Source organism: Hordeum vulgare, chromosome 5H (assembly GCF_904849725.1).
Source record: "Hordeum vulgare subsp. vulgare chromosome 5H, MorexV3_pseudomolecules_assembly, whole genome shotgun sequence".
Lineage (NCBI taxonomy): Eukaryota > Viridiplantae > Streptophyta > Magnoliopsida > Poales > Poaceae > Hordeum > Hordeum vulgare.
Genome location: NC_058522.1, coordinates 216,020,248 through 216,092,336, shown reverse-complemented (window position 1 = coordinate 216,092,336; position 72,089 = coordinate 216,020,248).

The following is a 72,089-nucleotide window of genomic DNA, read 5'->3' as shown; positions in this document are numbered from 1 at the left end:
AGTAATCCTACAGACAGTCAGGCTCTGATACCAACGTTGTCGGCACCCCGATCCTAAGTCATAGGAATCCAGCATGTAACACATCGCATCTCTTTGTGCTCTCACGCACGGATAACTCCACGGCTGCAGCCTTACCTTAGCCGGGACCGTTTGCGTCTTTTGACTCACGTATGCAATAGTGTTGCTAGCATCCCAATGTCAAAGAACCCGGATCGACAATTCTAGTCACAAACCAAAGTGGCAGTACCGCACAAGGACAGACATACATGACCCAACAAAGCAGGTGTCCGTCACCAGCGAGTGTAGACGAGTCGTAGCAAGCTACAAGGACTCCATTACATTGTGGGACATTTCCCCAAAGGGGACAGACACAGCAGCTAAGAAGGACACATGCCGGTCAACCAATGTGTCCGGAGCAGTAGCGAACTACCATGGCTCGTTGGAACACAAAGGGACATTTCCTTGTAAGGAGTGCTACTAAAGTTCACGACTAGGTAATCGAACCCCATACATATCAAGTACGACACACGTACGCATACCGATATGTATAGATACATCGATGGCATCACAACATAACCATAAACATACAAACTTTATTTAAGAGGCTCGGAAGAGCCACACACATAATATTACACATTAAGGGTCTCACGACCCATAATAGCAGTCATTCAGTTACAAGCCAGCGGAAGAGTTTAAAACTGTCTGAGTACAGACAGGTGCAAATAAAAGGGCACATGGCCTGACTATACTACAGACCCAACCTAGGGCCAGATCGTAGCTGGGACACTAGCTACTCGTCGTCGTCGATGTCTATGAAGAACCCTCCATTAGGGTCATTAGCAACCTCTGCAACAATTATTAAACAAACATGAGTACGAAGGTACTCAGCAAGACTTTAGGATGACTATCTACTCATGCAAGGTATCAATAAGGTATTGTGGGATTTCATGCGGAAAGCCAGCATTTGACTCGTGGCTAGACAACTTGCATTTTTAAATAATTTTGACAACTTGATTTCTCGCACACGAGTCCACTAACACCACAACAATACACCATCGTAGAATCATTCCATCTCCATACGGGAATGCCGTCCACCACACTCACGCTTATCTTGACAATTTTATGAGTAGCCATTGAAGTTATCTATGAACAACATATGTCTCCAAGTAGTCCATATCCGCGGACGCGGCTATTCGAATAGATCATAACCCTGCAGGGGTGTACTTCATCACACATGCTCTCGCGACTTATCGCCATGTGCACGTCATGCACCTCGGCAACCTTCAAGCGGAAGCCCAGCGAGGGAGTCGGCCACGACCGTTAACCACACTAGTACCTAGTCCAGGTTTATCGCCTATCTGAGAGTAACCCGTACGGAAGTCTGGCCGAGGTTTCCGCCACGGCCTCAAACGATGTGCGCAGGGTTCCCAAGCCCACCATCCGGGTGCCACTTGGTACACCATGCCACTGCCTACCGCATCATAGCCCACCTCTCAGGTCAGCACTATGCACGGCCTCCAGCATGACTATAAACACCAGAAACTACTTGCAACTCCTGGACCGAGTACTAAGCGATTAATAGGCCGAGCGGGGTCATATTTCAGGGCCCAGCATGTGGTAGTATCTAGTATTGGATTACATACACGGAACTCAGTTCCTAAGGACGGTTCCAATGAAACAACCCGCCATGTACTCCTACACAGCCTTTCACCGGTACCTTTACCAAATCAGATTCAACACACAACCTTTGCTTACCGAACGCATTCTCACAATTCTGTTCATCTCCCAGATGACAGACCATACACAACTCTAAGCATAGCATGCATAGCAGGATAAGGCACATCATGGCTCAAGCAACTACCAGGTATGCTAGGTTGCAAGGTTCGACTATTTACTGTGACAAGGATAGGTCATGCAAAGGAAGTGGGTTCAACTAAAGTGGCAAAAGCAGTTGAAGCATTTGATCCTAATGCAATAAACAAATGCAGGAGCAAGAACATGGGATTTATCGGGATGATCAAAATGGTTGCTTGCCTTGTTGCTCAGAGGAGGGACAATATCTGTCAGACGGATATTCGGTGGAATCCGGGGGAGCGGAGCCTACCGAAGGAAATGGCAACAATCAATATCAAGCATATGCAATCAAGATGATGCATGAGCATGACATGAGAATGCAAGGTGATATACTATTATAATCAACATGTATTAGGTTTGAAGTTGATTTGAATTAAATTCAAATATCACTTCAAATGAGGTATTCTCGGATACTGATTTAATTGATTTGACCTGATGCTCAGATCAACTTGATGTTATCATGCATGGGATGTCATGTTAAGTTGCTGGTTTGATATTAGAAAAATGTTTGATCATGTCAAACAAAAAGAATTTTAAATACTTTCCATATTCCATTTATAAAGTATTTATAAGAGTTGACATATTCGTTAATCTACATGTTTGGGTTCTATAACTTTTTCAAACATGAATGAAAGTAGCATATTCAGATTCCTTGAATTTTTCTGATACTTTTTCATATATAAATTATTTTCACTGGAGTTATAGATTAATTTCTATGAATTTTTGAAGTTTTAAACATTTCTGGAGTTATTTTTTACTCGGAAATACTTTTACTGCATCAGCACGTCCATCTGGCTGTTGAAAGTCAAACCTGACCAGTCGGACCCACTCGACAGTCTCTCTGGTCAATTTTAGATTAGGATTAATCTTATTTAGTTAATTAAACTCACTAGACCCAGATGTCAGTGTCTTATTAATTAATCTGATTTATTTTTATTATCTCTAAACTATCCAGAGGCTGGCCCCACCCGTTAGTGGCTCAGGCCAGCTGAGATCCACCGGCGGCGAGGTCGTCCTCGCCGGCGGGGAGCTTCCGGCAAGCACCAGAACGTCAGGGGGGCTTGGAAACGGCGCAGAGAGGGCCAAACGCTGCGCAGAGAGCACCAGAAGAACGACACTTCTCCCGCGGTTCCATTTCTGCACTTAGCCGGGGCTGATCTGGCCGGAGATGACGACGGCGACAAGCTTGGCGGCGGCCAAGGTTCGGGCATCATCGAGGTCATGGATACAGAGGGAGTTGCGCACGGGACTTAGCTCCTACGGCATCTACGCGACGACTTGAAGCTCGGGTAGTGCAGTGGTGGCGCCAGTTTGCTCGGGGACGGCCTGGAGAGGGAGAACGCCGGCGACGATCTTCGGTGACCCGAGGAAGAAGACGACTGCTTCTCGTCGTTTCACTGCATCTGGGCGTCGGGCTCGTGGCTAGGGATCTCCAGGGGGTTGCGGTGTAGCTAATGCGCGGCTCAGAAGGAAAGAGGGGAGGCTAGAACGACGGCGAGCTCGAGCTCTGCTCGGGCTCCAATGGCGGCAGAAGGAGGAAGGAGAGATCCAAGAGGAGGGGGGGAACTAGCGCTGGGAATGGATAGCCACGGGCTCGGGGAGCTTATCCCCGTGCTTCCCAGCGCGAGGCGGCGACCAGGCAGGCGCACAGGTGCGTGGCCGCGCCGGAGTACGCGGCGGCCACCTCCTGCTGCCCACTGGCGGGGGAGGAAGACGACAGGAAGGAGATGGGCCGGGCCAGGTGAGCGTCAGGTAAGTTTTTCCCATTTTCTTTTCTGTTTTGTTTCTGTTTTTTGCTATTTCATTGTTTTACCATTTATTTTAACTTCCAAATAGTTTGTAAAAACTATTTTAAACACACGAGAATATTTGTTGGAATATTTCCAACCATTCTCAAAGTTTTCAATATTTTTTGAAAGTTTAAAGTTTCTGATTTCAAATTTAAAACTTGAAACCAGTTGCTTTTTGCATTTATTTAAAATTCTTAAAGTGTCAAGAAAATGGTTTTCTTCATTGCTCATTTACTTTCATGATTTATCAGAAAGTTTGAACTTTTCTTGAGGCCATTTTGGGTTCATTGAGTTTAACTAGTTTGAGATTTCCTTTATTTAAAGAAGTGGCTAGGGTTTGAGTTTTTTCCTTCACCTCTTTCTTTGTTCTTGTTGAAAATTTCTTAGATGCAATGCAAAGAAGACATGAGCACAAGACTAACTTGCTTAAGGTGTCAGGGATGTGACAATGAAAAGTGTTTGAAATTGAATAAATAATTCAAAGCTAAAAGGTTTAGTACATTCCATATATGCATTACATAAAAGGTTTAATACATTATTACATTATTGCACCAATATTCCTATCTATTATTTATGTTTTCTTCTGGGTCGTAGCAATGGAGAATCTTCATGATTCAGTAGGATGCTTGGGTCAGTTTTCACTTCGAAGGGCGGAATTTCATGAAACTTATTATAATCTACTGACATGTATGTCTTGTCATCTACTCCCACGATGTTTCTTTTCCCTGAAAGAACTATGTGGCGTTTTGGCTCATCGGACGATATCTTCTTTTGCTGATTTCTTTTTTCTCGTTTTTGTAGACATGTCCTTCACATAGAAAACCTGAGCGACATCATTGGTTAGGACAAATGGTTCGTCCATGCACGCCCTTCAAACTGCCCTGGATGCACGCCATCTCTTCCTTTATGACGTTCCTGGTCCTCCCGTGCTTCCGTTGTATCTTTTGACTTCCCATACAAGCCCAGGAAGCCTAGAATATTCATGCAGAGATTCTTTGTCAGGTTCATCACGTCGATTGCTGAGCGGACCACATGGACTTCCCAGTAGGGTAGCTCCCAAAATATAGATTTCTTCTTCCACATGGGTACGCGCTTATCAGGGCCGTTAGGAACAGGTTGGCTGCCAGGACCCTTTCCAAAGATTAATTTTAAATCTTTGACCATATCAAATACTTCAGCACCAGTACGGATGACAGGCTTCCCCCGGGGTTCTGCCTTGCCATTGAAATGCTTGCCTTTTATCTTTAAGGGATGCTTGGGCGGAAGAAAATGACGATTGTACGGGTACACATTCTTCCTACATTTGTCCAGATATATACTTTCCGTCTAATCCAAACAGTGTGTGCATGCATTGTATCCCTTGTTTGAGTGTCCTGAAATGTTACTAAGAGCAGGCCAATCATTGATGGTTACGAAAAGCAACGCTTGAAGGTCAAATTCCTCTTGTTTGTGCTCGTCCCACACACGTACACCTGGTTCGGCCCACAACTGTAAAAGTTCATCAACTAATGGCCTTAGGTACACATCAATATCGTTTCCGGGTTGCTTTGGACCTCGGATAAGCACTGGCATCATAATGAACTTCCGCTTCATGCACAACCAAGGAGAGGTTGTAGATACATAGAGTAACGGGCCAGGTGTTGTGACTGCAACTCTGCTCCCCAAAAGGATTCATGCCATCTGTACTCAGACCTAACCATAAGTTCCTTGCTTCAGCTGCAAATCTCGGGAACTCTCTCTTGATTTTTCTCCACTACCAACCATCAGCGGTGTGCCTCAACTTATCGTCTTTCATACGATCTTCCATGTGCCATCGCAACAACTTCGCATCATCTTTATTTGTGAACAGATGTTTCAACCGTGGTATTATAGGAGCATACCACATCACCTTGGCAGGAACCCTCTTCCTGGGTGGCTCGCCCTCAATATCACCAGGGTCATCTTTTTTGATCTTATACCGCAATGCAGTGCATACCGGGCATTTATCCATATTCTCGTACTTCTCACCGCGGTAGAGGATGCAGTCATTAGGGCATGCATGTATCTTCTGCACGTCTAATCCTAGAGGGTAGATAAGCTTCTTTGCTTCGTACGTGCTGGCGGGCAATTCGTTCTTTCTTGGAAGCATCTTCTTCATCAGTACCAGCAACTTTTCGAATGAAGAGTCAGTCACAGCGGTCTCTGCCTTCCACTTCAGCAATTCCAGTGTGCTACCCAGCTTCTTCTGGCCATCTTCAGAAGTTGGGTACAACAATTTGTTGGGGTCCTGTAACATCTGCTCGAACTTCAACCTCTCCTTTTCTTTGTCGCCACCTCGACGTGCATCGGAAATGACCCGACCAAGATCATGAGCGGGCTCATCTGGTTCCCGTTCTTCATCCTGATCTTCTTCTTCATTGGCTTCCATTGCGGTACCAGCATACTCAGGGAACATAGATCGGTAGTTGTCATCATCGTTCTCTTCTTCTTCATCGTCGTCTGCCATCATAACCCCTCTTTCTCCGTGCTTGGTCCAAACATTTTAGCCCGACATAAAACCGGACCGAAGCAGGTGGGTCTGAATGACTCTTGAGGAAGTGTAATCCTTCTCATTCTGACATTCAACACATGGACAAAAGATATAGCCACCACCATGCTTGTTCGCATCGGCTGCATCTCGAAAAGAATGCACGCCTTCTCTGTAAGCGGCTGTGCATCGATCACCGTACATCCATGGATGGCTCATCTGCGTTATACGACAGTCTATCAAATACAATCACGATCCTAAAAATTAGTACCGCACGGTCTAAACGAGGAAATATAGTTGCTAACCTTTTAGAATAAGTAGAAATAAAGAGGAAGAGGTTTAAGCGTGGCTCGGGCATCTCATATCGTAGTTGTGTTCGGTGAACTGAAGCGGCATCGCTCTAACACACATTTCAACAAACACCTCTAGTGCATCAAAAAAATGGAGAGCTAGCACACAGCCACACTCTTCCATCCAAGAAAAATGCAAGGAAGAGGGGAGAGGGGGGCTGTGCTATATATAGGCAGAGGACTTTAGTCCCGGTTTGAGACACAAACTGGGACTAAAGGTGGCGCACATGCGGGCCGCACACCGGTAGCCCTTTAGTCCCGGTTTGAGACACAAACCGGGACTAAAGGCTCCTTACGGGCCGGGACCAAAGCCTCGTGGGCGGCATTGCGATTTGGGCGACGTGGCCGGGCCTTTAGTCCCGGCCCAGAGGGAGGCCGGGACTAAAGGGTCCAGGCCAAAGGCCCGTTTTGCACTAGTGTAGATGAACTCGCGGTCTTTGACGACGGAAGGCGTTCATTTGAAAAAATCCATATGGAAGTAGTCGCCCTTGGTTGGATCGATGTGGTCGAACAATATAATGGTCTTGATAGTCAGCACTCGGTCAATGGAGGTGCTCGGGGTTCCGGCTTGGGCACAATAGTGACTCGGGCAAGAAGACAAATGGTCGTGCAAAACAGAGAGGCTGGAGGCTGAGGGCTTGGTGCAACAGAAGTAGGAGGAGAAGTGATTGCAATCTCTGGCAATGGCTAGATGAATGCTGATGAAAACAAACCTTCCCCTGCCACGACACCAGAAGAAAACTGCTAGCACTCCCCGGCAACGGAACTAGAAGAATGTTGTTGATGGCCCACCAGCGCGTGGGTTCGCAGCAGTTTTCGAGGGTAGAGTATTCGACCCAATTTGTTGGTTAGCCAGGCAGGAGGTGAGAGAATACCCTCGAGTATTATCAGCTGAATGTGTCAGATTCAACCACACCTGAAAGATTAGTATCTGCAAGCAAAGTAGTAACAACAAAGTAGTATGATAACAACGGTGTCAGAAACGATCTGTTGACGGCAGACTATTCCTAACGATTGTATCAATGGTGCCAAGTTGCCCGTCGACGGAAATTGTCAGTTCCCGTCAACGTCCAACGAACCAAAATTGTAGCACGTAGCAGCAGTGTAACGAGCAATAGCAACGGCAAGGAACAACAGTAGTGACAGCAGTAGCAAGTGGCAACAGTAGCAAGCGACAGTAGTAGCGACAGTAGCAACAGAGCAAGACAAGTAACAGAAGTAGCAACAGTAGTAGCAGCAACAGCAGAGCAAGACAAGTAACAGCAGTAGGACAAACTCGTAGGCAATGGGTCGGTGATTTGTTTGGATGATATTCATCATGCAACAGCTATAACACAGAGAGATATGTGGCTAGCCCCCGTTTGTCACTATGATGTAGGCATGCATTCCGTGTGTCGTCATACGTGCTTAGGGAAAAGAACTTGCATGACATCTATTGTCCATCCCTCCCGTGGCAGCGGGCTCCAAAAGGAAACTACGGGATATTAAGGTTCTCCTTTCAATAAAGAACCGGACCAACGCATTATCACTTGGTGAACACATGAACTCCTCAAACTATAGTCATCACCGGGAGTGGTTCCGGTTATTGTCACTCCGGGGTTGCCGGATCATAACACATAGTAGGTAACTACAACTTGCAAGATCGGATCTAAAACAGACATATATTGGTGACAACATAATAATTTTAGATCTGAAATCATGGCACTCGGGCCCTAGTGACAAGCATTAAGCATGGCAAAGTAGTAGCAACATCAATCTCAGAACATAGTGGATACTAGGGATCAATCCCCATCAAAACTAACTCGATTACATGATAGATCTCATCCTACTCATCACCACCCAGCGAGCCTACGAATAGATTACTCACGAACGACAAAGAGCTTCATGGAATTGGAGAGGGAAGAAGGTTGATGATGACGATGGCAATGGTTTCCCCTCTCCGGAGCCCAAGACGGACTCCAGATCTGCCCTCCAGATGAAGAATAGGTGGTGGCGGCGCCTCCGTATCGCAAACGTGGCGAAAACTTCTCTTTTTATTTTCTTTGGGACGAAAGGGGACTTATAGACCTGAGATTGCGGTTAGCAGAGCCGTGTGGGCCCCACAAGCCTGCCCACCACCACCAGGGGGTGGTGGCAAAGCTAGGGCTTGTGGCTCACTAGCCCACCCCATGAGGTGGAACTTGGCGTAGATATTTTTCTTATTTTCCAAAACTGCTCCCCATAAATTTTCAGGACGTTTGGAGAACTTTGATTTCTGCACAAAAATAACACCAATGCAATTCTGCTGAAAACAGCATTAGTCCAGGTTAGTTCCATTCAAATCATCCAAATTAGAGTCCAAAACAAGGGCAAAAGAGTTTGGAAAAGTAGATACGATGGAGACGTATCAACTCCCCCAAGCTTAAAACCTTGCTTGTCCTCAAGCAACTCAGTTGACAAACTGAGAAAGAAAAACTTTGACAAAATCTGTTTGATCTTGTTGTTGCAACTATGTCTAACTCATAACCAGAATGTTAGCAAGATCACAAGTTAACCACATAAGCAAATGACACAAAGGTCTCACGGTAAACTAATATCAATGGCATAATCAGCTAATGAGCAAATAATAATGAGTTTCATATACCAACACTTCAATCAAAACAAGCATGAAGCAATATGAATAGGTGGTATCTCGCTAGCTCTTTCTGAGACCGCAAAACATAAATGTAGAGCACTTTCAAAGATCAAGGGCTGACTAAACATTGTAATTCATAGCAACGAAGATCCAGTCATAGTCATACTCAATATAAATGAAAATCAAAGCATAAAAATGACAAAGGTGCTCTCTAATTGGTGCTTATATAAGAGGAGGATGACTCAACAGGAAAATAAATATACAGACCCTTCGCAAGGGAAGCATTGATTTGCAGAGGTGCCAGAGCTCAAGCTTTGAAAATAGAGATAATAATTTTGGGTGGCATGCTTTCATTGTCAACGCAATGACCAACAGTTCTCAATATCTTCCATGCTACTCATGCTATAGGCGGTTCCCAAACAGAAAAGTAAAGTTTTAACTCCCCCACCACCAGTCAATCACACTCCACGGCTAGCCGAATCCTCGGGTACCGTCCATACTAACATCAATCCGGGGGGAGTCTTGTTTTACAGTTATGTTTTTGATTTAAGCGTGGAACTGGGCATTCCAAATAGCGACCCCTTTCTCGTGAATGACTGTGAATAAACACATGTCGAGGATAACACTCCTAGCATGGAAGATACCAATAGCCCTCTGTCACCACATGAGAGGTTCGGGCGTGCAAAACAGATTATTTCTTGAAGGTTTAGAGAATGGCACATGCACATTTACTTGGAACGGCAGGTAGATACCGCAAATAGGTAGGTATGGTGGACTCTCATGGAAAAACTTTTGGGTTGATGGAAGTGGATGCACAAGCAGTATCCCCACTTAGTACAAGTGAAGGCTAACAAAAGACTGGGAAGCAACCAACTAGAGAGCAACAACAGTCATCAAGATGCAATGAGTTTGACTAACATTAAATGCAAGCATGAACAAGATATAAATCACCATGAACACGAACATCATAGAGGCTATGTTGATTTTGTTTCAACTACATGCATGAACATGCGCCAAGTCAAGCCACTTGAAACATTCAAAGGAGAATACCATCCTATCATACTACATCATAGTCATCTCAAAATCTATGTTGGCATTCAAGACAAACCATTATAAGCTCTCAGCTAAATAAGCATGGCATCAGAAACTATGATCTCTAAGTTGTCATTGCAAACATGGTTCTCTCACAACAAAGCTAAATCTAGGTCGACAAGCTAGTCATATTTACAAAAACAAATTAGATAGAGTTCATACCAGCTTTTCAGTCTCAGTCACTTCATCATATATCATCATTGTTGCCTTTCATTTGCACGATCGAACGATGTGAACAATAATAAGCGCATTGGACTAAGCTGAATCCGCATGCAAACACAAAGGAGAAGACAAAATAATATGGCTCTTTGAAAGCTAAACAGGTAAGAATGTAAGAACCACTAAACATTGTAACCAATATCTTCTACCTTGACACAAAGAAAAAGAAAACTATTTACACGGGAAAGCTCCCGACAAGCAAAATAAGAAAGAAAAATCTTTTTGGGTTTTCTCAGAAGGACTCAAAACAAGAAAACAAGAAAACAAAAATGAACTAGCATGGATAATACAGTGGAAAAGTGTAAACACCGGCTAACAAAGTGAAAGCACAAGCATGTATGTAAAGTTGGTGAGAACACGTATTCCCCCAAGTTAGGCTTTTGGCCTAGCTTGGTCTACTCCCAAGGTGGGAAATAACCAGCTCGAGGATACTCCGGAGCAGACTGTGGATGCCACTGCTGTATGAGCTCCTCTGGCTCCCACAGATAAACTGGCGTCTGGTACTCGACTGGCGGCTCGGGCACGGGCGCCTGTGGTTGGGCCCAGCCCCAATATGTGTAGATGTCCGCGGGCATAATAGTGTACCTGCCTACATGAGGATCAAACAAAGAAGGAACAGGCAAAGTAATAGTCTCTCGATTACCCTGACTAAACACCAGGTTATAAATCATCCGTCTACTAGCATCTCTATCTAGAAAATCATGGCGAACCATGCTGTCATAATCCAGATATCGCGCAGGGAGAAGCATATCTCCATAGACAACACCTTTAGAATGGTTCAGGTTCAACCGTTGAGCTACTATAGCGCCCAGGCTATAAGTCTTATCGTTATAAAGGCCTTCACGCAGAACCGCAAGGTCTGGAGAACTAAGTGAGCCAGCCTCCCCATGGCCAATCAAACATTTTCCCACAAATAATGAGAAGTACCAAAGCACAGGAAAATGTATGCTAGCAATTCTAGCGCGAGACACTCCTCTCTCCTCTCCAACAGCAATAGAACCAATGAAATCCTCCAAGTCCCGTGGATGAGGGTCACGGATATCCCCAACATAAGGTAATTTGCATACATTGCAAAAGTCCTGCAACATCATGCACTGGGGGACATCGTAAATCATGAACTCAACCATGGGAGGATTCTTCCTTGGATAAGAGTTGAAGCTTTGAACGAAAATATTGGTGAGGAGGAGGTATTGTGGGCACTTATCTTGAACGAACGCAGTAAGACCTATGTTCTCCACCAAGTAATAAAAGTCTTCATAAAGTCCGGCGGCGCGCAAAAATTCATCACTTGGCCACTCGCACGCTCGAACTTCTGTGACTCGAGGGACTACGTACTTGGAGTGATTCTTCTCATCCTCCTTGGGGTTACGGCTTGAAGAGCCTCTCAAGAACATCCTCATCTTTTCCCTTTTCTAGCTCTGAAAAATTGTGAAATTTTTAGAGACTTCGAAAGAAAAGTGAATGAAGATTAACCCAACTTGTAGCAACTACTCCTACTAGTACGTAGAGACCGTATCACGCGCTAAAACTACTTGGAACCAGCTAAAATCAACATTTCTAGCTCAAGAACAGGGTCACCAAGGTAGCAAGAATAAGCGAAGGATAAAGCACTAGAGCAAAAACTAATTGGACCAATGGAGGAGTCACTTACCAAGGAGTAATTTCCCCAAAACGGTTCGGAGAATGGTGCATTGAGCAAGGAGATCAAAAATCACAGCCAAATGAGCAAGAACACGGGTTTGAGTTGCGAAACAATTTTTTCTGGAGGTGGAAGAAGAGGTTGAGAGCTGGAATGAGTGGAGGGGGTGCCTGTGGGCCCCACAAGCTTGCACCCTTCCACCAGGGGGGTAGGTGGCAGTGGCAGGGCTTGTGGCCCACTCGTGTGGCCCCCAGGCGAGCTCTGAGGCCCATAAATTTTAAAAAATTCCAGAAAAAATCATACTAAATTTTCAGGACCATCGGAGAACTTTTATTTTCGAGGTATTTTTCTCTGGGACGCTAAAACAGAAAACATGAAAAGCTAAACTAATTCTATCATGTTTCTTCTAAGCAAAAGAAAAGGAAAACTTAAAACAGAGGTATGTGACTCCTTGATTCATCCGGTTCATGGTCATCGAAAGAAATCCGTCAATGGGATTGATCAAGTCCTTATGACAAAACCTTCTCGAATCGCAAGAGAGAATGGAGAATTTTTTAATAGCCACTAAGTCACCTCAATAGGGATATGTATCTCCCCAACAAGCAAATCATACTTCATCTTGGCACGAGGAATAGGGCATTCAAAGCTCCCAATGAGAATCGATGAAGTCTTTTCGATAGCATTGATGCAATGTACTGGATATCGTTTCTTTGGAAAGTGCACTGTGTGCTCATTACCGTTGACATGGAAAGTGACATTGCCTTTGTTGCAATCTATAATAGCCCTTGCAGTGTTTAAAAAGGGTCTTCCGAGAATGATAGCCATGGCATCGTCCTCGGGAATATCCAAGATAACAAAGTGTGTTAAGATAGTGGTATTAGCAACCACAACAGGCACATCCTCGCAAACGCCGATAGGGAAAGCAGTTGATTTGTTGGCCATTTGCAGGGAAATTTTAGAGGGAGTCAACTTATCCAACGCAAGTCTACGATAAAGAGAGAGCGGCCTAACACTAACACCGGCCCCAAGGTCACATAAGGCAGTTCTTATGTAGTTTCCTTTAATTGAGCAAGGTATAGTGGGCACTCCGGGATCACCAAGTTTCTTAGGAGTTCCACCTTTAAAAGTGTAATTAGCAAGCATGGTGGAGATCTCAAGATCTGGTATCTTCCGTTTATTAGTCACAATAATTTTCATGTACTTCGCATACAGAGACATCTTGAGAATATTAGTTAACCGCATCTGCAGAAAGACGGGTCTTATCATCTCAACGAAGCGCTCAAAATCCTCGTCGTCCTTTTTCTTGGATGGCTTAGGAGGAAAGGGCATAGGTCTCTGAACCCATGGCTTCCTAGCAGTGAAGTCATTCTTATCGTATCTCTTAGGTTGTGGATTACAGGATTAACCGTAGGTTCAATCTCCACATCCTCACCATTTCTAGGTTGAGCATTATTATGAACATCACTGTCCATATTGTCACCAGGTTCATGTTCATCACCAGATTGTGTTTCTGCATCAGACGCACAAATATCATTAGTTTCTTCCGGTGTGACGGTATTTGGTGAACTGGCATGCAGGCTTCTATCATCCTTCTTCTTCTCCTTAGGATGACTAGGTGTATCAGCATTGATTCCTTGAGAATCTTGATCAATTCTCTTAGGATGACCTTCAGGATACAAAGGTTCCTGAGTCATTTTGCCTCCTCTAGTAATGACTCTGATAGAGTTGTCATTTAATTCATTGAGCAGGTCATTCTGAGCTTTAAGTACTTGTTCTACCTGAGTAGTAATCATAGAGGCATGTTTACTCAGAAGCTTCAGATCATTGACGTTTCTGTCTACACAAGCACTTAAATGGCTAAGCATACGAGTACTTTGTTCCAAATGTCTGCTAACATACTCATTGAAACTCTGTTGTTTGGCAACAAAGTTGTCAAATTCATCAAAGCATAGGCTAGCAGGTTTATCAAAAGGGATATCACTCTCATCAAACCTACACAGAGAATTCACTTCCACTACCTGTATCGGGTTATCGAGACCATGGATCTCTTTGATAGGTGGTAGATTTTTGACATCTTCAGATCTAATGCCTTTCTCTTGCATAGATTTCTTGGATTCTTGCATATCTTCGGGACTGAGGAATAGAATACCTCTTTTCTTAGGAGTTGGCTTAGGAGGTGGTTCGGGAATAGTCCAAGCATTATCGTTGATCAGGATGTTATTCAGTAGAGTCTCATCTTGTTCTGCAGTTCGTTCCCTAAAAACACAACCGACACAACTATCTAGGTGGTCTCTAGAGGCATTGGTAAGTCCATTATAGAGGATATCAAGTATCTCGTTCTTCTTAAGGGGGTGATCAGGCAAAGCATTCTCTAGCTGGATGAGCCTCCCCCAAGATTGTGGAGGACTCTCTTCTTGGAGTTAAGCAAAGTTGTATATTTCCTGCAAGGCAGCTTGTTTCTCATGGGCAGGGAAATATTTCTCACAATAGTAATAGACCACCTCCTGGGGACTACGCACACATCCAGGAGCAAGAGAGGTGAACCAGACTTTAGCGTCATCCTTTAGAGAGAAAGGAAACAGCTTAAGGATATAGTAGTGGCGGATCTTCTCCTCATTAGCGAAAAGGTTGGCTATTTCAGATAGTTTGGCAAGATGGGCTATGACCGTCTCAGACTCATAACCGTGAAAAGGATCATATTCGACTAGAGAGATTATCTCAGGGTCGACAGAGAATTCATAATCCTTATCGGTGACAAAGAGAGGCGAAGTGGCAAACTTTGGGTCATTTTTCATCCTAGCTTCCCGAGATTTTTCCTTCCACTTGAGAAGTAATTTCTCAGCGTCAAAGGCATCCTTACACGCAAGAAAATCCTCAGCTATCTCTCCCTCCATAACTTAACCCTCAGGTATATCAGGCAATTCATATCTAGGAGAGCTAGATCTAGCAGGAGCAAAAGCAAGTTCTATCTCAATAGTATCGGCAGTTTCACAAGCATAGCGAGCATTGGCCGTAACTCTAGCAATATGAGCATCAAGGAACACTCCTAGTGGAACATCAGGCAAAGGAGTATCTCTAGCAGTATTAAGCATAGCATCATCAGGCAAATAGCATCTATAGCATCATCAGGCAAAGCAGTATCAAGCATAGCATCTCTAGCAGTATCAGACATAGTATCAAGCATAGTATCATCAGGCATAGTATCAAGCATAGCATCTATAGCAGTATCAGGGATAATATCAAGCATAGCATCTCTAGCAGTAGTATCACAAGCATCATCAAGCACAGGCGACATATCAAGATTTCTAGCAGGAGGTGATGTCGCAAACTTACTCATAACTGAAGGTGAATCAAGTGCAGAGCTAGATGGAAATTCCTTACCTCCCCTCATAGTTGAGGGCAAGACTTTGGTTTTCGGATCCTTCAGATTCTTCAGAGTGATCAGCAGATATAAATCCCAAGTAACTCAGAGAATATAGCAATACCTCCCCGGCAACGGCGCCAGAAAAATGCTGCTTGCAATCTCTCGCGATGGCTAGACGAATGCTCATGACAACAAACCTTCCCCTGCAAGACACCAGAAGAATGCTGCTAGCACTCCCCGGCAACGGAACTAGAAGAATGTTGTTGATGGCCCACCAGCGCGTGGGTTCGCAGCAGTTTTTGAGGGTAGAGTATTCGACCCAATTTGTTGGTTAGCCAGGCAGGAGGTGAGAGAATACCCTCGAGTATTAGTAGCTGAATGTGTCAGATTCAACCACACCTGAAAGATTAGTATCTGCAAGCAAAGTAGTAACAGCAAAGTAGTATGATAACAACGGTGTGAGAAACGATCTGTTGACGGCAGACTATTCCTAACGATTGTATCAATGGCGCCAAGTTGCCCGTCAACGGAAATTGTTAGTTCCCGTCAACGTCCAGCGAACCAAAATTGTAGTAGGTAGCAGATGTGTAATGAGCAATAGCAACGGCAAGGAACAGCAATAGTGATAGCGGTAGAAAGTAGCAACAGTAGCAAGCGACAGTAGTAGCAACAGTAGGAGCAGAGCAAGACAAGTAACAGCAGTAGCAACAGTAGTAGCAACAGCAGCAGAGCAAGACAAGTAACGGCAGTAGGACAAACTCGTAGGCAATGGGTCGGTGATTTGTTTGGATGATATTCATCATGCAACCGCTATAACATGGAGAGATATGTGGCTAGCTCCCGTTCGTCAATGTGATGTAGGCATGCATTCCGTGTGTCGTCATACGTGCTTAGGGAAAAGAACTTGCATGACATCTATTGTCCATCCCTCCCGTGGCAGCGGGGTCCAAAAGGAAACTACGGGATATTAAGGTTCTCCTTTTAATAAAGAACCGGACCAACGCATTAGCACTTGGTGAACACATGAACTCCTCCAACTATGGTCATCATCGGGAGTGGTTCCGGTTATTGTCACTCCGGGGTTGCCGGATCATAACACATAGTAGGTAACTACAACTTGCAAGATCGGATCTAAAACACACATATATTGGTGACAACATAATAATTTCAGATCTGAAATCATGGCACTCGGGCCCTAGTGACAAGCATTAAGCATGGCAAAGTAGTAGCAACATCAATCTCAGAACATAGTGGATACTAGGGATCAATCCCCATCAAAACTAACTCGATTACATGATAGATCTCATCCTACTCATCACCACCCAGCGAGCCTACGAATAGATTACTCACGAATGAAAAAGAGCTTCATGGAATTGGAGAGGGAAGAAGGTTGATGATGACGATGGCAATGATTTCCCCTCTCCGGAGCCCAAGACGGACTCCCGATCTGCCCTCCAGATGAAGAACAGGTGGTGGCGGCGCCTCCGTATCGCAAACGCGGCGAAAACTTCTCTTTTTATTTTCTCTGGGACGAAAGGGGACTTATAGACCTGAGATTGCGGGCAGTAGAGCCGTGTGGGCCCCACAAGCCTGCCCACCGCCACCAGGGGTGGTGGCAAAGCTAGGGCTTGTGGCGCACTGGCCCACCCCCTGAGGTGGAACTTGGCGTAGATATTTTTCTTATTTTCCAAAACTGCTCCCCATAAATTTTCAGGACGTTTGGAGAACTTTGATTTCTGCACAAAAATAACACCAAGGCAATTCAGCTGAAAACAGCGTCAGTCCAGGTTAGTTCCATTCAAATCATCCAAATTAGAGTCCAAAACAAGGGCAAAAGAGTTTGGAAAAGTAGATACGACGGAGACGTATCAAGAAGCACGTCACAGCTGGGTATGAGGCGCACGGCAGCTGCGAGGCGAGGCACACGGCCTAGGCGCACGACATGGCACCGGTGCATGCTGGCGAAGGATCTGGTCAACGCGGGGGCGCTCGTCTCCGTGGACCCGTTCGATGCAAACAAACAGAAACCATGGCGCCAACACTTGAAGCAGCTCGGGATGCGTTCGCGGAGACGAGCACCGGCGTCGGGGTGGCCGGATCCAGTCCCGTTCCCTGTAGGATCAAAGCGGAGTCACACCGGCGGACATTGCGATGCAGGGGATAGGGAGCTGGTTCAAACAACGAAGGGGCGACGTTGGGCATCCATGGCGAGGTCGTGGAGGTCCGTGGCACGGAGAAACAGGTAGATCAGACAGACTTGTTGGCGGATGGTGCGAGGAGGACCTTGAATGCTGACAAGCTTGGGAAGATGCCATGGCCCTGGCAGAGATAGAGAAGCTGCGAGGGAGAAGGGAGCGAAAGCATGAGGGGAGAGAGAGTAAGTGAGGGGATGAGCAGCTCGAGCTCAACGGCGCACTGGCCGGCTCGATGGTCGGGTTGGGTTTCCTCACACACGAGGTCCGAAGGAGGACACGAGCAGCCATGGCATGGGAGGCGGGCTCGGGGCACTCCTGTGTGCAGAAAAGGACGGCTGCACGCGTCTCTGTTGTGGGGATGGACGTATCCAGGCACACATAGAGGTTGGACGGCGGGGAAAACGAGGTGGGGAATGAGAGGGAGAGGCCGTGTGGGAGGTTGTGGTCGCCCGGACGTGTCCGGTTTAACCGGGGACATGTCATGTAGGTGGTGACTTAGGCGATTTGGGGCCATTGGATGGGGATCCAATGGTTCATATTTGGCTCTGAGATTGGATTTCGAGGAAGAGAGGAGGTGGAGCTAGCAGGTGAATTTGGTTAGGAGGTGGCTATTTGGTCGCTCCGATTGTCATCGGACGATCAAGAAAATATAGGCTAGGGTAGACCAAACAAAGAACGAAGATGTTTTTGGTATAAAGGGGTTGATCCGGGCCCAACGGTCACGACCGCCCGGTTCGGGTCCTGGGGAAATTTCGGGCAAGGTTGCACGAAGGCTCTGTACACTGTGTAGAGGGCCTAGGAGGAGATGAGAGGAAAACCAGGCAACCCGACGACAGAGTTTAAATTACCGAAACGTCCGACAATTGACCGGCTATAGTGCCGCTATAGGTTTAATGGTTCGGGTATCAGACGAACTCTGATTGCGATGTAATTTGGCAAGAAGTCTACCTACACTATATTATGATCGCACGCCAAGTTTCTACCCAATCCGAGAAATTTTTATACACACTTTTAAAAGCAAGATTTTAACGGTGTCGTAGATGCGTGCATGTGTGGTTGGTCCCGAAAGTCAACGACAAAAATGGAGAGAACCGACAACTAATAACGGATGCAAGTTTTGAAAACTCAAGGCAACGGAGTGTCGATGCAATGAGGATGATGCGCATGATGCGATGATGAATGCAACGAACAAATAATCATAGGGCTGCCACAAAATAAAAGGGGGATCTTCTGGAGCATCGGTTCTGGGCTGTTACAACTGTCCTACACTAACAGGAGATCTCGCCCAGAGATCTAAGAATGAAAGGGGAAGAGGAAGAGAAAGAGCAATACATAAAACTTAGTCGCTTCTTTGACAAACAAGTGAAACCAACGATCCTGGAAGGTTGGAAAGGGGTTGAGGAATGACATGTAGAACAGGCAAGAATTCACAAGAAATTTCGTAAGCAGTTCGGTAGGAAAGAGAGACGAAATTGATATGATGGAAGGAAATTGAAAAGAAAATACAACAATACGACTAAATTGACAAGCAACGAAAGAATACGAATTGACAAGACGAGATGATTGATTCAAAAGAGCAACATCACAACACATCCGGAACAAAAGAATAGAAACTAGATCATTGGGAAGAAAGAATGAAGAAGAAAATTAAAACTTCTAGCACAACTGAATTTGACAACCATGCTACATGAATAATTGAACGGACTTGTTGGAAAACCAACAACGAAAGAACAAGCTTGTTGTCGACTTAAGAAAACCATCTCAAATAATGAGTTGACAACCGGCCACTAAAAGAGATAAGGATTGCTTGGGAGCAACAAGAGATGCAAAACTTCTTACATCAAAAGGATACATTGGGAACTTGGGTCAACGATAATCACCATAATAGTAACAACCCTTTGGAAAAGCTTTAGGTCAAATCCAAACCAAGATAGCACAATGGAATAAAAGATGGGTCGAAAATATCTCATGATCAAGGAATTGTTTGGTTCAAATATCTCATTATTGAAACAACTTCTCTTCGAGGCTCCTCACTAACAAGAATGCTATAATACCACCTCAAAGGATAAAGGAGGAAGAATTGCTCTTTGAGATGCAAGATAAAGAATGCTTGAGGTCAGCTACAAGAATCTTGAAGAACACCTTGAGAAAGAATTACATACTCAATGAACCACCATGAAGAACCACTTGGAGAACACCGGAATGAAATGATGATGGAAAATAATTGAGGTTTGAAAAGAATAATCTTGTTGTGGACTTATGAAAACCAATTTTTTGATTATGGAATATGGCACATGGATGTCAAAACGATATTCCTTAATGGTTTCGTTAAGGAAGAGTTCTATATGATGCAACTAGAAGGTTTTGTCGATCCAGAGAATGCTGATAAAGTATGCGAGCTCCAGCGATCCATTTGTGGACTAGTGCAGGCATCTCAAAGTTGGAATCTACGCTTTGATGAGGTGATCAAGGCGTTTGGGTTTATACAAGTTTATGGAGAAGCTTGTACTTACAAGAAAGTGAGTGGGAGCTCTATAACATTTCTAATATTATATGTGGATGACATATTGCTGATTGGAAACAATATAGAATTTTTGGAAAGCGTGAAAATATATTTGAACAAGAGTTTTTCAGTGAAAAACCTCAAAGAAGCTCCTTACATATTAGGCATGAAGATCTATAGAATAGATCAAGACGCTTATTAAGACTTTCACAAAGGACATACCTTGACATGGTGTTGAAGAAGTTCAAAATGGATCAGTCCAAGAAACGGTTCTTGCCTATGCTGCAAGGCGTTAAGTTGAGTAGGACTCAATGCCCAACGACTATAGAGGATAGAGAAAATATGAGTGTCATCCCTTATGCTTCAGCCACAGGCTCAATAATGTACGCGATTCCGTTCAAAAGACTAGATGTTAGCCTTGCCGTAAGTATGGTTGGAAGGTTTCGAAGTGACCAAGGAGTGTAACACTAGACATCGGTCAAGAATATCCTTAAGTACCTCAAAAGTGCTAAGGAAATGTTTCTCATTCATGGAGGTGATCAAGAGCTCGTTGTAAAGGGTTATGTCGATGCTCGTTTTGACATTGATCCAAATGATTCTAAGTCTCAATCCGGATACGTATTTATTCTAAATGCTGGAGCAGTAAGATGGTGCAGTTCCAAGCAAAGAGTGGTATCTCATTCTACATGTAAAGAGGAGTACATAGCTGCTTCGGAAGCATCGAAGGAATGTGTCTAGATGAAACAGTTCATGACGGATCTTGGAGTTGTGCCGAGTGCACTGGATCCAATGACCTTGTATTGCGACAACACTAGTGCCATTGCTCTCACCAAGGAACCACAGTTTCACAGAAGGACCAGACACATAAAGTGTCATTTCAATTCCATCTACGATTATATCAAGGAGGAGGACATCAACATTTGCAAAGTACATACAAATCTGAATGTTGCAGATCCATTGACTAAACCTCTTCCATGAGCAAAACATGATGAACATAAGAACTCTATGGGTGTTAGATTCATTACCTTGTAATACTAGATTATTGACTCTAGTGCAAGTGGGAGACTATTGGAAACATGCCCTAGAGGCAATAATAAAGTGGTTATTATTATATTTCCTTGTTCATGATAATTTTGTGTTGTCCATGCTATAATTGTATTGATTGGAAACTGAAATACATGTGTGGGTACATAGACAACAAAGTGTCCCTAGCATGTCTCTACTGGACTACCTCGTGGATCAATGATGGCTAAGGTTTCCTATCCATAGACATTAGTTGTTATTTGATAACGGGATCACATCCTTAGGAGAATCATGTGATGGACAAGACCCAAAAGTTAAGCATAGAGTTTGATCATATCCATTTTACTGCTATTGCTTTCTGCATGTCAATGTATCCATTCCTATGACCATGAGATCATGCAACCCACTGACATCAGAGGAATGCCTTGTGTGTATCAAACGTCCCAACATAACTAGGTGATTATAAAGGTGCTCTATAGGTATCTCCAATGGTTTCTATTGAGTTGGCATGAATCAAGACTGGGATTTGTCACTCCGTGTGACGGAGAGGTATCTCGGGGCCCACTCAGTAATACATCATCAAAGTAAGCTTGCAAGGAATGTGACTAAGAAGTTAGTCATGGGATCTTGCATTACGGAATGAGTAAAGATACTTGCCAGTAACGAGATTGAAATAAGGTATGGTGATACCGATGATCGAATCTTGGGAAAGTAACATAGAGATGGACAAAGGGAATTACGTACGGGATTGATTGAATCCTTGACATCATGGTTCGATTGATAAAGATATTTGTAGAATATATAGGAACCAATATGGGCATCCAGGTCCCTCTATTGGTTATTGATCGTAGAGGTTTCTCGGTCATGTCTACATAGTTCTTGAACTCACAGGGTCTCCACACTTAACGATCTGTGGCGATTTGGTATTGTTGAGTTATATATGTTGGTGACTGAAAGTTGTTCGGAGTCCCAGATGATATCCTAGACGTCACGAGGTGCTTCAGAATGGTCCGGAGATAAAGGTTTATATATAGGAAGTGTTATCTGGTTCCGAAAAGTTTTCAGGGATTTTTCGGTATTGTACCGGGAATGCCGAAAGGGTTCCGGGGATACATCGGGAGGCACCAACCCTCCCCGGGGGGGGGGGGGGTCATATGGACCTAAGAGGTGGCACACCCGCCACTGATGGGCTGGGAAGCCGACCGCTAAAGGACCCAAGCGCCTAAGGGTAGGTGGGGGAGGTGCCTTAGGGATGGAGGAGTCCTCCCTAGGGCACCCACCTCCCTGGTGGGAGGAGGACTCTTCCCCCTTTGGCCGACCAGCCCTCCTTGGAGCAGGGGCCAAGTCTACGCCCTACCTACCCCCTCCTCCTATATATAGAGCGGGATAGGGAGGGAAGCTGCACCCCAAGGCATAGGTGCATCCCTCACTTTCTTCCTAGATCGGTTCCTCCTCCAAAAAGCGCTTGCGGCAGCGCTTGGCGAAGCTCTACTGAGATTGCTCCACCACCACCGCCACAACACCGTCGTGCTTCCGGAGAACTCATCTACCTCTCCTCCCTTGCTTGCTGGATCAAGAAGGCACAGACATCATTGAGCTATATGTGTGCTGAACATGGGGGGTGTCGTCCGTTCGGCACTAGATCGGGACGGATCGTGATTGGACCGCGGGACAATCCTGATTGGATCGCAAAGACGTTCGACTACATCAACCATGTTTCTTAACGCTTCCCGCTTAGCGATCTCCAGGGGTATGTAGATCCCATCTCCCTCTCATAGTTGTTGATCTCCATAGATTGATCTTGGGTGTTCGTAGGGTTTTTTTGTTTCCCATGCTACGTTCCCAACAGAAGGCAACCGTGTGGCTAAATTGAAATTTCCGACAATACACATGTGATCCTCTACGGCATCAAGCATCCACCATTATGAAATTGATTCCTGGACACTAAGGTGACAATTCATAATCTGTTCCAGCGCTTTAAGAGAAAAAACGGGTATTTACTTGAATATGTCATGGTTGATGAAAGCCAAAGGCTCTTAAAGCACTCGGAATATAACCGCTATGACCAATCTCTTTAAATGAACCGTGACTAAATGGTCCACTGCCCAAAAGGGACTTCTGCTTTTGATCCACTCTTCAATAAGAAGTAAGATCGGCAAAGGGGACCACTAAGCATCAGACTATCACTGAAGCATGAAATTGATATATTTGTAATCTACAAATAGCAAAGTGCGATATTCATTCAGCTAAGATATTCCACAAGAGTTATATGATAAAGCAACATAACTATAATGAACAGTGCAAGCAATTACCACGATAATTTTCTCTAAAAATTACCATGGGCATTGTGTCAACTTATGCTAAACCGATGATCTAATAGACAAAAATATTGTCCGGTTTGAACAACAACTTGACAAATACCCGAACTTTGGGGTAGACCATTGGAGGTAGGTAGTAAAATTAGCAGATGTTCAAATAAGATTTTGTTATTGCATGTAGCTAAGATTGTTAAAACCAACAATGACATAACAAATAAGCGGATGTGGCTATGTCAAGCAAATGAGTGCATTGGCAACCACCTCGCAATGGTGATGGCATTCATATTGTATATGGAGCCTAGAAAGAACATTATGAGAAATGTATTGGTTATGAACATTGTTAATTCTATTGACTGTAACCACTGCCAACATTCAAGGATAATTCTGGACCTTTAGCGCATATGCATCTAGTCACAAAATTTTCAGAACACATGCTTAAGTTCATAGTCTCGACAAAAAAAAATAAGAATACATGCTTGAGTTCATATTCATTAATCACAAAAACTCAATCATAAAATAATTCAAAAATCATGGTATTCTTGTTATATTCGTTGTCTTCTTTGTTGCATATTACCATACCGAACTAGAAGTAAGGTGCAATATAGAAGAATTAAATAAAAATTCAAGACCTATTCTCTAGGGTTAGAGAGTAGAGCCATTCCTCCTCATCACCGAGTGACCCGCCTCCATCTTCCTCCTCTAGCTACCTCACCACCCAATGCTTCTACTCCTAGCACATATGAAGGACTTGGTGTCGACCCTGCTCCTAGATCCATCCTACTCATGTCTATCCGTGCTCCGCCCCAGCCACAACAACCGCCTTCTTCTTATTCTTATTCTTCTCATTATTCTCCTTCTGCTTCTTCTTATCCTCCTTATTCTCCTTGTTCTTCTCCTCCTTGTTTTTCTTCTCCTTGTTCTTTGAAAGTGCTAGTTATCAACTACAGAGGGGATGAATAGGCGATTTTTATGAAAAGCTTCAAAATAGTAAATGTATTCAAATTTAACTGGGAGTGATATAGAATATGGTAGAGATAACAATCAAGGATCTAAGAATGACATGCGATACCACGAAGAAACTCAATCATACAGAGCATTGTCATCATGCACACTAAGGTGTATCAAACATAAACTTAGGTAGTGTGAAGCTAAATGACTATAAGGAATGTTTTCGGTGAATGTCTTTGTCGGCGTTTTGGGAATGGGGATCTGCCTCCCTGTGGCCTAGGGCTGGCCCACCCCATCGACCAGAAACCAATAGGCCCGGCACCAATCAGGCAAGGCCCTCGCGAGGGGCCAAGCCTCGCGAGGAGGAACAACTTCAAGACCCACAGGGGGCCTCCTCAGGACCCCTCCGGGGCGGCGGAGATTCCAAGGCAAGACCCAACGTCAGGAGCCAAGGATGACGCAGAGAAAGGACAGGCGGGCAGCGGATTGCAGGATAGAGAAGTTTCCCCTTTCGTGCAAAGGAGGGGAGGACGTACACGGGTCCCGAAGGCATCTCCCAAAGGTTCCCATTCTGGTGCCACAAGGCCATCGCCGCTCGCCGGCAGGACGAGCGTCACCCTAGACCCGTCCGAGCTGCGCTGATAGCCACTTTTGCGGGGCGAAGACCACCTTTGGGGCAGGGGAGCATGTTCCCCTGTTCCTCTTCAAAGGTTGGCTGTTGTGGGATCCCTTCCCTCCCTTGTTATAAGGGAAGAGGACTGGGTCGCTGCTATATATAGGGATAGGTCACTTCGTAGGTGGGATCCGATCTCAGCCACCCCGATCCATCCATTCATTAACACACCCACGCCACACAAAGGTCACTAGCCTCCAAGGCCCTTGAACATTGTACTAGTTCATCCACCAACCTCCACGAGAGGCAATCCACAAAAGAAGGAGTAGGTTATTACGCTTCTCACTGGCCCGAACCTAGGTAAACTGTCGTGTTCTGTGTTTTCGTCACCATCGAGTGAGTTCTCTGCCATCCCGAGCGAGTAGAGAGCTAGGTGAGGTGAGCCCGAGAGAGATTTGCATACACGCCCCTGATTTCAAATCTTTAGGGTTTAGCGGAGCCCAAAATCCGACAGTCTCCAAGTTGATAGAATCAATCAAATGGCTTCACAGTACACTATAATATGTAAGAGAGTGAAAGGTAGAACAAGTAGCTTGACGAAGACACATGATTTGTTGGACCAGTTCCATTTGTTATGACAACTGGACGTCTGGTTGGGGGAGGCTTAGACCTCGTCTTCACCTTGACTCCCTTGAGCCGAGGTCTCTCACACCACACCCAATCACTTAGGTAAGTCTTCAGGGAAGACTTCAGAAACCCATACAAACTTGGTCACCCATCAATCCACAATAACTCTTTGATTGATCTAGACCATGGTCACTCGGCAATCCGCAATGACTCTTGGATGCACTAGACCACGAGACTTAACCATATGGAAGATCACAATCTTCAAGTGTAACAAGTCTTTAGTTCTCTGATAATAGAACGACTTCGGCAATGCTCAAAGCCTCAAACACACTTGCTCTAGGTGTTTGGGTTTATCCTTTCAGATAGTTCTCTCTCTCAATGTCTTCGAGGTGGGTTGCTCCAAAATGACAACAACGTATCTAACTCTAACCAGCCACCAACTTATGGTGGAGGGGTATGCTATTTATAGTCAGCATGCAACCCTACATGATATGACCAAAATTACCCTGGGTCAATGGCCAGCCGACACGTGTTGCAACAATCGGATTTCAAAGACACACGCGGCAACATTACTTGGGCTACAGGCAATGCTGACTCAACCAACTCTAGAAGTGATTTCCTCCCATTGTCTTTGATCGAAGACATATGTAATTGTGGCTTGAGCATTACGTCAGCGTTTGACTTTGATCACATCGACCCCACTTAAAAGTATGGTGGTTCCTATGAGTCAGTAAAGAAGAAAACAAACAAACAATAGACTTCGTCTTTGCGTTTCATTATCTTCGAGCAATTATCTTCACGCACCACCAATGGCTTCGACCATTGCAAAGTCTTCGAACATTTTTGGGGGTCGTCTTCGATAGATAAATCGAATCTCCAGGGACTTATATTTGTGTTAACCTCTCAACTCTCACAAACACATTAGTCCCTCAACCATAGTTGTCTTCAATACTCCAAAACCAACAAAGAGTGGCACTAGATGCACTTACAATCTCCCCCTTTTTGGTGATTGATGACAAACTGGTTGAAGTTTTCAACGGGGATAAAATATGTGAAGATAAATACATGGAGATTATGATTGCAAGATATAGAGAGCTCCCCTAAAGATGTGCTTATGAAGATTTTGTGTTGAATGCAAAAGCACATGGTAGGTTGTAGTTAGTGGAGATCCCCCTATATCTTGGAATCCAATCATAATGCAATTTGAAGGTTTCATGAAGATAATGAAATGCATAATGAAAAAATGGGCATCTGCTGAATGTCTTAAGACTCATATGGTAAGATATGGAATAACGCCAAAGTTATTATAAACAGAGAATCTGTAGACGTCCATGAGGAATTAAGTTTTAAACCCAAAAGAGTAAATATTCAGAATGAGAGTTGTAAACTTAACAAAATAGCAGCACCCAGCCCATATAGACCCGTGCAGATACTATCAATATAATGCTTCCCCCTTTGTCATTTAATGACCAAAAAGGGTGAAGACATTGAACACTACTCGTCCCCAGCTTGTGAAGACGATGGTGCAACAAGGTCGGTGGAGGTTGGTGCAGGCTGGCTTGGTGAAGTGTCGAGGCGAGCCGTTGGTGCAGCCGGGGAAGTGACATAATCAGGTTCATCATTTGAAATATTGGCATCAACGGATGGTGCTGAGGAAGAGTCACTATCTTCGAGGGATGGTGTTTTGCGCCATATTTCTGTACGAGGAGGAGGGGAACCAAATTTGATGTGTTTTTCAAAGCCATCCTCAAGAAGATCTTCTGTCGGAGCCAAGAGAGACAGTTTGTTCCAAGAATGCCTGCAAGTTTCATGTGCAACAAAGGAATTCTTTTTTGAGCGTAAGAAAGTAGGAAAGGCTCCTACTTCATGTATATATAAACAAGCTGACAATGTTACATGTACATGAGGGGGGTGGGTGGGGTGGTGGTGGAGGGTTTTACACCACTAGGGGGGATCAACAAAGAAGCAACAGTGTTGTCCACTAGATGTGCCTTGCAGCTGGCACCCTATGTCTAAGGTTGGAGAAGTCCTTTACAAATCTATGTCTCCAAGAGTCTAGGGAAGGTGTCACATTCTCAAAGCATTTGTTGTTTCTTTCTTTCCACAGACTCCAAGCTTCTACCAGGAAGATCTCCATGAACATCTTGCGGGGATGTGTCGTCTTCTGATGTTGCAACACCTCCAGCCTATGATCAAAATCAGCCCATATAATCCCTAACAGCTCCCAGCAACTTTTGCTAAACCCGCACCGAAAGAAGAGATGCTCAAGCATCTCCTCCACATGACGGCCACACAATAAAGGAATTCTTGGTGGAGAGGTTGTGAATGCGATTGATATCTGTTATGGGAGAATGCATTTGTCTTCATGTCCACTCTCGGTGACGATCTTGCTACTGTATGAGAGAAACAGGAAGCTCTCTATGAGTCATAGCATGCTCCCTTCTGGGATGGGTTGTTGTTGGAGAGTGCTTGCAGTGACTTTAGTTGCGGTGGCACTTGGCTGAGGGTGGCGAATTTCGCCAATAACACTTGCCCGAGCTAGTTCAGATGGTATGAGAAGCCCTTCAACACCATCAGTGCCACTTTTGACTTCAATTATTGGATTCTTGCCCTTGGATGGATAAATGTGTTCGTGTCTCACTTCCACATCCGGAAGATAAATTCCATGATTATCACTACACCTTGACACTCAAAGCAGCGCCAAACAATGTGTCGGCATAGGTCACCTAAGGCGACACATTTAGTGTCGGCAAAGACCTTTGGCGACAAAAATGAGCTGTCGCCTATAGTCCTGTCGCGAAAGGTCTTTGCTGACGGAAAAACTTACTCCGACAGATAGTATGGTGGTGTTGGTGAGATCTAAGGCGACATACATTTCTATACCGATAGACTATACTATGCCGACAGATTGTCTGACACCGTGCTATGCCGACACATAGTGCAACGTCCATCATTACCCCGACAGTTTGTCTGTTAATGTGATATGCCGACACATACTATGATGTCCCATACTTCTGCCGACACTTTTGATGCCAGGGCTCTACATTTCAACAAAAAATGCATTTGCACCATATTTTGAATAAAATTATTTCATAGTATTCAATCCATGTTTAGTGCACAATACATATAAGAATAATTGCACGCTTCTATTAATCACAAGATACCATTGACTAGTACATTTATTCACAACATATACTGAAGATTAGCTATCTTCACTCAAGTTGCTACAACCATGAAGGAATTATAGAAGTCATCCATACAAGATGTGTCCTGCTGCAAAATATAAGGGCTAAGCTCCTAAGAGACCAACCGTTCGATCAATTAACTGCTACAAAATATAATGAAAGAGACCATTGCTTCAATCACCAAGTCGGCATCAACTTCCATATGAACAAAATATTCCTACCATGTTATGAACAAAAGCAATCACCGGAATTTCTTCGATCAACTTATGGACTGGCTACTTTCTGCCATGTCCCTGCAAAAGAACTTGTATGTTTGAGCAATCATAGAAATGAGAATTTGTTCAAACTTGTGAGTTGCCAATGATCCCAAAGATCCAAAACAATATCTAAAAAATAGAAGATATTTCGAAAAGTTTGGTTACATTTATCAAAAAATCAACCAAAGCCAGGCTAGCTCCTAGCACATCACATGGTTTACTATAAAAATTGTGTGCCCATTCTAAAGCAATCAGATTTGTTCGAAGGCATCAGCACATTTGATACTGAATTTTTGCTATAAAGTGGATGATAAATTTTTCTCTTATCTCTACAGGAATCAACTTCTTTGCTGTGTGCCATCATAGACGGCAAAGAGGTCAATACTGACGGCAAAGAGCTTTGCTGTCTGCCACCTGTCGGCAAAGATTCTGCGTCAGCCTACGACGACATTGTAGCTTCTTTGCCGTCAGCCTACACTAAGAGGACGACCAAGCTCTTTGCCTTCAGTGTCGGACACTGAGCAGTCGGCAAAGAGTTTGAGATGGCAGCCGACAAGCGTCGCCTCTGTTAGGGCTAACGGAGGCTTTGCCGTCTGTTTCCCCCCGCATCTTTGCCGTCTGCTTCCCTCCGCACCTTTGTCGTCTTCCTCCCTACCGCTTTGCTGTCAGCCTCCCAAGGCAACGCACGACAAAGAGCCCATATGGCCAGCTGCTGCTGCCCAGGTTGCACAGTTGGGTGCCACGTGGCCTTTTTGTCGTCTGCTCCCTGATGGCAAAGGCCTTTGCCATCAGCTGGTACACGGCAAAGAGCCCAAATTGTTACTTTTTTTTCTATTTCATAGCACACATATATATATATATAATTCATAGCACATATATGATATATAGGTCACAACACATATATGACATACATATAAAGTTCATCAATGCCATTTGTTCATCAACGTACATCCTATATATGGAAAGAACCAACACATACAAAGTTTCATCCATATATACATACATATAGTTCCACGTATATTGTTCATCCATATATACATATACATCTAGTTACACATTGTTCATCAACTCAAATAAAAACTAGAACTAAAGCACTTCAATGCCAGCTTCCATGCATGTAGTACATCCAATCTGCAAAATGGTAATAACAAAGTCAGAAGAACAACAACAACAACATATATATGAAAAATAAGCTAAATTTAAGAAGAAAGAGAAGAAGCAAGAAGAGAAGCAGGAGAAGAAAAACAAGAATACGGAGGAGGAGGAGGAGGAGAAGGAGAAGGAGAAGGATTAAAAGAGGAGAAGAAGAAGGAGAAGAAGGAGGAGAAGGAGGAGAAGAAGAAGGAGAAGAAGGAGAGAGAAGAAGAAGGAGGAGATAAGAAGGAGGGCTCCTTCTCCTTCTTCTTCTCTTCTTCTTCTCTTCTTCTTCTTCTTCTTCTTCCTTCTTTTCATTTTCCTCTTTCTTCTTCTTCTCCTCTTCTTCTTCTTCTTCTTCTCCTCCCCCTCCTCCTCCTTCTCTTCTCCTCTTCTTCCTCCTCCTCTTATTCTTCTTCTTCCTCTTATTTCTATTTCTATTTTTCTTTATCCTAATAGGTCATTTTGGAGCTGCTTCTCCTTCTTCTCCTCCTTCTCCTTCTTCTCTTCTTGTTATCCTCCTCCTTCTTCTCCTTCTCCTTCTCTTCTTTTTCTTCTTCCTTTTCATTTCTCCTCTTCTTGGAGCTAAATGAGCTAACTATGTCATTTTGGAGCTAAATGGGCTAATTATGTCATTTAGGAGAGAACTTGGCTAATTACGTCGTTTAGGAGAGAACTTAGCTAATTATGTCATTTAGGAGAGAACTTAGAGAAGGAGGAGAAGGAGGAGAGATTAAGGATAAGAAGAAGGAGAAGAAGGAGGGAGAATAAGAAGGAGGAGAGAAGAAGGAGAAGAAGGAGGGCTCCTTCTCCTCCTCCTCCTTCTCCTTCTTCTTCTCTTCTTCTTCTCTTCTTCTTCTTCTTCTTCCTTCTTTTCATTTTTCCTCTTTCTTCTTCTTCTTCTTCTTCTTCACCTCCTCCTCCTCCTCCTCCTCCTCTTCTCCTCTTCTTCCTCCTCTTCTTCCTTTTCTTCTTCCTCTTATTTCTATTTCTATTTTTCTTTATCCTCTTCTTCTACTTATTCTTATTTTCTTCTTTATTCTATTCTTCTCCTTATTTTTTTATTCTTCTCTTCTTCTCTTAGGCCTTATTATGTCATTTAGGAGAGAACTTAGCTAAGTATATGTCATTTTTATTAAATAGGCCATTTTGGAGCTAACTAAGCTAATTATGTCATTTTGGAGGATAATTAGCTAAGTTGTGAGCTAACCAAGGTTCTTATGATGTTTTTACCCTAACTAAGCTAATTATGTCATTTTGGAGGATAATTAGCTAAGTATGTCTTTGTTGGGGAAAATAAGCTAAATTGAAGAAGAAAGAGAAGAAGCAAGAAGAGAAGAAGGAGAAGAAAAAGAAGAAGGAGAAGGAGGAGGAGAAGAAGAAGGAGGAGAGAACAAGGAGAATGAGAATGAGAAGGAGGGAGAATAAAAAGGAGGAGAGAAGAAGGAGGGAGCCCTCAATTCTCCTCCTGCTCCTTCTCCTCCTTCTTCTCTTCTTATTCTCTTCTTCTTCTTCTCTTCTTCTTCTTCTTCTTCCTTCTTTTCATTTTTTCTCTTTCTTCTCTTTCTTCTCCTATTCTTCTTCTTCTCCTCCTCCTCCTCCTCTTCCTCCTCTTCCTCCTATTCTCCTCTTCTTCCTCCTCTTCTTCCTCTTCTTCTTCTTCTTCCTCTTATTTCTATTTCTATTTTTCTTTATCCTCTTCTTCTACTTATTCTTATTTTCTTCTGTTTCTCTTCTTCTCCTTATTTTTTTTCTTCTTCTCTTCTTATCTTAGGCCTTATTATGTCATTTAGGAGAGAACTTAGCTAAGTATAGGTCATATTTTATTAAATAGTCCATTTTGGAGCTAACTAAGCTAATTATGTCATTTTGGAGGATAATTAGCTAAGTTGGGAGCTAACCAAGGTTCTTGTGATGTTTTTACCCTAACTAAGCTAATTATGTTATTTTGGAGAATAATTAGCTAAGTATGTGTTTGTTGGGGAAAATAAGCTAAAATGAAGAAGAAAGAGAAGAAGCAAGAAGAGAAGAAGGAGAAGAAAAAGAAGAAGGAGAAGGAGGACGAGAAGAAGAATGAGAAGAAGGAGGAGAGAAGAAGGATAAGGAGAAGGAGAAGAAGGAGGGAGAAGAAGAAGGAGGAGAGAACAAGGAGAAGAAGAAGGAGAAGAAGGAGGGAGAAGAATAAGGAGGAGAGAAGAAGGAGAAGAAGGAGGGCTCCTTCTCCTCCTTCTTCTCTTCTTCTTCTTCTGTTCTTCTTCTTCTTCTTCCTTCTTTTCATTTTTCCTCTTTATTCTCCTCTTCTCCTCTTCTTCTTCTTCTTCTCCTCCTCCTCCTCCTCCTCCTATTCTCCTCTTCTTTCTCCTCTTGTTCTTCTTCTTCTTCCTCCTCACTTCTATTTCTATTTTTCTTTTTCTTTATCCTCCTCATTTAGGTGGAAGCCAAGCTAACTATATGTCGTTTTGGAGCTAACTTGGGTTAAATATGTCATTTTAGAGGAGGAGGAGATAAATTATCTAATTATGTCAAAAATGAACTAGAGAAAACTTACCTTCATGGTCATCAAGGAGGAGAAACACCAGGGTTGCTTGCACTAGCTTCGTTTGGAGATGGTTGCCCTGGAGAAGTGTCGTGCGATGCCGCTCGAGAGTTATTCTGCAGAAAAGATATTTTGCAATGTCTGAGTTAGCATGATGACACTCAATTGTTAATACTAGTTTATAATGACCATTCAAATGAAACTCACCGTGCCAATCGCAGAGGACACGGGCATCGGCGGCGGGACTTGACCGCTCTTCTCGCACAGACTCTGAAGAGTCGGTCGTATTTGTTAGTAATGAAACAGACATTACAGACATGATTTGGATAATGTGAAAAAAAACTTACCACAAAAATCTCGTACAAGGCCCGTTGACCCGCGTCATTCCCAGCCCTCTCCTCCTCAATCAGTCGTGCCATGGTCCTGTCCATCTCCTCAAGAGCAGCTTGAAGAGTAGCCTGGCTTGCCAATCTCTCTTGCTCGAGAGCAGCCTGGTTTGCCGCTCTCTCTTTCCGAGGAGCAGCCTGCAACACCATTCCTCGTTACCACAGTAATGATCGATGGTCACAAACATAATGAAATGGATGAAAGTTTTCTGAGTCCGTACAACTAACCTCGATGGCAAGATCGACTGGCCGTGGACGAGGCGTTATCTAAGGACAGGAATTCGACTAGTTCGCCTTGATCTCCGAGAGAGTGAGTGGACAACGTATTATCCCATCTCCAATGGCTATCGAGCCATGGGGCCTCCCGCCACCAGATATCATCACCATATCTGGATCCAAAGGTTCCTGGCTCGGGTTAAAGTTCTCCCCTTTCCTAGCCTTCTCCGCGTGCCTTTATGTCACGAGCCTGTGGTGGGATGATATGTTGGTGAAGTTATTTGGATCATCCAGGTCAGACTTAGAGAATGCCTTCGCCTTCTTGTAGGAGGCACTATGGGCCATTCCATAAAGGCCGTACAAGTGTGGCATCTCCGTCTTATTGTGATGCGCCTAAAAGAGAGGAACAAAGTATTAGTAAGGGGCTCAAGCTAGCATGAAGAATGAATTGCATGAATCATGAAGCAAACCACATACCCAGTTTCGTCCAAACTCAAGTAAATTGGCGCTGCCTTGATGGTGTGGCACACCAACCATTTGGCTCCGTCGATCCTTTGCATTGTCGTGGACGGCTCGCCAGTTCCTTGTGCAACACTCATCCACCAACGCCTCCCAACAATCCATCTTATTCGCACACCATCTCGGGGGCACCTATGAGTCATTAGAAAGAATTTTGAGCGCTACGCCTATGAATCAAATCAAGAGAACTACGTAGAAATCCTTAAGAATAGGTAATTACATTCATGTACTGCTCTTTCTTCAGATACTTGGCGCGACACTCCTTCTCCTTCTTAATACCATGCGTGGCGTAGTAGTCTCGACTAGCCTGCGGCTGAGCCTTGTGGCGTAAGTTCTGTAATAACCTCCTACACTCGGCCTCGAGAACCTTGGCCGCCTCCTCCTCATATCCCTCATCACACGTATAGAAGGTCTACAATCAAACGAGAAAACACCGATTAGTACAATAATTAGCTATACTGTTAACTTTAGATTGTGTAAAAGGATAATTTACCCAAAAGCTCTTGATCACCATCTTGGCCCTCGTGTGGCACAAGCCACCATCTATAATTTCCTCCGGTGGGGCCTCCGCAACCTGGTAGTGCTCCTAGGAAAATCCTAGTGTAGGAACCTGACCCTCACAAGGCAACGTGACAAACCTCGGAAAATTTGTCCGGCAAAGCACACCTAGGATGCTGTTCGGCTTGCGGACTCCACGAGGGTGTGCCCATCCCCTGCAGTATGATAAGGTCAACGCATTAGATATTTGAAGAAACTTGAAGGCAAAAGCTAAAAAATGAGTAAATGTACTTACCTATCCCCTTCAGGCTTAATCGTCGGCCTCTGCTCGCGGGTAGCCGACATGACCAGGAGGCATGTACTACCATGCTTGTACATGGTGGCCCCGTCCACCCGCACATCGCCTTCACTATCCGTAAACTCACCCCCGCCATCAGCGGAACAGCCACCCGGACCCTCGGTCCAATCCGGCACCTCGGATCAATCCGGCCAGGCACCCCAATTGGACCTCTCCACGTCAGCCGAAGCGTGTGTGGCAGGAGTCTCCTGGGATGTAGCCTCAGGAACCCGAGTCTCGTGGGCCGAAGGCACCTCGACCCGAGGCTGATCCTGGACCGGAGTCTCATGGGCCGAATACCCGTCCACCCGAGTCTCCTCGACCGGAGTCCCCGTAGCCTCCTCCTCAAACGGGTCCACCATAGTAGTCATGTGCTCGGGTGAATGAGTTGGTGGTGGTGGCGAGGACGGCGCAACAGCCCGCCTACTTCTTCCGCGACCACCACCTCTCCCTGTAACCTTTCCCTTCTTCCCTACCCGACCAGCACCTCTCCCTATGGGCAATGCCGCCGACGAAGAAGCACTCGCGGGTGGTGTCGTCAAACTGTCTTCCAAGGCTCTACGGAGAGATAGGGGTGGAATGGAAGTACCACCCCTCATGCGGGCCGCCGAAGAAGAACCTGTCGAGCGATCTGGACCCACGCCCACCATCTTTCAACACCTGCTGACCTGCCATGATAAAAATTAAGAGAAATTAGTACAATATAAAAAAGTTAGGTAGTATTGAAAACTTTTTGAGAATTAATGAATTCCTTAATTGTGTTCTCAAGATTAGAGAGTATCCTATTAGAATTTGTAGAGCGATTTCCACAAGAATTACTATAAGAATTGCCATGACCATTAGGAACATTACCGAGATTTGGCCTAGTATTGAAATTACCCCAACTAGTAGAATGCCTATGCATTGCTACGGGTAAATTGTAGGAAAATAAATAAAACTTCATTATGGCCATGATGCAGCCAAGAGCCTAACCCAAATAACCTAAAGAATGACTACATCTTATATTTCTCATATTAATACAAAAAGAAATTTGTAGTCTGGTGGAGGTAGGATAGATAACTTAAGTACTTTCTAGTTAACATAAAAACTATACACCTACATATAACACAAGCAATTTTTGCACGAACAAAATTGGATAGCGGAAAAGTAGTTTGATAGCCAAATACATTTGTAGTTAAAACAAAAATAAAGGTTTGCACCCATTAAAGGAAACACACACAAAAAGAAGTTTCTCAAAGGCGGTGCTTCACCAAATTACTGAATGAATAAGGTCATACCAATAACCACTCTGGCTGAACCATTTGGTACACTAGCAGGATCACAATCAGAGAAATTACCAGCCTACAATAATACATGTCCAGAACAACAACCAGTGCCAGGTAAACAAGAACATGAGTTACAATGTCCTTTGGAAATGACATTATTCTTAATCTATGGGTTTACCAGGCATTGCTCTGAACTAGAAATCAAGCAAGCATGAGCATCAGATAATTTTTAGCCCATCGATGTACACAACATTTTTTCTTCCTTGCCAGTACCATCTTGATGAGTACATCCACAAGGCACATCAACACTAGATTACCAGGGGTTCAATATATGGCTCCTAAGAGCACACAACGCCAAATGTCTAAACCAAAAGACAAGCCTATATATGTCATGGTAACTAGATTTCTAGCACGGGCAATGTTCTACATACCATTTGTTTGTCAAAATAGGAATGTATAAGGCAGTGAATAAAAACAATTAAAAATTGCATCTTATTCCTTCAAAGGATGTTAGTATACTAACGTATAAATGCAGGGGGTGTGAAGGCTCACCGGCAGGGGCGACGGGGCCGGGTGTGTTGGGGTGGTGGGGCAGCGCCGGATGTGTTGGGGCTGCGGGGCGGCACCAGGGGTGGTGGGGTGGCAGCGCCGGGGGGTTGTCGGGCACCGTGGCGGCCCCGGGGGCGGCGGGGCGGCGGCGGGGGGGCTGTGGGGCACCGGGGGCGCCGGGAGATGCCGGTGGAGGAGAGACAGAGAGTGGCCGTTTGAGAGAGAGAGAGAGAGAGGGCCGGGGTGGGGGCGGGGCGACCGTTAGTAGAATCATGAACTTTTCCGTCTGCTGGCAGACGACAAAGGGTCTATACTCTTTGTCGTCTGCCTCTGGACTCTTTGCCGTCCGCCAGCACACGACAAAGAAGGGGAGTAGTTTGACCTAAGCTTTCCCTGGCCGATGGGCCTAGACCAAAGCTTTGCCCTCTGCTTTTCTCATTGTTGTCATCTGTGGCTCACGGCAAAGAATTGACTATTGGCAAATACCTTCTTTGCCATCAGCTAGTTCTTTGCAGTCCGCTTTGTGGGAGCTGACGGCAAAGACACTCTTTGCCGTCTGCCAGCAGATGGCAAAGATTTGGCCGACGGCAAAAAACTGATTTCCAGTAGTGTATTATTGCACATCATGTGTTGCTGAAGCTGTCCTTTATAACATGAATACAATTGAAATTCCATTAATGTAGTGCCATTATTAGACATAGAAGATTGTAGGAAATTGTAATTAAATACTGAGTGCAGGATCATCTAACCTATGTTTCCATAGGGGCACCACACGTTCTTCTTGGAACTCTTGGTCGTGTCCATATAATGCACACATTTTGTAAGGTCGTGTCCAATTGATGGTCCTAAGGTGCAGCAAACCATGTAACATCAATATATAATGCTTAATAATATTCCTTGCTTTTGTTAAATTCGGCAACCATAATATTAGTTTGTTCCTCAAAGAATACAAGATTAGTTTGCACTATTATTTACAGAGATTAATACGGCTTGCACCGTAGTCTATCTAGGGGTAGTATAGCATCAGATCTGTCAGATTTCGGGCTCCGCAAAGCCCTAAGGATTCGAACACTGGGGCATGTACGATGGTCTCTCCCCGCTCAGCCTCGCGTAGCCCATTACTCGATGGAAATGATGAAGGACTCACTCGATGGCGAGGGTAGCACATGACACAACAATTTACCCAGGTTCGGGCTGCTAAGTGTAAAACCCTACCCCTGCTTTTGGTGGATTGCGTCTCGCGGAGGTGGTGGGTGACCTAGTACAGTGCTCTCGACCCTCCGGAGGCCAAGTGTCCGGGTGTATTGTTCTACCATTGGAATCCACTCCCCCTCTCAAGTATCCTAGCCACTCTATTTACAGCAGAGGCCCGGGTCCTCTTCCCTCATAGCTTCGGCGAGAAGGGATCCCAGAGCGGCCAATTTTGAAGGGGAACAGGGAAACATGCTCCCCTGCCCAAAGGTGGTCTTCGCGTGCAAAGTAACTGTCGGCACTACAGAGACGGGCCCGAGGATGCGTTTTCCCTACTGGCGGGCGGCAACGGCTTCGTTGCACCAGAAGGGAAACCTTTGAGAGATGCCTTTGGAACCCCTGTACGCTCCCGCCTCCTTTGCACCAAAGGGGAAACTGCCCCGTCCTACCATCTACTGCTAGCATGTCCTTTCCTTGCATCACCCTTGACTCCTGAGGCCCGACCTTGCCTTGGAATATCCGCCGCTCTGGAGGGGTCCTGAGGAGGTCTCCTGCGGGTCTTGATGTCGCTCTTCGTCGCGAGGCTTGGCCCCTAACGAGGGCCTTGTCTAGGGTGGTGCTATTCTAGTTGATCTTGCATCGGTGAGGTGGGTCGGCCCTGGGCCGCAAGCAGGCAGGTATGGGTATCCCCATTCCTAGAATGCCGACAAGGTCTCATCCAACTAACAATAATATTCCTTCGGTTATAAAATTATGACAGGCTGAAAGTAAACGAGAAATGAAACTATTCACAAATATGTCAACTCTCTTGTTAGCAGAAAACATGCAGCATATACCTGTCGATTGCTCTAGTTGATGGACCAAGAAAAGAAGATTAATCAGATAGACAGAGCTACATGGTGCAATCTCCAATGATGCGGCTCCAATCTACGAGTCTGAATTGATTAAGGGATCTTCAATAACCACCACCACCATTCCGTTCCTTGCAACCCACAATCATTGCCATACAGTCACTACAAGTATTAAAGTAGTAAGAACACACACACTCACCCACATTTTTTCTAGTGAACATATGTGTCAGTTGCATGCAAATTGTTGCTCTTCTATTATACATAATTATTTGCAACACAAAGAATATCTCTTTCTTAAACTATGTGCCAGTTGCATGAGCAGAGGGCAGAAACCTTGTATTTGATCGGCGCTTAATGAAGCGCGTGATCCATGGTGCATTGATATTGAGTTCAAAGATATTGATGTTGTTGGCAGCCAGGGTTCTCAAAAAGAAGCCTCGATGATTGAATCTGATGCCATAGACGACATATTAGATCAAAGTCTCCAATGGACCTTCGAACTTTCTTGAAGAAGAATGCCCTTTAATTGACCATATGGTGTGACAAAGAATATGGTAGATAGTCTTCTACAGATATTGAAGATCATCTACAAAGAATGTTGTGGGCAAATCAACATCCGGGGCCAAAAGCTTCATAAGTGTCAACATCTCAGTCATGTTGGGCTCCCATACTTGAAATATGCTTCTTGTGGCTTCTTCATAGGCAGTAGACTTGGGATCAAGATCTTTGCGTGATGCTGCAATTGGAGTGGTGACAAAGAATTCCATAGCAGGAGCTTTGACATGCTCTTCACGGATCATGAAGTCCATAGCCCATGTCTTTCGATCTCGTCCATAGCCAGAGATGTGGAGAGTTGCATAAAATTGAAGAATCAATTGTTTATTCCATTCCTCATGGTCAATATCAAAGGACAACAATCCAACATCTCGAAGACAATCGAGGGCTTAGTCAAAGCAAGGAAGACCACTCATGGCTTCCATGCTGAGATGCTTGTAAGGGAAAATCATGTTCTGGTCGTATGGCACACTTGTATAGTATGTGCGTTGTGGTGCACTCCAAAAGCGATCAGATTGAATCTTTTGTCGCCTTCTGGGATTCTTGTTAGAATCAAGGAATGTGTTGTTGAACTAGAATTCCCCGACGCTGAAGACAAGAGAATGTGCTGGTCCAAAGTTTCAAAGACTTGGAAGCATGGTGTCGGGGGACGGAACCAACGATGATCTATGGGTCCTGTGGATGCCCCTTTACGATTCTATGAGGGGGGTTTCGGTGGGCGAAGACCATCAATCGGACAGATCAAACGCGAGGGTTTATACAAGTTTGGGCCGCTCGGGGGCGTAAAACCCTACATCCTGTTTTGGTGGTAGTTGATTAGGTGGGTTCAAGTACAGGAGCACCACTACCCGGCAAGGATGCTTGAGAGGTGCACCTACACGTGCAATTGAACAGAGTGTCCTCCTCTCTCAAGGTAGCCATGGACATCGTTTTATAGGGAAAGGGGTTACCAGAGTGGCTACAACGGTCTTTTTAGTGGGTGTACAGTGCATACTACAGTGATGGGACCGCTTGCGAGGACATGTAGTGCTAAATACCTAACTTTGATAGACTGGGATAAGTGCATCGAATGCACCGTTGTTGGATTTCGGTCTCCGCACAACCCTAGGGATTTGAATCCAGGGGCGCGCGCAGAGGCCACTCAACAGATTCGGGTTTTCGGACTCACTACACGTTGGGCAAGGCTAAGAACTCACATGACAGTGAGAAGAACTCAGAACACAGTAGTTTACCCAGGATCGGGCCGCTGCGAAGCGTAAAACCCTACTCTTGCTTTCGGTGGATTTCCTCTCATGGAGGTTTATGAATGAGATAGTACAGTACTCTTGAGCCTCCGGAGGCCAAGTGGCTTGGTGTGCTGCTCTAGGGTTACGATGATCCGATCCCCCCTCTCAATTATCCTACCCTCTCTATTTATAGTAGAGGCCGGGGTCTTCTTCCCTGATCGTAGGCGGGAAGGGATCCCACAATGGCCAGCTTCTATGGGAGACAAGGGACCATGCCTCGTGTGTCAAAAGTGGTCTTCGCCTGCAAAGTAACTGTCCGCGCAGCAGAGAAAGGCCCGCGGTGACGTCTGCCCTACTGACGGGCGGCGGCGGCTTCGTTGCACCAGAAGGGAAACCTTTGGGAGATGCCTTTGGGACCCATGTATGCTCCTTCCCTCATTGCACCAAAGGGGGAACTGCACGGATCTGCCATCTGCTGGTCGCTTGTCCACCTTCTACGTCATCCTTCACTCCTGAGGCTGGGCCTTGCATCGGAATGTTCGACGCTCTGGAGAGGTCCTGAGGAGGCCCCTGCGGGTCTTGATTCTATTACTCCTCGCGAGGCTTGGCCCCTCATGACGGCATTGCCAAGCCTGTTGGTGCTTGATCTATGAAGTGGGCCAGCCCTGGGCCGTAGACAGGAAAGTCTAGGTATCCCCGTTCCCAGGACGCCGACAGTAGCCCCCCGGCCCAAGACGTGCCCGGGCTGGCTTCCTGGCAAAGCCCTGGAAGCAGCCTGAAGCGTCGCGGGCCCTAAATGTCTACGGGCCAGGCTTCACACACGCCTTGCAGCCCAGTGGCAACACTCCAGTTCCCGAAGCGCCCGGAGGCACGCCTAGTCAAATTGATGTGACGCCTGGATGCTGCGCCAACCATCATTGCTCCCTGGGGACGGCGTCTGTACGCACGCCATGCGGTCGCGTCCCCTCACGAATTGCGTGGGTTGGGGGACGCGAAGGGACGCCTGCCTGCTCTGGGCTGCCTATTTAGCCCGACGAGGGTGATAAGGCTTGCGTCACCTCAGTCTTCTTCGCCTTCCACCTTCTGCCCTCCACTCTCTCTGCATGGCATCAATGACGAGATTCTCTGTTGTCGATAAGGGGAAGGCCCCTTGAGAAGGTCTTGTTGCTCCAACCATGAAGAGGGGACGAGGCCGCCCTCGGAAGTACGCGGCGGCACAGATAGCAGCCTCTGATGGGCGTGGCCGTGGTTCTGCCTGCCCGGGGATCACCATCGGTAGCCATGGCGGGGGCGTCGACCGGTGTGGGTGCCCGTGGCGGCCGGAATGGGAGGTCGGTGATGGCCACCCAGCTGCCTCGCCCGCGGCTCCACTCGGCTGATACGGTGATGGAGGTCATGACGTGGGTGGACATCCTCGAGATCGCCTGGCTCCAACTCCCAAGCTTCTTTGCGAAGGCGCTGCCGACTGGTGGGCTCTCGGGCGTTTGGCTGCAGGCCGACGGCTGCTGCTGCGAGGCGTACTGGGTCGAGGTCAAGGTCACCCCCCGCGACTACGTGTATCTGAACCGCGGGTGGCACGCGTTCGTCCGTGCCCGAGGCTTGAAGGGGAGGCGCTATCTCCACTTCACATTCGACGGGGAGGCGACGGAGAGAACCGGAATCAAGCATTAACACATGGTGAATATATGGACTCCTCAAACTACGACAATCACAGGAAAGAATCCCAATTATAGTCATCTTGGGGTATGTCGATCAAGACGCGTAATAGGTAACTACAACTTGCAAGATAGGATCCAAATCACTCTCATATTCATGAAAACATAATAGGTTCATATCTAAAGTCATGGCACTTGGGCCGTAGTGACAAGCATTAAGCATAGCAAGGTCGTAGTAACATCAATCTGAGAACATAATGGATACTAGGGATCAAGCCTTATCAAAATTAACTCGATTACATGATAAATATCTCCAAGCCCACCACCGTCTAGCAAGCCTACAAAGGAATTACTCACTTCCAGTGGTGAGCATCATGGCAGTGTTGATGAACAAGGGTTGGTGATGACGACGGGACGAATCCCCCTCTTCAGGGCCCCAAACGGAGTCTAGATCAGCCCTCCAGAGGGAGAACATTAGGTGGCAGCGGCTCCATCTCATGAAGCGCGAGCACAACTTCTCTCTATTTTTCTCTCCGAAGATGTTATTTTATAGGACTAGAATTAGGATCGGAGGATCCACGTGTGCCCTACAAGCCATCACGACGTGCCCATGGCGAGATGTTGGCCTGTGGCCGCCTTACAACATTTCCCCAGGAGGTCTTTGCACCATAAATCCTTATAAATGCCACAAATAATTCACATAAAGTTTTATCCAATTTCGAGAACTTGTATTTCTGCACAAAAATAACACCAAGGTAGTTCTGTTGAAAACAACTTTAGTGAGGGTTAGTTTCATTCAAATCATGCAAATAAGGGGTCAAAACAAGAGCATAAGTGTTTGGAAAAAGTAGTTATGTTGGAGACGTATCATGTGCCGATGATATTGTGCTTGCGTGGTTCGGGACCCTTGATCAGCTCCCATACGATGTTGAGCTTGAATTGATGAAGCCCTTCTTGCATAGCCTGAATACATTTCGATTCCATGAAAGCTTCATCCACCTTGGTGGGCTCTCAGATAGACACAAAGGCAAATTGCCCACAGAAGTTGGCCAATTGGTTAGCTCTTGAGCAAGTGAGAGGACCTGGTGCATTGATGTTGTAGAGAATATTCTCGATTTGAACTTCATTTGCAACACGAGGATGAGAAGGTCGAAAACTTTGGTCCTTCTGCTCATCATTTTCTTCAGGAGCATCATTTTCTTCGTGATGGGTAGGTGGAGGAATGATGACTTCCCGAACTTCTGGTTCCTCATGTATGATCTCACTAGTGCCCATCATCCTAATAGCTTCATCAGATCAAAGTTCATTTAGCACATGCGGCAGGTGCTCTCTATGCGAGCCATTAGTTTCATCAATCCGCACATCTACAGTCTCAACAATTTTATTGTGAAAAATGCTGAAGACCTTGTGGTGTGCGAATCCTTTCCATAACCAAGCATGAAACGCTCATGTGCTTATGATGCAGATTTATATGTGTGGTGTGGAACCGTGATACGTCTCCAATGTATCTACTTTCCAAACACTTTTGCTCTCGTTTTGGACTCTCATTTTCATTATTTGAATGGAACTAACGAAGAATGATGTTGTTTTTAGCATAACTATCTTGGCGTTATTTTTGTGTAGAACTAAAAGTTCCCAGAGTTGGACAAAACTTTTTGTGAATTATTTTTGAAATACATAACGAATTATGCAGAAAAGATCCACTAGAGGGGGCTACCTATGGGCCACAAGCCAACAGGGCGTGCCCACCCCCCTCGATGCACACTGTTGGCTTGTGGGGGTCCACATGGCTCCTTTGACCCTAATTCGAGTCCTATAAATTCACATCTTCGTAGAAAAAAATCGAAGAGAAGATTTCATCGCCTTTTATGAGATGGAGCCGCCGCCACCTCATGTTCTTCCTCGTGAGGCTCATCTGGAGTTTGTTTGGGGCTCCTTAGAGGGGGATTCATTGTCGTCGTTATCACCAACCATTCTCCATCAACACCGCCATAATGCTCACCACCAGGAGTGAGTAATTCCTTCCTAGGCTTGCTGGACGGTGGTGGGATCGGATGAGTTTGATCATGTAATCGTGTTAAGTTTGATTGGGCTTGATCCCTAGTATCCATTATGTTCTGAGATTGATCTTGCTATGACTTTGCTATGCTTAATGCTTGCCACTAGGGCCCGAGTGCCATAATTTAAGATCTGAACCTATAATGTTTTCATGAATATAAGAGTGATTTGGATCCTATCTTGCAAGCTGTAGTTACCTATTACATGTCATGATCTGCATACCCCAAGGTGACAACAATTGGGATTCATTCCGGTGATTGCGATAGTTGGAGGAGTTCATGTATTCAACATGTGTTAATGCTTTGTTTGATGCCTTAATATCCCTTAGTTTCCAATAGGACCCTGTTGCCACTAGAGGGTAGGACAAAAGATCTGAGGCAAGTACTTATCGCAAGCACGTATGACTATATACGAAATACATGCCTACATTACATTGATGAACTCGAGCTAGTTCCGTCCCGCCCTAGTGTGTAATTGTTACATGATTGATGTCATATAAATCATTATCCGTCACCAATCCATGTGCCTACACTTTACATATACTCAATCTTGCTAAGTTACTACTTTGTTTTTACTGTCACACGTCTTACTCAATCGCTAGTGTTACTGCTATTATCAAAATTGCTGCTATCACTGTTACTTCTACTACTATCATTTACCATGCTACTAAGCATTTTCTGCAGACAGATATCCCACGTGCGGTTTAATTGAAAACTCAACTTACATGGCCAATTAATATTCTTTGGCTCCCCTTATGTCGAATCAATAAATTAGGGTGAAATACTTCCTGTCAAGACTGTCGCGATCCCCTATACTTGTGGGTTGTCAATCCCTCATCCAACATCTTGCACCGAAGACTTTGAAATAACTTACATTGTGTCTCTTACCAACGAGTAGCTCGTGTGAGGTTTTTTTTAGAAACTTGTGTAGATATACCCTGTTGATGATGTGGCATGCAGTGTCAATGGCTTCATGCCAGTACTTTCGTGGAGTCTTGTACTCATCAAGCATAGTGCAAGCCATCTCTATGAGTGTCCAGTTCTTGCGCTCCACAACGCCATTCTGCTGTGGTGTGTATGGAGCAGACAACTCATGGGTGACACCAAGGGAGTCAAGATAAGTATCCAGACCCGTGTTCTTGAACTGTGTGCCATTGTCACTCCTGATATGCTTGATCTTGATCTTGTAGTTGGTCATGCACCTATATGTAAAGAGCCTGAAGACATACTACACTTCAGTCTTATAAAGTAAGATGTGCACCCATGTATATCTAGAGTAAGCATCAACAATTACAAAGAAATATAGATTTGAAGTGGTAGAGAAAGTGGAATAGTGAGTAGGGCCGAATAAGTCCATGTGGAGCAGCTCGAAGGGGCTTTAAGTCATCATGATAGTCTTCGAGGGGTGTTTGTCCCTAGTCATCTTCCTGGCTTCGCAGGCAGCGCACCAATGATCCTTCTTGAATATGACATCCTACGTGCGGTTGAATTGACAACTCAACTGTCAAGGACAATGAATATTTTTCGGATACCCTTGTGTCAAATCAATAAATTAGGGTGAAATACTACCCGTGAAGACTATCACGATCCCCTATACTTGTGGGTTCTGAAGACCATTTTATGGTGTTGTTGCCGGGGATATCCAATTGCCACTATGAAGAATCTGAAAGATACTCGAACTATGATCATTTCCTCTAGCACGGGAGGAGGTAAGGAACTGCCATCTAGCTCTGCTTCTGATTGAGCTACTGTTTTGAATCAGCTTATTACACCACCGTCCCTTAATCGTTCTGAATGTCACATGAACTTGATGATCCTACTTCTGAAAGTAAAGATGATACTATTGCTACACATGTTGAAATTAAAAATGTGCCACTGAGTGAATTACTTGATGCTCATATTGCTAAAGCTAGAGAATTTGAAAATGCTAAAGCTGATGAAGATTTTGAATCACCTATTACAGCTCGCTCTCCTGATAGATATGAATTGCCTTATGTACCTAAAGGTTATGTTATGGATGAGGAAGTAGCTAGGGATTTTCTTGCTTGTGAAAATAGAGATGATTGGAAGAAACTACTATGGAAACTAAAAGAAAAATCTATGAGGGATAAAATGAAAAATGAGCCTAAATTTGCCACTTCACCTATATGTGTCACTGATAAGGACTATGAATCCTCTATAGACCCTGAATTGGTTTCTATAGTAGAGTATGATCCTTTACATGGTTATGAAAATGAAATTGTTGCCTAACATCTCATGAAGCTGAATGATATTGCTGCTTTGTTTGCTAATGATAAAAAGATATGCTACTCTTATATCCTTAAGCTTTTTTCCTTTCTCCCTAAAAGGTGAGCCGAAGGAATGGTTCCTTTCTCTGGCTCCTGATTGTATCCGTAACCCCTTAAATATGCTCTATTGCATTTTTAAAACTATTTTCCTTCTCTTAAGAAACAAGGTGCCTTATAGGAGATATTGTGTGCAAATTGAAGAAGACAATCTCCCTCAAGCTTATGGAGGCTTCTCCAATTACTTAGAGAGTTGCCTGATCATCCTCATTAGAAAATTGAAATTCTTAATATCTTTTATAATGGGCTAACCGATGCCTCCAGTAGGGCTTCGTCGAGCAGTATCAAAAAATGTAGAGGAAGAGATGATCTAGAGAGAGAGGGATAGGTTGTGCCGTGGCATGTGTATTGTAGCCCTCCCTACCCTCTCATATATATAGGAGGAGACGAGGGTGGTCGGCTTGGCCTAGGGTTAACCCTTTGGGAGGGTGGCGGCCCTAGGGTGCCTTGCCACTCAAGGCAAGGGTGGCTGACCCCTTTGTGGGCTTAGCCCCCACCTCCTACCGCATGGGCCTTCGTGAGAGGGGCGCCCAACCCACCAGGGGCTAGTGCGCCCCCTCTCACAGGCCATGGGGCCCTCCGGGGCAGGTGGACCATCCGGTTGGACCCCCGCAACACTTCCGACACTCCCATCACAAAACCGACATATTCTGGAACCTTTCCGGACGTGGAATACCAATTTCCTATATATCAATCTTTACCTCCGGACCATTCGGTAGCTCCTCGTGACGTCCGGGATCTCGTCCGAGACTCCGAACAACTTTCGGTTACCACCACTCATAACTCATTAATACCAAATTGTCATGGAACCTTAAGTGTGTAGACCGTGCGGGTACGAGAACTATGCGGATATGTGCGAGACACTCTCCGCTCAATAACCAATAGCGGGACCTAGATGCCCATATTACCTCCTACATATTCTACGAAGATATTTATCGGTCAAACTATGATGTCAAGGATTCAATCAATCCCGTATAATGTTCCCTTTGTCCAACGGTATGCTACTTGCCTGAGATTCGATAGTCGGTATATCCATACCTAGTTCAATCTCATTACGAGAAAGTCTCTTTAATCGTTCTGTAATACAACATCATGTGGCTAACTCTTTAGTAACATTTCTTGCAAGCTCATTGTGATGATGTATTATGGAGTGGGCCCTCAGATACCTCTCCGTCACACAGAGTAACAAATCCCAGTCTTGATCCGTGTCAACTCAACAGACACCTTCGGAGATACCTGTAGAGAACCTTTATAGTCACCCAGTTATGTTGCGACGTTTGATACACACAAGGTACTCCTCCTATGTCAGTAAGTTGAATGATCTCATAGTCATAGGAACAGATACATGGCATGCAGAAAACAATAGCAATAAACTCACAAGATCATATGCTACGTTCATAGTTTTGGGTCTTGTCCATCACATAATGCTCCTAATGATGTGATACCGTTATCAAATGACAACTCATGTCTATGGCAAGAAAACTTGACCATCTTTTCTCAATGATCTAGTCCTTTAGATGCTCACTAGGGAGAATGTGTTATCTATGTATCCACACATGTATTTAAGTTTCGAATCAATACAAATCTAGCATGGATAATAAACGGTTATCACGAACAAGGAAATATCATAATACCCAATTTATTATTGCCTCTAGGGCATATTTCTAACAGTATCCCACTTGCACTAGAGTCAATAATCTAGCTCACATCACTATGTGATTTACATTGTAATGAATCGAACACCCATATAGTTCTGGTGTTGATCATATTTCGCTCGTGGAAGGTTTTATTCAACAGGTCTGCTACAATCATATGTGTGTGCAATTTGTAAATATTTATGTCCTCCTCCTTGATGTTATCATGGATGGAATTGAAACGTTTCTTTATGTGTCTTGTCCTCTTGTGAAACATTTGTTCCTCGGCCAGACCAATGGCACCACTCTTGTCACAGAACAGTCATTGGATCTAGTGCACTGGGCACAACTCCAAGATCTATCATGAACTCCTTCATCCAGAAACCTTCTTTAGCCGCCTACGAGGCAGCTATGTACTCCGCTTCGCATGTAGAATCACCCACCATGCTTTGTTTGGAGATGCACCAGCTAACCACTCCCCCATTTAGAATAAATAGTACACGGTTTGAGACTTAGAGTCATCCGGATGACCGTCAAAGCTTGCATCAACGTAACACTTTACGACGAGCTCACGATCACATCCACAAACAAGGAACATTTCCTTAGTCCTTTTCAGGTACTTCAGGATATTCTTGTCCGCTGTCCAGTGTTCCATTCCTGGATCACTTTGAAACCTTCCCGCCATACTTATGGCAAGGCTAACATCAGGTCTTGTGCACATCATTGCATACATGATAGAGCCTATGGAAAGAGCAGAGGGGACGACACTCATCTTTTCTCTATCTTCTGCACTCACTTGGCATTGAGTCTTACTCAACTTCACACCTTGCAATACATGTAAGAACCCTTTCTTGGACTGATCCATTTTGAATTTCTTCAAAACTTTGTCAAGGTATGTGCTCAGTAAAAGTCCTATTAAGCGTCTCGATCTATCTCTATAGATCTTGATGCCTAATATGAAAGCAGCTTCTCCTAGGTTCTTTATTGAAAAAGTCTTGTTCAAATATTCTTTTACGCTTCCAAAAATTCTATATTGTTTCCAGTCAGCAATATGTCATCCACATATAATATTAGTAACGCTATTGATCTCCCACTCACTTCCTTGTAAATACAAGCTTCTCCATAAACTTGTATAAACCCAAACGCCTTGATCACCTCATCAAAGCGTTGATTCCAACAACGAGATGTTTGCACCAGCCCATAAATGGATTGCTGGAGTTTGCACACCTTGTAAGCATTTTTGGATCGACAAAACCTTCTACTTGCATCACATACAACTCTTCCTTAAGGAAACCGTTAAGGAACATTGTTTTGACATCCAACTGCCAAATTTCATAATCGAAAAATGCAGCTATTGCTAACATGATTTGATAGACTTAAGCATCCCTACGGGTGATGAAGTCTCATCGTAGTCAACTCCTTGAACTTGTGACAAACCTTTTGCCACAAGTCGAGCTATATAGATAGTGACATTGTCGTCTGTGTCCGTCTTCTTTTTAAAGATCCATTTATACTGAATGGCCTTTCTCCCCTTAGGTAATACTTCCAAAGTCCATACTTTGTTTTCATACATGGATCCTATCTCGGATTCCATGGAGTCTAACAATTTGTTGGAATCTAGGCCAACCATCGCTTCTCCATAGCTCGTACGTTCACTGTTGTCCAACAACATGACTGTCAAGACAGAGTTACCGTACCACTCACGAGCAGTGCATGCCCTTGTCGACCCATGAGGTTGGATAGAAACTTGATCCGAAGCTCCATGATCATCATCATTAGCTTCCTATTCAGTTAATGTAGGCTCCACATAAACATTTTTCTGCATTGCACTACTCTGTGGTTGAAGTGAAGGTTCAGCAACCACATCAAGTTCTATCTTCCTCACACTCAATTCTTTTGAGAGAAACTCTTATTCAAGAAATGTTCTGTTCTTAGTGACAAACACTTTGCCTTCGGATCTGAGATAGAAGGTATACCCAACTGTCTCTTTTGGGTATCCTATGAAGACACATTTCCCCGCTTTGGGTTCGAGCTTTTATGGGTGAAGCTTTTTGACATAAGCATCGCATCCCCAAACTTTAAGAAACTACAACTTTTGTTTCTTCCCAAACCACAGTTCATACAACGTAGTCTCAGCGGATTTAGATGGTGCCCTATGTAAAGTGAATGCAGGTGACTCTAACGCATAACCCCAGAATGGAAACGACAAATCGGCAAGACACATCATAGAATGCATCATATCCAATAAGGTACGAGTACGACATTCGGACACAACATTACGCTGTGGTGTTCCAGGTGGTGTCAACTGTGAAACAATTGCACATTGTCTAAGGTGAGTGCCAAACTCATAACTCAGATATTCTCCTCCTCGATCAGATCGTACAAATTCAATCTTCTTGTTATGATGATTCTGAACTTCACTCCGAAATTGCTTGAACTTTTCAAATGTTTCAGACTTGTGTTTCGTTAAGTAAATATACCCATATCTACTTAAGTCATCAGTGAAGGTGAGAAAATAACGATATCCACCGCGTGCCTGTATGCTCATTGGACCACACACATCAGTATGTAAGATTTCCAATAAGTCACTTTCCCGCCCCATTATTCCGGAGTACGGGGTTTTAGTAATCTTGCCCATGAGGCATGGTTCACATGTGTCAAGTGATTTAAAATCAAGTGACTCCAAAATTCCATCAACATGGAGCTTCTTCATGCGTTTTACACCAATATGCAGTGCCACAAGAAAGTGGTACTATCATTATTACCTTTACATCTGTTGGCATCAATGTTATGAACATGTGTGCTATCACTATCAAGATCAAATAAGAATAAACCCCTCACATTGGGTGCATGATCGTAAAATATATTACTCATATAAATAGAACAACCATTATTCTCTGATCTAAATGAGTAACCGTCTCGCATTAAACAAGATCCAAATATAATGTTCATGCTCAATGCAGGCACTAAATAACAATTATTCAGGTTCTTCACTAATCCTGATGGTAATTGAAGAGCGAGCATGCCGACGGCGATCACATCAACCTTGGAGCCATTCCCCACGTGCATCGTCACTTCATACTTCACCAACCTCCATCTATTCCGTAGTTCCTACGCACACGAACTGTTATCAAATACCCATGCACTACTGTTGGGGAACGTTGCATGGGAAACAAAATATTTCCTACGCACACGAAGACCCATCATGGTGATGATCATCTATGATAGGGAGATCGGATCAACATACCCTTGTAGATCGCTAAGACGGAAGCCTTAAGAAACGCGGTGTATGTAGTGGAACATCTTCCCGATCCAAATCGCCGCCGTCCCACGACCCGTCCTGATCTAGTACCGAACGGATGGCACCTCCATGTTCAGCACACGTACAACTCGATGACGATATCTGCCTTCTTGATCCAGCAAGAGAGACGAAGAGGTAGCTGAATTCTCTAGCAGCACGACGACGTGACCGTGATGGTGGTGGAGCTACTCCGACAGGGCTTCGCGGTGCCGTATCGATCTAGCTATGATATGTCACGAAGTACTGGAGGGAGAGAAGTTTACACAAAGGCTTGAGGTACAAAAACCCTCTCAAACCTCCACTCTATATAGGTGGTGGCCTTGCCTCCTACTCCATGTAGGAGGGGTCGGGCGAGCAAAGGAGGAAGGAATCCTCCTCCAATTCGGTTTGGAGAAGGAGTCCTTTCCTTCTTTCCCACCTCCTCTCTTTTTACTTATTTTTTCCTTTATTGTTGTCTTAGCCTAAATAGCCCTATTGGGCTGGCCTCACCAGCCCACTAAGGTCTAGTGCACCACCCATGGGCCTATTAGGTTCTCTCCCGGGTGGGTGGCCCCTCGAGGTAAAACCCCATAACCCATTCGTCACTCCCGGTACTTTACAGGTAATACCCGAAATCTTTCTGGAAGCCAAATGCAACAATCCTATATACCAATCTTCGTTTCCAGACCATTCCGGAGACACTCGTGACGTCCCGGATCTCTTCCGAGACTCTGAACAACATTCAGTTACCAACATCAATAATTCAACTATACCAAAAATGTCACCGAACCTTAAGATTGCAGACCCTGCGGGTTCAAGAACCATGTTGACATGACCGAGACACTCTCTGGCCAAGATCCAATAGCGGGACCTGAACGTCCATATTGGATCCTACATATTCTACGAAGATCTTATCGGCTGAACCTCTATCTCAAGGATTCAAACAATCCCATATATCATTCGCTTTGTCCTTCGGTATGTTACTTTCCCGAGATTCGATCGTCGGTATCTCCATATCTATTTCAATCTCGTTACCGGCTAGTCTCTTTACTCGTTCTATAATACAAGATCTGTGACTAACTCTTTATTCACATTGCTTGCAAGGCTTGTTTGTGATGTTGTATTACCGAGTGGGCCCCGAGATACCTCTCCGTCACACGGAGTGAGAAATCCCAGTCCTGATCCATGCTAACTCAATGGACACCTTCAGAGATGCCTGTAGAGTACCTTTATAGTCACCTAGTAAACATTGCGACGTTCGATACACACAAGGCATTCCTCCGGTGTTAGTGAGTTACATTATCTCATGGTCATAGGAATGAATACTTGACATGCAGAAAATAATAGCAACAAAATGACATGATTATATGCTACGTTTATAGTTTGGGTCTTGTCCATCACATCATTCTCCTAATGATGTGATCCCGTCATCAAGTGAAAACACTTGTCTATGGCTAGGAAACCTTAACCATCCTTGACCAAGAGGCTAGTCAACTAGAGACTTACTAGGGACATTGTTTTGTCTACATATCATCACATGCATTTACGTTTCCATTCAATAGAGCTATAGCATGGATAATAAACGATTATCTTGAAACAAGAAATATAATAATAACTATTTTATTATTGCTTCTAGGGCATATTTTCAACAGTCTCCCACTTGCACTAGAGTCAATAATCTAGCCTGACATCTTCATGTGATTTACAATGTAATGAATCTAACACCCATACAGTTCTCGTGTTGTTCATGCTTTGCTCGTGGAAGAGGTTTAGTCAGCGGATCTGCAACATTCAGATCCGTGTGCACTTTGCAAATATTTATGTCTTCCTCCTTGATGTAATCGCGGATGGCGTTGAAGCGTCGCTTTATGTGTCTGGTCCTCTTGTCAAACCTTGGTTCCTTGGCTAGAGCAATGGCACCAGTGTTGTCATAGAACAGATTGATTGGATCCAGTTCACTTGGCACTACTCCAAGATCTCACATGAACTGCTTCATCCAGGCACCCTCCTTAGCCCCCTCTGAGGCAGCTATGTACTCCACTTCACATGTAGAATCATCTACGATGCTTTGCTTAGAACTGCACCAGCTTACCGCACCCCCGTTAAGAATAAATACGTATCCGGTTTGCAACTTAGAGACATCCGGATCAGTGTCAAATCTTGCATCGACGTAACCCTTTACGACGAGCACTTCGTCATCTCCATAAACGAGAACCATTTCCTTAGTCCTTTTCAGGTACTTCGGAATATTCTTGACCGTCGCCCAGTGTTCCACTCCTGGATAACTTTGAAACCTGCCTGCCATACTTATGGCCAGGCTGACATCCGGTCTTGTGCACAACATTGCATACATGATAGACCCTATGACTGAAGCTTAGGGGACGACACTCATCTTTTCTCTATCTTCTGCAGTTACTAGACATTGAGTCTTACTTAACTTTATACCTTGTAACACAGGCAAGAACCCCTTCTTGGATTGTTCCATTTTGCACTTCTTTAGAACTTTATCAAGGTATGTGCTTTGTGAAAGAGCTATTAGGCGTCTCGACCTATCTCTATAGATCTTTATGCCGAATATGTCAGAAACTTCTCCTAGGTCTTTCATTGAAAAACTGTTATTCAAGTACTCCTTTACGCTTTACAAAAACTCCACATTGTTTCCAGTCAGCAATATGTCATCCACATATAATATTAGAAATGCTATACAGCTCCCACTCACTTTCTTGTAAATACAAGCTTCTCCAAAAACTTGTATAAACCCAAACGCCTTGACCACCTCATCAAATCGCTGATTCCAACTCCGAGATGCTTGCACCAATCCATAAATGGATGGCTGGAGCTTGCAAACCTTGTCAGCATTCTATGGATCGACAAAACCTTTGGGTTGCATCATATACAACTCTTCCTTAATAAACCCGTTAAGGAACGCCGTTTTGACATCCATCTGCGAGATTTCATAATGGAAAAATGCAGCTATTGCTAACATGATTCGGACGGACTTAAGCATCACTACAGGTTAGAATGTATCATCATAGTCAACTCCTTGAACTTGTGAAAAACTCTTTGCCACAACTCGAGCTTTATAAAAGGTCACATTACCGGTCGCGTCCGTCTTCTTCTTAAATATCTATTTGTTCTGAATAGCCTTGCGGCCTTCAGGTAATACTTCCAAAGTACATACTTTGTTTTCAAACATAGATCCTATCTCGAATTTCATGGCTTCTAACCATTTGTTGGAATCTGGGCTCACCATTGCTTCTCCATAATTCACAGGCTCATTCTTGTCCAACAACATGATAGACAAGATAGGATTCCCGTACCACTCAGGAGCAGTACGTGGTCTTGTTGACCTGCGAGGTCTGACAATAACTTGATCTGAAGCTTCATGATCATCATCATTAGCTTCCTCTTCCACGGGTGTTGCCTCGACATAAATTTCTTGCTGCCCTGCGCCACCATCTTGTTGAAGCAGAGGTTCCACAACCTCATCAAGTTCTATCTTCCTCCCACTCAATTACTTGGAGAGAAACTCTTTCTCAAGAAAAGCTCTGTTCTTAGCGACAAACACTTTGCCCTCGGATCTGAGATAGAAGGTATACCCAACTGTCTCTTTTGGGTAACCTATGAAGACGCACTTTTCCCCTTTGGGTTCCAGCTTGTCAAGCTGAAGCTTTTTGACATAAGCGTCACATCCCCAAACTTTAAGAAACGACAACTTTGGCTTCTTGCCATACCATAGCTCATATGGTGTCATCTCAACGGATTTTTATGGTGCCCTATTTAAAGTGAATGCAGCTGTCTCTAATGCACAACCCCAAAACGATAATGGAAAATCGGTAAGAGACATCATAGATCGCACCATATCTAACAAAGTACGATTACGATGTTTGGACAGACCTTTATGTTGTGGTGTTCTAGGCGGTGTCAACTGTGAAACAATTCCACATTGTCTTAAGTGAGCACCAAACGCATAACTCAGATATTCTCATCCTCGATCAGATCGTAGGAATTTGATCTTCTTGGTATGATGATTTTCAACTTCACTCTAAAATTGTTTAAACTTTTCAAACGTTTCAGACTTGTGCTTCATCAAGTAGATATAGCCATACCTACTCAATCGTCAGTGAAGGTGACAAAATAACGATATCCGCCGCGCCCCTCTATGCTCATTGGTCCACACACATCAGTATGTATCATATCTAATAAGTCACTTGCACGCTCCATTGTTCCAAAGAACGGAGTCTTAGTCATCTTGCCCATGAGACATGGTTTGCATGTGTCAAGTGATTCAAAATCAAGTGACTCCAATAGTCCATCAGCATGGAGTTTCTTCATGCGCTTAACACCAATATGACCTAAGCGACAGTGCCACAAGAAAGTGGCGCTATCATTGTTAACTCTACATATTTTGGTCTCAATGTTATGGATATGAGTGTCATCACCATCGAGATTTAATATGAACAAACCCCTCACATTGGGTGCATGACCATAAAAGATATTACTCATATAAATAGACACAACCATTATTCTCTGACTGAAATGAGTAACCGTCTCGCAATAAACAAGATCCAAATATAATGTTCATGCTCAACACAGGCACTAAATAACAATTATTTAAGTTCATAACTAATCCCGATGGTAACTGAAGTAAGACCGTGTCGACGGCGATCGCATCAACCTTGGAACCATTTCCCACACACATCGTCACTTCATACTTCGCGAGCCTTCGTTTATTCCAGTTCCTGTTTCGAGTTGCAAATGTGAGCAACAGAACCGGTACCAAATACCCAGGCACTACTATGAGAGATGGTGAGGTACACATCAATAACATGTATATCACATATATCTTGTTTGGTGTTGGCCACCTTCTTGTCGCCCAGATACTTGGGGCAGTTGTGCTTCGAGTGACCACTCCCCTTGCAATAATAGCACTCAGTTTCTGGCTTAGGCCCAGCCTTGGTTTTCTTTGTCGGAGGGGCAACAACTTTGCCACTCTTCTAAGAGTTACACTTCTTGCCTTTACCATTTTTTTGAAACTAGTGGTCTTATTGACCATCAACACTTGATGTTCTTTCTGGATTCCTGACTCAGCGACTTTCAACATCACAAATAACTCGCAGGGTGACTTATTCATCCCTTGCATCTTATAGTTCAACACCAAGCTCTTGTAGCTAGGTGGCAGTGACTGGAGAATTATGTCAGTGATAGCTTGTTGTGGGAGAGCGTTCCCAGCTCAGCTAGACGGTTTGAGTAGCCAGACATTTTGAGCACATGTTCCCTGACAAACGAATTCTCCTCCATTTTGCAAGGATAGAATTTATCGGAGGTCCCATACCTCTCGATCCGGGCATTCTTCTCAAAGATAAACTTTAAATCCTCGAACATCTCATATGCCCCATGACGTTCAAAACGTCTTTGAAGTCCCGATTCTAAGCCATACAAAACTACACATTGAACCAGTGAGTAGTAATCCTTACGTGCTTGCCAAGCGTTCAAAACGTCTTGGTCAGCTGTAGTGGGTGGTACATCTCCTAGCGCTACATCAAGGACATAATTATTTTTCCCAAATTGGAGGATAAGCCTCATATTTTGAGCCCAGTCTACTTAGTTGCTACCATCATATTTCAGCTTAGCTTTCTCAAGGAACGTATTGAAATTCAGGGTTGCTACTGCGCGAGCCATTGATCTACAACATAAAATTTTGCAAAGATTACTTAGACTATGTTCAAGACAATTGAGTTTAGCTAATCATATTACTAATAAACTCCCACCCAAATATACATCCCTCTAGTCATTCGAGTGTCGCATGATCCAAATTCACTAACTCAAGTCCGATCATCACGTGACTTGAGTATAGTTTCAGTGGGGAACATCTCCATGTTGATCATATCAACTATATGTTTCATGCTCGACATTTTGGTCTCTTGTGTTCCGAGGCCATGTCTGTACATGCTAGGCTCGTCAAGTTTAACCTGTGTGTTCCGCGTGTGCAACTGTTTTGCACCCGTTGTATGTGAACATTGAGTCTATCACACCCGATCATCACGTGGTGTCTCGAAGTGACGAACTGTCGCAATGGTGCACAGTCGAGGAGAACACAATTTTATCTTGAAATTTTAGTGAGGGATCACCTTATAATGCTACCATCATTCTAAGAAAAATAAGGTGCATAAAAGGATTAACATCACATGCAAATCATAAGTGGCATGATATGTCCATGATCTTCTGCTTCTTGATCTCCATCACGAAAGCACCGGCATGATCTGCATTGTAACCGGCGCAACACCGTGATCTCCATCATCATGATCTCCATCATTTTGCCGCCATCGAGGTTGTCATGCTATCTATGGTATTACTACTAGAGCTACTACCTAGCAATATAGTAATAGCATCGGCAAGCACAAATGTTAGTTTAAAGACAACCCCATGGCTCCTGCCGGTTGCCGCAGAATCGACGTGCAAGTCGATATTTAACTATTGCGACATGATCATCTCATACATCCAATATATCACATCATGTCTTTGGCCATATCACATCACATGCATACCTTGCAAAAACAAGTTAGACGTCCTCTAATTTGTTGTTGCATGTTTTACGTGGCTGCCACTACAAGGAATATGCTAGTACACGACGCTATTTTTTCGTCGCTACATCGTCACGGTTTTTCATTTACGACGATCGCACGACGAAAAACCAAGCGTCGAAAACGGAGCGTCGGAAATGAACAGCAACGATGTTTTGGTCAAAATCGTCGTAACTTTACGACGATTCCTGGGTTGTCGTAACCTTTACGACGATCCTAAATCATCGCTGACAATCAAACCCAGTCCTATATGGCAGTCCTACGTGGCAAAATTACGACGAAATCAAAACGTCATGGCTGAAATCAGCCCAACCCATTTCAATTGATCACATGGGCTCGTTTTATTTTTTTTGGGCTTTTCTTATTGGGCTTCTTTTGGGCCTTGGCCTATTTTCAGCCACTTTAGTTTTTTTCGAATTTTTTATCATTCTAATTTGGGCTTCTTTTGGGCCTTGGCCTTTTCATGCCCAAATACATTTGATCCATTTTTAGTTTTGGCCTTTTTTCATTTTTGAATTCAGCAACTTTTTTTTCCAGAACTTGGTTTCATTTCTATTTATTGGGCCTTTTTCAACAAATTATTTGTCCAATATTGAATGCAGCACTATTTCATACTCAAATCAAGAAAACTCCAAGTCGAATTAAAATCATCCATCATATAACATCACATAATACATCTCCCAGGTTTACATAACAGAATAACTCATCTGATTCACAGTTGACAATCAGATACCAGGTTTCACAGCTGAAGGATCCACCCAGAAGAATCTGAAAAGATAATACAGAAATTCGCACTCACTGTGAAGAAGTCATCCTGCTCTTGCTTCCCCACTCCTAGTTTTGCATCCCTGATACCAGCTTTTATGGGCTCTAGTATACCTGCATCCAAACAAAGTAATGTATTGTTGAGGCACAGGAACTAGATGGCAATGCTAAATTGTAAAACGTCTTTCGAAGAACAAAATATCATCTCAGGTGAAACTGTAGTGTAAGTTTAAACAAAATATGAGGCAGAAATAAAAGAAAATATTCAGATGTTCAGTAATATGAAGTAACAAATATACTCTCGTTACCAAAGTTGGCGAGAAATCTGCTGCAGATTAATCTTCTCTGGGTTCTTTTAGAGTAGAATAAAGCTACAGTATGTGATGTGAGCCTGTGATGGTGGTAGCATACTTATGTACTTCAGAGCATTAAAAAAGACGGAGACACTCTGACTGGAACTTGCTTTACATTACCACCACCGCACGAGATCGCAACTCACCACCGCACTGGACTATAGGACATGCATGAACTATAGGGTATGCGTACACAGCAGCACTACACCAATTAGTTTGTAAGCATTGTCTGCTATTGGATTGATAGCCACTATTAACAAGTCAAAATCCCTCCCAGCATAAGTATATAACACGAACCATTACCAAACCATGTAGCATGCAGTGATAAAAAAAGGCCCAACATAGAGTTGCAAGAGACCAAAATCATCCACAGGATATATCAGTCGTCGTTCATTCACAAAAGAAAAAATTGAGATTACGGCAGACACCATCACCACAGCCCCAAACCCAACCCAAGAAATTTCCATGGCACGATGGCCAGTATACAATTACCACAGCTCGATGGCTGTGGACGAGAGTAAGCATGCATAGGAAAGGAAGCGAGTGGCTCACCTAGGCCGTAGTTCGAGAAGAAGTATTCACCGGAGGCGTCGGAGGAGGAAGGGGGCTCCAAGGAGAGAAGGAGGAAGGGGGCTCCAAGGAGAGCAGGAGGAGGAAGGCCTAGCAAATAATACAAATTGTTGAGCTACATTTGATCAGGTAGCATATCAAAATAAAAGAAGTGCACATTTTTGAGCTAGGATAGCAAACAACTGACAACCAAACATAGAGCAAGACTGCAATACTTGATGTTTCTGACAAAACAGAAAGACATTTAAACAGAGAAGAGATGTAGCAGGGAGCCATCACATGCATATATAATATATACTCCCTCCATCGCATAATGTAAGACGTTTTTTGACACTACACTAGTATCAAAAACATCTTACATTATGGGATGGAGTGCGTAGGGATAAATAAATGAGCTAAGACTCAACATATAACTTGGTAGCAAGTGATTTGGTGCGCTCTATAAGTAAAGAGCATGAAACTAAGAGAGGACACGAAACTTCTGAGCAATCTTATCCATAAAAATATAAGATCCAACTACTTGCGCCAACACGTCAGCCAACTACCAGTGCCAACACAAAGATACAGGTGTATAACAATGGTAGTTAGAAATTGATCCAGTACCAGGTGCACCATATTCATATATCATCCATCAAACGACAATTGGCCTGAGTATCTATTAAAGCTGAAGTGCCTTTTGGTGACATGAAAAAAGTCAAATAATTTCTCTTGTGTATCTCTAATCAGTACATCCATGGACAGAAGAATCACACAAGTGTCAAGTGTTTGTGACTAGTAGTACCATCCAGACTCTAACAAAGGGATACATACACATGATCCATCAAGTGAAAAAATCATGGCTGCACCGGTAGGTTAACCAGTTTGCATCCCATCACTGGGAGTCTGGGAGTACCAAAATAAGCCGGTGCTCCCCGGGGATTGGCAAAGGCATGTTTAACTGCTACACGGCAAGAAAAATAGCTGGAAGCTTACCTGCCAAACGATCTCGTCGAGGCACAGACAGATCCTCCCGTACTTGTCCAGGAAGAGGCGCTCGGTGGGTGGTTTCGCACACACATCCTTCACCGCCGACGTAATAGCGAAGATCACCTCCGACACTACAAAATGTCCAGACAGTATATTAGTACCATGCATAAGGCAAAAAGCAAGGTTAGATAATGAAGGTTTCAAAACAGGATACGCTTATAACAAGACCAACGTCTGAAACTCAATGACACTCACGAGCAAGCTCATCATATTCATCCTGGCCAACAATGTATAGGCAGACGTCCCCAATCATGGTATACACAATGTAGACCGACCTGGGAAAGCACCAACAATCACATATTTTAATGGGGAGTTAAAAGGAACATATGCTTGGTTCAGATTGAAGTCATGGCAACCATGGAACTGGAGTTGAAGATGCATATGTAGCAGCTCAAGTTCTCTATCATATGGCTGATTGTACAGATGCCTAAAGGAAGGTTACTTTGAAAAAAAATCTTGCAATTTACTGGGCTATCAACAGCTCATAATACGAACACCGTCACACAAGAAGCTAGGAGTAATAATGAAAATGGCAAATCAAGAATGTCTGATCCAGTAACAAGTCAGGTAACCGCACGTCGGTCCACTACTGGCGCCAACACACAGATACAGGTGTATAGCAATGGTAATTAGAAGCTGATCCAGTACCAGGTGCACCATATTCATATATCATCCATCAAACAAACGACAATAGGCCTGAGTACGTATCTATTAAAGCTGAAGTGCCTTTTGGTGACATGAAAGGGGTCAAATAATTTCTATTTCGGAGATAGATAGACATCATCAAGGAGCAGGGGCTAATAATGGTCATGTTTAATCTAGACATCTCCGAGCTCTATGCTGCTTCCACCACTGACTCAGCAGCACCTAGTACTCCCTTACTAGTCCTAAATTGGCATGAGAATGGCAGTTGGAGTTGCTGTGGAGCATATGTGTGTGTACTACTAGTAGCAACGAAATGAAGTGGCTTATAGAGGAAATGCTAGTGGGTGGTGGAACAACGGATAGCATGCTACCAATGCAAGTGGCAAGCTGACAAACCGCTGTGTGGAGCCGTTCTGCTTAAACGGAAAATGCTGACATTGGGTGAATCACAAACAACATTGATTCTATGTGGTCGGATCCCAGATAACAGGAAGAGAGCAAATCACATGATGCAAATGAATATCAGGATCAGAAACAGCGAACTCACAATGCCAAGTGAAAAGCCTGCAGACCGCTAGCAGCAGGGGAGGGTAAATCCCAACGGATTTTACTATGTTCAGGTGGTCTGTCGCTAGACAGTGGGAAGGGGCGAATTCGCCAGATAAACTCGTCACGCAAATTGCCACGGGCTATGCCAGAAATGCCACTGTAGGGAATCGCTAATGAGAATTCTATCATATCACCGCTTGTGGTGGGTCACAGGACAAAGGGGAAATCGCCGACCAACTCACCATGACGACGCGGGCGAGCGAATCTATTTGTCTACGCAGAATCGCCACCCAGGACTCTCCGAGCCGAGCCGCCGGGGATTCCTCCCGCACCGGCGCGTCGCACCAGGCCGTACCGAGCGGGAGCGGCACGCGTAGAGGCGAACGCAACGTAGAAGACAAAGAGAGCGGGAGGGGGCGATGGAGGGGGAAAGGGCAAACTCACGGCGTCCTCCATGGTGGTCCACCATCCCTGCATGGAGGCGAGGCCGTAGCGGACACGGGCGCCCTCGCCGTCCGCGGATTGCTTTTCTGTCTTGGGCGTGCTGAGGTACGTCCCCATGGCGGTGCTCCCTGCGCCTAGCCATCGAGCCCGGCGGCACCTGCGTCAACCAGCAACAACAACAACAACCCTCGCCGTCACTGCCACCGCCCCATCTCGGCCTCGTCTGCGATCCCGGCGACCCCGACCCGCGCGATTGCACCAATTGCGGCCTCGCGACGGTGGCGGGGGACGGAGGGACTCGCTGCGGTCGCGGCGGGCGGGCGGGCGGTGGAGCGGTCGCGCTGGATCTCCTTCCTTCCCTTTTTGTGTCGTCTGATGTGAGTAGGGGAGGGTAGGGGAGGAGTGGAGGAGGCCATGGCCGCCGGCGAGGTAGGTGTGCACTGTGGGAGAGGGAGACGGCGGCGAGGTAGGTGTTCGCTGTGGGAGAGGGAGGAGGTGGCGGCGGCGAGGAGATGGGGAGGAGGGAGGGGTCTGAGATAGGGTCTGGGCTGTGGGTGGGGTTTTCTTTTTCTTTTCTTTTTTTCTATAGATATATGGATGGATGGATGTAAGATGGTGAGATAGATGGATGAATGGATGGGCGCCATGTCATCGATCCGTGGGAAGAAATCTGATTGGTTCGAAAAATCAGTGATTTACAATAGTTTTCGAGTACTAAAAATAGAGGTATTGAGCTCAAATTTGGAGGAGGATAATAATTTTGGCACGTTAAGGTACTATAAAAATTTCAAAAATTTGGATAAACAAAAAATGTACTTCCTTCACAATGCTCTCGATTGAACTGAATATTGGGAAAAATATTGAGGGAAACTGACTGAATTAAATGAGCTAAAATTTGGTGGAGTGAGGTTATATGGTGAGTTTCATCTTGTGTTAAATTTTCATCAACTATAAAGCAATATAAATTGTAGTTGCTTCACGAAATGAAAATATTACCAGAAACAAATATTGGATGATGAGCTCACATGTATTGTTAGATGGGGCTAAAATTTTGTGGAGAGCTATCTTTTGGGCACATAGAAGATGTGGAAAAAATTCAACTCATCAGGATATTCCTATCTAGTACTTTCTTCACAAAGCTATTAGCTGAACACAACTTTAGAAAATTGCTGAGAAAGATTTACTAGGCAAATCATTACGAAGGTTTTCATGAGGCAATGATTTGGATAGGATAGAGTGCCCAAAAAATATGAGGGTAATCAAAGAAATAGAAATAGCACTTCCTTCACAAAGTGCTATTCTCAACAGATAGGAAAATGAATATTGCAGAATTATTTTTGAACTATGGAAGGAAGGGTTTTCACATATTTGAGGAATATATGATCCAAAGTATTTATGAGAATTTTTAGACAATTTTTGGAATGATAGAATAGTAGGTTGTTTCACAAACTAGGATGAGGTGGGATAGAATGGACCCACGAGTCACATGTCAACATAGTTAGAACATGTTACGACAATTTTATAATTGTCGTAAAAGTTATGAAGATCTCATTTTATGCGGTTACGACGTTTTTGACTCACATCATCGTAATTTATATGTACATTTGATCCCCTCAAACGGTTTACGATGATCTCGGATGAAATCGTCGTAGATTTATGACGAATTCATCAACGACATTTTAAAAAACGTCAAGTATGAGCATATTTCTTGTAGTGTGCTATGGGTATCTAGTATGATCATATCTTACTTATGCAAAGCCACAACGGTGACATGCAAATTGCTATTTAACCTTCTCCAAGGACCGCCTCGGTTAAATCCGATTCAACTAAAGTTGAAGAAACAGACACCCGACAGTCATCTTTATGCAACAAGTTGCATGTCAGTCGATGAAACCGGTCTCTCGTAAGCGTACGAGTAAGGTTGGTCCGGGCCGCTTCAATCCAGCAATACCACGGACTCAAGAAAAGACTAAGGAGGGCAGAAAATTGAACATCAACGCCCACAAACTCTTTTGTGTTCTAGTAGAGATTTCATCCACGCATGAACCTAGCTCATGATGCCACTGTTGGGGAACGTTGCATGGGAAACAAAAAATTTCCTACGCATACGAAGACCTATCATGGTGACGATCATCTACAAGAGGGAGATCGGATCTACATACCCTTGTAGATCGCTACGTGGGAAGCGTTAAGAAATGCGGTTGATGTAGTGGAACGTCTTCGCGATCCAAATCGCCGCTGTCCCACGATCCGTCCCGACTTAGTACCGAACGGACGACAACTTCGAATTCAACACACGTACAACTCGATGACGATCTCCGCCTTCTTGATCTAGAAAAAGAGAAGAAGATGTAGCTGAATTCTCCAGCAGCACGACGGCGTGGCGGTGATGGTGGTGGAGCTACTCCAGCAGGGCTACGTCATGGTGTACAGATCTAGCTACGATATGTCACGAAGTAGTGGAGGGAGAGAGGTTTGGACAAAGGTTGAGGTACAAAAACCCTCTCAAACATCCACTATATATAGGAGGAAACAAGGGGTGGTGGCCTTGCCTCCTAATCCAAGTAGGAGGGGTCACCCGAGCTAAGGAGGAAGGAATCCTCCTCCAATTAGGTTTGGAGGAGGATTCCTTTCCTTCTTTCCCACCTCCTCTCTTTTTTTTCCTTTTTTTACTTTGTTGTTGTCTTAGCCGAAATAGACCTATTGGGCTGGCCTCACCAGACCACTAAGGGCTGATGCGCCAGCCATGGGCCTATTAGGTTCTCTCCCGGGTGGGTGGCCCCTCCCGGTAAAACCCCGGAACCCATTCGTCGTTCCTGGTACTTCATCGGTAATGCCCGAAATATTTCTGGAAGCCAAATGCAACAATACTATATATCAATCTTCGTTTCCGCACCATTTCGGAGACAATCGTGACGTCCGGGATCTCATCCAGGACTCCAAACAACATTCGGTTACCAACATCAGTAATTCAACTATACCAAAAAGATCACCGAATGTGCAGACAGTGCGGGTTCGAGAACTATGTAGACATGACCGAGACACTCTATGGCCCATATCCAATAACGGGACCTGGACGTCCATACTAGATCCTACATATTCTACGAATATCGTATCGGTTGAACCTCTGTGTCAAGGATATACACAATCCTATATATCATTCCCTTTGTCCCTCAGTATGTTACTTGCTAGAGATTCGATCGTCGGTATCTCCATGTCTATTTCAATCTCGTTACTGGCAAGTCTCTTTACTCGTTCCGTAATACAAGATCCCGTGACTAACTCTTTAGTCACATTGCTTGCCAGGCTTGTTTGTGATGTTGTATTACCGAGTGGGTCCCGGGATACCTCTCCGTCACACGAAGTGACAAATCCCAGTCTTGATCCATGATAACTCAACGGACACCTTCAGAGATGGCTGTAGAGTACCTTTATAGTCACCCAGTAACATTGCAACGTTTGATACACACAAGGTATTCCTCCGATGTGAGTGAGTTACATGATCTCAAGGTCATAGGAATGAATACTTGACATGTAGAAAACAATAGCAACAATATGACACGACCATACACTACGTTTATAGTTTGGGTCTAATGATGTGACCCCGTCATCAAGTGACAACACTTGTCTATGGCTAGGAAACCTTAACCATCCTCGACCAACAGGCTAGTCAACTAGAGACTTACTAGGGACATTGTTTTGTCTATATATCCACACATGCATTTATGTTTCCATTCAATACAGTTATAGCATGGATAATAAACGATTATCTTGAAACAAGACATATAATAATAACTATTTTATTATTGCCTCTATGACATATTTCCAACAACTACAACTAGAATTAGGAAGGTACGTACACATAAATAACATGTATATCGTATATACCTTGTTTGGTGTTGGTCGTCTTCTTTTCGACCAGATACTTGGGACAGTTCCGCTTCCAGTGGCCAGTCCCCTTGCAATGAAATCACTTAGTTTCTCGCTTGGTCCCAACCTTGAGTTTCTTCACGAGAGTGGCAACTTCTTTGCCACTCTTCTTAGAGTTACCCTTCTTACCGTTGCCGTTTTTCTTGAAACTAGTGGTTTTATTCACCATCAACACTTGATGTTCCTTCTGAATTTCAGACTCAACGACTTTCAGCATCGCAAATAGCTCGACAACTGATTTATTCATCCCTTGCATGTTAAAGTTCATCACAAAGCTTTTGTGCTAGGTGGCAATGATTAAAGAACTCTGTCAGTGATCGCCTGTGGTGGGAGAACAATTCCCAACTCAGTGAGACGGTTGGAATACCCACACATTTTGAGTATGTGCTCACTCATAGACTCGTTCCCCTCCATCTTGCAAGCATAGAACCTACCAATGGTTTCATACCTCTCAATTCAGGCATTCTTTTTAAAAATAAACTTCAACTCCTCGAACATCTCATATGCTCCATGACGTTCAAAATGTCTTTGAACTCCCGGTTCTAAGCCATACAAGATTGCACACTAAACTATTGAGTAGTCATCAGAACGCGCCTGCCAGACGTTCACAACGTCATCATACGCCACCGGATGGGTGCCTGACCAAGAGTTGCATCAAGGACATAAGCCTTTCGGGAAACCATGAGGACAATCCTCAGATTACGGGACTAGTCTACAAAGTTACTTCCATCATCTTTCAGCTTGGCTTTCTCTAGGAACACATTGAAATTCGGGGGTGCTATTGCATGAGCCACTGATCTACAACATAATTTTGCAAAGATTACTTAGACTATTGTTCAAGATCATGAGTTTAGTTAATCATATCACTAAAAACTCCCACTCAAATTGACATACCTCTAGTCATTCGAGTGATACATCCAAATTCACTAACCCAAGTTTGAGTGTTCTACTCGTGATGTCATCTACGCATAGACCTAGCTCATGATGCCACTGTTGGAGCACGTTGCATGGGAAACAAAAATATTCCTACGCTCACCAAGATCAATCTAGGATATGTACATTTATGAGAGGGGAGATTGTATCTACATACGATTGTAGATTGCTAAGCGGAAGCATTAAAGAACATAGTTGATGTAGTGGTACGTCTTTGCGATCCTATCACGATTCGTCCCACGAACTCCCGATCGAGCACCGAACGGACGACACCTCCGCATTTAGCACACATGCATCTAGATGACATCTCCGCCTACTCGATCTAGCAAGCGAGGAAGGAGTGGTAGGTGAGTTCCCCGGCAGCGCGAAAGTGTGACGGTGGTGGTGGAGCACTTGTCTCGACAGGGCTTTGCCAAGCACTATCGAAAATTCAAGAGGAGAAGATGATCTAGAGGGAGAGGGAGAGGCTGCGTTGTGGTGTGTGTATCGAAGCCCTCCCTCCACTCTCATATATATAGGAGGAGAGGAGGGTGGCCGGCTCATCCTAGGGTTCCCCCTTTGGGGTGGCGGCGGACAAGGGGTGGTGCACGAGGACCCTAGGGTGCCTTGCCACCCAAGGCAGGGGTGGTCGGCCTCTTTGTGGGCTTAGCCCCCACCTCGTGCCGCATGGGCATTGATGGGAGGGGCGGGCAGTAATGGGGTTATACATTTGGGGTAGGCCTACATACCTTCTTCCTTATGCCTACCTCGGACCTCTTATGGACATCAGTGTCCTTCAAGTCACCATTGAAGCCTTGACCTCATTCGGCTCGGCAACTGTCACTCGGCCTGCTGAGAGTCACTCGGACCACCTTGTGTCAGTAGGATGCATCCCGTCACTCGGTCCATAGAAAAGTGAAGGCACCGAAGAGGCAGCAACGGCTAAGAAATCAATGGGGACGACCCGATCGTCCCTCCCCCAATACAGGCGAGGTCCATCCCCGCTCGCCGATTGAGCTCGCGGAGTTCCGGACTCTCGTATGCCCAATTCATGGAATCCATCTTCCCGAAAGATAGTCCATCACTGCCGACTACAGTCGTACCCGTATGACTGGACAGTCATAATTCATGAATCCATGGAGGTTTGCCGAAAGTCCAAATGACTCAACTCCGCGCTACAGCCCAAGAATTTCCAAGACACCGAAGACATCGAAGGAAGTCATTCACTCGGTCTGCAAAAGCTCAACCGATTCGGGGGCTATTGATAGGGTTGTACATTCTGGGTAGGCCTACGAACCTGCTTCCTTAGGCCTACCAAGGACCTCTTGATGACCCACAAGTGTAGGGGGTATATCATAGTCCTTTCGGTATGTAAGAGTGTCGAACCCAACGAGGAGCACAAGGAAATGACAAGCGGTTTTCAGTAAGGTATTCTCTACAAGCACTGAAATTATCGGTAACAAATAGTTTTGTGATAAGGTAATTCATAATGGGTAGCAAGTAAATAATGTAACAATGGTGCAGCAAAGTGGTCCAATCCTTATAGAGCAAAGGAAAAGCTTGGACAAGCTCTTATATAAAGCAAAGCATTCCCGATGACACATGGGAATTTCTGTCAAGCTAGTTTTCATCATGCTCATATGATTAACGTTCGTTACTTTGATAATTAGGTATGTGGGTGGACCAGTGCTTGGGTGCTGCCCTTCCTTTGACAAACATCCCACTTATGATTAACTTCTCTCACAAGAATTCACAACTACGAAATAAGAATTAAAATAAATCTAACCATACCATGAAACATATGGATCCAAATCAGCCCCTTACGAAGCATCACATAAACTAGGGTTTAAGCTTTTGTCACTCTAGTAACCCATCATCTACTTATTACTTCTGAATGCCTCCCCCTAGGACTAAATAATGGTGAAGGGTCATGTAGTCGACGTTCACATGACACCACTAGAGGAGAGACAACATACATCTCATCAAAATATCGAATGAATACCAAATTCACATGATTACTTATAGCAAGACTTATCCCATGTCCTCAGGAACAAACATACTTACTCACAAAGCATATTCATGTTTATAAACAGAGGAGTATTAATAAACATTAAGAATCTGAACATACGATCTTCCACCAAGTAAACCAACTAGCATCAACTACAAGGTGTAATCAAGACTACTAGCAACCCACAGGTACCAATCCGAGATTTTGAGACAAAGAACAGATACAAGAAAAGAAATAGGGTTTGGAGAGGAGATGGTGTTGATGAAGATGTTGATGGAGAATGACGCCCTCTCGATGAGAGGATCGTTGGTGATGACGATGGCTTCAATTTCCCCCTCCGGGAGGGAAGTTTCCCCGGTAGTATACCTCCGCCGGAGTTCTATATTGGCTCTGCCGAACTTCCGCCTCGAGACGGCGGCGCTTCACTCCGAAAGTTCTGATATGATTATTTTTTAGGTCAAAACCATTCATATAGCAGAAGATGGGCACTAGAGTCCTGCCAGGGGGCCCACAAGCCTGCAGGGCGCGCCCAGGGTCGTAGGCCGCGCCCCTTTGCTTGTGGCCACCTCGTGGGTCCCCCGATGTATTTATTTTGCCCAATATTTTTTATATATTCAAAAATAATTCTCCGTAAGTTTTCAAGACTTTTAGAGTTGTGTAGAATAGGCCTCTCGGATTGGCTCCTTTTCCGGTCCAGAATTCCAACTGCCGGCATTCTCCCTCTTCATGTAAACCTTGTAAAATAAGAGAGAAAATGCATAAGTATTGTACCATAATGTGTATTAACAACCCATAATGCAATAAATATCGATATAAAATCATGATGCAAAATGTACGTATCAACTCCCCAAGCTTAGACCTCAATTGTCCTCAAGTGAAACCGAGATCGATAAATATGCTCACGTGTTTAGAGATAGAGGTGTCGATAAAAATAAAATACGGACATGAAGGCATCGTGATTTTCTTTAGAACAGCAACACATATTGACATACAATTTCTTATGCTAGAGTAACAATTCACTCACAAGGTAAAATATGAATCAAGAACTCTATTGAGAACTAACAAACTATGATTTCAGTCATTGAAGCAATTCCAATTTATCGCGACGTAGGAAAGAGTCAATATAAGACCTTGTAAATAAAATCCACATACTCAATCATATTATGGTCTTTCATAATTGCTAACACTCACGCGGTACCTGTCAGGTCAAAGCTTCAATTGGACACAGAGAAACATAGGGGCTTATAGTTTTGCCTCCCAAACATTTACCTCAAGGGTAATGTCAACAATAATAACTCATGATCACCCAATCCGAGTGGATAAATTAGTCTAGATCATTCCCCAACTCATGACGCTTGCGAAAAGATAAAAGTCGAAATAAAGGAAATGGTGAAGATCACCATGACTCTTACATAAAGGTATGTACTAGAAAGTAAAGGTAACAGATAGGCCCTTCGCAGAGGGAAGCAGAGGTTGTATTGCGCTTTTATAGTTGGATGCGCAATCCCTTAATGCAAAAGAACGTCATCTTATATTTCCCCTTGTGATAAAGAACTTTATTATGCAGTCTGTCGCTTTTATTTCTTCTATATCACAAGTTCTTATAAAGTTTATTTTCCTCGCACTAATAGATCACACATATTCAGGGAGCAATTTTTATTGCTTGAACCGATGACAACTTACTTGAAGGATCTTACTCAATCCATAGGTAGGTATGGTGGACTCTCAAGGCAAAACTGAGTTAAAGGTGTTTGGATGCACAAGTAGTATCCTACTTGGTGCGGAAGTTTTTGGCTAATATGGTGTGGAAGCAAGCAACACATGTTGAAGAATCTATAACCACATAATTTCTATTCGGAAATAAGCAAACATAACTCATTATGTTGTATTCCTTGTCCAATATCAACTTCTTACCATATAATATTTTAACGAGTGCTCACAATAACAGAAGATGTCTAAGATAATATATTTATATGTGAACCTCTCTTTCTTTACTACTTCCTTTTAATTGCAACAATGACCAATAGCTTTGTTTGTCAACTCAAAAGAAATTTCAATCGACATACTTTTTATATGTGAGGTCATCACTCCACATAAGATCATTATATATACTCTTTGATTTTATTCTATATTTCTTTCTATTTCTATTTCTTAAGATCATAACAAGCAAGCAAAGCCCTCAACTCAAAACTACTATTTATTATATAACTCTTGGACTTGCTTACATAGGGGGAACATAAAGCAAAACTCAAAACTAGATCTCACTAAAACTTTCTTCTACTAGATCAAGATATAACCAAAAGGATCGAAAGAAGAAAAACGAACAAAGTAAAAGATGTGATGGTGATACGATACCAGGGCACCTCCCCCAAGCTTGGCACAAGCCAATGGGAGTGCCCTATACCCATGTGTTTAGTTATATTTCTTCGGAGGTGGTGATGTTGGACTTGGTGGTGAGGTTGGAAGGTTGTCCTCCATCTTCCAAGGCATGGGATTGATACGTCCATTTTGCATCATGCTTTCATGTTGATATTTATCGCTTTATGGAATGTTATTATACTTTGTGGAACCTTACTTATGCCTTTTTCTCTCTTATTTTGCAAGGTTTATTTGAATAGGGAGAATACCGGCAGCTGGAATTCTCGACTGGAAAAGGAGCAAGTCTGAGTCCTCTATTCTGCGCAACTCCAAATGCCCTGAAAATCAACGTGGATTTTTTTGGAATTTATAAAAAATACCGGGCGAAAGAAGTGTCAGAGGGGAGCAACCAGGGGCCCACAAGCCTGGTTGCCGCGGCCTACCCCCTGGCCGCGGCAACAGGGCTTGTGGGCACCCTGGTGGCCTACTGCCCCCCTATTTTGCTATATGAAGGGTTTCGTCCGGAAAAAAATCAGGGTGGAGCTTTTTCGTGGATTCTCCGCCGCCACGAGGAGGAACTTGAGCAGATCCAATCTAGAGCTCCGGTAGGACGA